The sequence below is a fragment of the Oratosquilla oratoria genome, unplaced genomic scaffold (assembly GCF_046742065.1).
Source record: "Oratosquilla oratoria isolate Oo_2021 unplaced genomic scaffold, ASM4674206v1 SCAFFOLD127, whole genome shotgun sequence".
Classification (NCBI taxonomy): domain Eukaryota; kingdom Metazoa; phylum Arthropoda; class Malacostraca; order Stomatopoda; family Squillidae; genus Oratosquilla; species Oratosquilla oratoria.
In genome coordinates this window covers 186,808-258,896 of record NW_027467483.1, presented here as the reverse complement: position 1 = coordinate 258,896, position 72,089 = coordinate 186,808, and the positions used below count along the sequence as shown (strand labels likewise).

Sequence of the window (72,089 nt, the reverse complement as noted above, 5' to 3'; positions counted from 1 at the left end):
CCAGGATTATGGAAAGCACGTAAGTGAAACTTCCCAGTTTCTCCCGTGACTTGGAGAGCTGGCTAGTTCACACAGAGGCCTATTTAGCCACTCAAGGTAACGTGCCGGACCTCCAAGCCTTCGGCGCGTGTATACGCCTCATATACATGACGACTAGTATCGCCCAGTCATATAACCCACTCACTCCCTCACACACTCACCAAACACCAGCCGGCCAACAATGAGGCGCCCGCCAGACATCCTGTTCATTTCGCTGACTACAGCAGTTCCTGCCGCGCCACCAGGCGACATGCACACATGAACACACGCGATCACACAAATAACCACACAGTAATAAACACATTATTACGTATACTGACGAACCTCCCCTGGATATATATTATAGTCTGGCTGTCAGACTAAATTATAAAATATTTATGTAAAATATAATAAGAAGTGACGAACTAAATCTCGCTCGCATAAACTCTTAAGTTTATACGAGCGTGGCACCTCATAAACTAGTTTCCGGCCTTCTTAAGGGAATGCACAGAGCTCGGAGAGGAGTCGGTCCGATGATACGTACCAAGAAATAATCATGTGCAATTGTAATATAGAACTAGGAGGTGATTGACTTAGTGTAGAACCATAGAAGAAATTGTGAACCAATAAACCAAATGGATTACAGTGAATATTCTTTATGAACCGCCTTATGAAAGGGATACACGCGTACATCGCCGCTCTACCAACGGACGTCATCGCCCTTGTCCGTAACGTCGTCTCCTCTCCTCCGCAAGAAGGCAAGTGTTCCGCCCTCAAGACTGCATTACGGAAGCTTTACACCAAGCCCGACGACCAGCTCTACCGAGATATCCAGCATAGTGAACTCGGCGACACCAACTCCAAACGAACTCCTCTTCAACGCCCATACGATGGCCCCTTCCGAGTCCTCACCAGATCAACAAAACACTTCGTGATCCACCGAGATGCCAAACTGGATCGTGTCTCCATCGACAGGTTCAAGCCGGCCCACCTCCCCACCACTCCCCCTACCAAACCTCCAGGGCCACTACAATACCTCTTACAACATGGTCCTAACCCCATCCTCACCACCGAACCAAGTCATTCCCCACCCCCCGAAAAACTCTCCCCTCCAAACCAATACTCCCCTCCCGCCCCTAACTCCCCACCACCACAGCACCTGCAGCTGTCCCCCCAAACTCACACAGATCACGCGTACGCGACGGCGAACCCTTATCCTTCTCCTATCCCACAACCACACCCTTCTACAACTGTTCCCGGCAACCCCCAAGATCCTCCCCACCCCACGCCCCCGCTCTACCATGCAAAGCAACAATTCTCACCCAACCTTGTCTCCACAGCTCCATACTCAACCGACCTCCCATCGCCAGGCCTCCAACCTCGACAACACCACCCTGCACTCGAGCCCCCCTCCATCAAGGCCCTCCTCGCCAGACATGCCCCCTGACGGCATGACCACTTGTTCGGGGCGATTGATCCGAAGGCCAGACCGGTTCAACTACGTCGCGTGCGTCGCTCCCTATCCTCCCCGACACCCGCTTTCGAAGAGGGGGGGGGGAGTGGTGTGGTGACGTGATGCATCCTACGACCCGTCACACACTGATGAAAGAAATCTTCGGAACTAGCCTTTCCAAGTTCCCATAGTTGGCAAACGTAGTTCGCAAGGGTGTCCTTGCCAGCCAGCGGTCAGCCAATCAGGAACTTTGAAAGCTCCTCACATTCCTGCCAGCCTCCTGTAAAAGGTCGGCGTTTCGCCGAGATGGGCAGAACAGTGAATCAACACAGCGCTCGTAGAGATCGGACGTCTTTTCAACCAGCTCTCTCAACAAGCTCCAAGGAATCTTCGCCGGCCGGTGGTAGTGGGGAGAGATATCTCCTTGCTGCTGCTGCCGGTCTGGCATGGCCGACCTCTACGCTGACGTCGGCAGGCGGGTTTACACCAAGACAAATACACATATTTCCCAAGTCACGTAAATCTCTGTTTTCAGAGTAGTGCTTGGAAGAAAAGAGGCACACGCACACTTGCTCGCTGGCAAAAGCAGAGGCCCAAACCGTCTCACTCAGAACGCTCAATCTGATCGCAGGCTGGTAGACGGAGAGACTTGGGACACCTCTCTGTCCAACCGGCCCGCAACCTAACGCTGGCCTCTCGCTGACGCTGGTGAGCGAGTTTACACTTCTGACATTTACACACAATTCCCAATCGTGTAATTCTCTGTTTTCAGAGTTGTGATTGGAAGGAAAGAGACCATACAACACCCGCCCGTCTGCCCCTCCCTCGCACCGCCACTGAATCAACTCTTCTGGAACCCAAACCCAACCTGGGGATAAACAGGCAACGCTCGCCCCACCTGTGGCTCATCAGGAACGCGCTCGCCAGCGGTGGTGGCGAGGAGTTATCTCCTTTGCCGCTGCCGGTCTGGTTACGGACCGATATCTTCGTTGACGTCGGCAGGCGGGTGTGCACCGCCCGTCTGCCCCCCCTCGCACCGCCACTGGATCAGCTCTACAGGACTTCAGACCCCAACCCTGGGGAAAAACAGGCTACGCTCGCCCCACCTGTGGCTTATCAGGACCGCCCTCAACACGCGGGAAGTGAACTCAACTCACTTCCCGTAAGATACACACATACACCTCTCACGAACAGTGCCACAACACACGCACAAACATCTACACTTACTTTTTCTTCGACTAAAATTCGCTTCCTTTCTAACCTCCTCTTCTACTACATCTTCTCATTTCAGTTTACCTCCCACTAAAAAAAAATTCCGTTTTTCCACCTTTCTCTACTACTACGCTTCCCACCATTTTCTAAACTTTCGTTGGTGATCCTAATCCTAGCCCCCGGCGTCAAACGCTGCCCTCCAAGCTCCCGGTCCATTTCTCCCGAGCCACGACCACCAATAAATCCCTAATGGCTCGCAATTCGCACGGTGGCAATAGCCCTCTTTTATACGCTACTATCTTTTCATTTTCCTACAGACATTCTTTCCCTCCCACAAAAACCGATCCAGCGCAAGCGAGGTGGTCTTTCCTTGAGATTCAGATTCAGATTCAGAACAGTGACTACCAGCACACACAACAACATTTCTTCGTCCAGCCTTCTAGCCGTCCAATCGAGCCTCGCCGTCATCTGCTACCGCCTCGCTGACGTTAGGCTCCTCGTCCAGCTACAACCATAAGCTCCACTAAGCAGTAGCCTTAGTCCGAGCTTCACCTATATTTCTCATGTGACACTTCTAGTGTCGCACCTTGTGGCTATTTACCAAAAGAAAGAGATTAGATAGTTTGTGTTGATTTTCATTTGTCCTGCCGTTGTTCCGAACCAAATACCGGTACTACTACACTAGGACTCTAACCTATGTTTCTCATAACCATAGGCTAGTCTAACCAACCATTTTCATCACATTAAGATGATATGAGTTTACCCTACTTATATAAAGTACGAACCACTATTTTTTTATTTGCAAATTTCAATTAAGTAGTCTATAAGTTCTATAATTATGAATAAAGCCTAATTTTTTAATGTTTACAAATAAGAAATTTATATTGATTTTAGCTTTAACCTCGTTATTTTAAAACGTAATTATACTGGTAGATTCAAGGAACATATAAAATATTTTATTATAAGAAATTTTTATAGATTGAATTTTTAAGCTAGTTATTAACGTAATAATACGGGTGTATTCAAGGTACAGTCACAGTGTATACGTTTTGTTATATTCTTGAAAGCTTTGAGTTTGTCTGAATTTTTACCATCACAGTAATTGGCAAGCCAACAATAGCTGTAAAATACTGTCTATAGATGTGCACTGTGAAATAATTTGTTGCTATTGTAATTGTGCAAATAGAAAGCAGGAAGTCTCATTATTCCAAGTTTAAAAAAAATCTAAAAAAAGTTGCATGTTTTGTGTTGAGAAAATTTAATAACCGTCCAGTATAGAATAGTTTTATAGCTAGTTACAGGATATGTAATAATGTACCATTTATAGAAGTTTCCAGAATGTAGTTTGTATTAATGTTTCATTCATTCTATACTATGGGAGTTATAGACAGTCACAGTGGAATGTATTTCTATTTTTAATAAATACTCAATAGATATAATTATTAATTCAAATTCCTGAATAATTTGTCAACTGTCAAGTGACAGATAATTTTTATCTTTAAATAATTCAAACTAGCCACTTTACCTTTGTTGACTGTGATAGTCGAATTAATTCAAATTATGTTAACATCTAGAACTCCATCATCTACACACGTACATGACAGTTTGAGTGTAGACAATAGTATATATCCACTACGTATGCACTATGCACGTACGTCTTCATGTATGTAAAAGTCAATGGAAGTGTTTTTGTGTGGTTTACTGATTTGTAGGAGCTATGTCATGCTGGGATAATGATGCCCTGAAGTAAACTTTGACAAGTCTCAGAGGCCAGATAGGAATGACATTAGAGCATATGTCACAGCATTTGGTGATGACTGAAAAGGGGAGGAACAACAGCAGCTATGAAAAGTGTGCACAGGGGAAGGCTGTCTCTCTCTTTGCTGCGGTGTCAAATTGCCGAACAAACTGAACAAACCGATAAAAGCCGAACAAGCCAACAAAACCTAAACAAGGACGGTTTTTGCTCAAATGCACACTTCTATATATACATGGTTGCATTATTTGAACTATTTTCTTTAAAATGTGTGATTTCCATGTAATATGATCAAAGAGAAGTTACGTCTTTATCCTCTGCAAAATTACCGACCACAGCTACGATTCGTCCAGCCCGCCATCTATGATCACTGGTGGTATGGATCAAACTACACTCTTTTAAGTTCCTTACTATTGTGATATTAGATAGATAGATAGATAGACTTTATTTGGCAATAAATCAATATACATGAAGTGCAAATAATGACAAGAACACATAGTTCGAAATAATAAATGTAAATTGCCGAGGATAACACAAAAAGCATGAACGCTTATTTCCATTGTGGTCCTCATCAGGTAATTTTTCTACATTAAGTCACACGGACAAACATACATAGGGGGTTGAGGGGACCAGAGACACTCATGAGTAATACCAGTCAGTACACATATGACACGTAAACATTGTTATAGATTTGCTAATATTACTGAAATGTTTGTACACATAGGAACATTGAGTCCGAATATTTGAGCACCATCCAAAAGGAACCTTGCATTCAGCAAAGGAACAACAAAATAATGATGAACTGTAACAAAACAGTATGAGTGAGTACTAAATCGGAGTAGTACCATTAATAATATATTGCATTTTTCTACATCTCTATCAACATGGATGAGTGAGTACTATATCAGAGTAGGACCATTACTGATATACTACAATATTCAACATCTGTAACAACATGTAGTAATGGTGAATCCTACACTGCAGCTAGGGTTACCTATTAATTAAATCTAACATTTTACCTGAATCTCAGGACGGAGTGGGCAATTACTATGAGTAGTACATTATAACCTGAAGCACCAAAGGTAGGGTACAGGGGACCAGTACTCGAATGAGTAAAACAACAAGGAGAATGAGGAAAGAGGTCAGATCATAACTGTTCTCGGAACCTACCTGAGGCATATGCCATATTATGACTGGCAAAACAAAGGTGGAAACCAATTTGTAAACACCAAACATTGTTATGCTTAACTAAACTTCTGAAAAAAGGGAGGGGAGGGGAGGTCAGAAACAGTTATGAGTGAACGCAGATATGGATGGTATTACTCATGGATTCAGGTATCCCTCACTAAGCTAGTAGTACACAAAGTCAAGGCTGTTCTCTGTCCATAGCTGAGACATATAGTAACCCTTGACTTTTTTCTTGAAGGTAACCTTACTATTTGTCTTCTTAATGGACACAGGTAGTGAGTTCCATAGTTGAGCACCTGTGAAGTGAAAACTGTTTTTGGTGAAGGGACCTGCATGGGGTACGATAAGAGACCCTTGACTGTTCCGGGTTCGGTTCCTAGCCGATAATGTAAAATTACAGCTCGCATATGAGGGAGCAGAATTATGAATGACATTGTAAACCTGGTTTAGTTTCAGCTGCTGAACACGATATTTTACTGGTAACATTCCTACCTTGCTAAATTCTTCAATACCAATATGACTACGTTGAGGTAGGTTTAGTATGAATCTAATTATCTTATTTTGTGTAACCTGTAGCCGGGACTGGTTTTTTCTGCTCAGACTACTGTACCAAGAGCTACAAGCGTAATCGAAGTGATGTTGTAACAGGGCTGAGACCAGAAGCTTCTTTGTTTCCAGATCAAAATTTCTGGCTTTTCTGTACAAAAATTTGACTTTATGTGAACACTTGGAAACAATCTTATCTGTTATAGCATTCCCTGAGAGGGACTGATCTAAGGGTATTCCAAGATAGGTTACTTCTTGTTTTGACTCTAAGACATTAACCCCACATCTGACCTGTACATCGCTGCGTTTCCTGAGGTTGGGTTTGGATGCGAAGACAATACTTTCCGTTTTACCGAGGTGTAAGGACAGCCTATTATCTATGAGCCAGTCCTGGACCGATGACAGTTCGACACTCAGTTTCTCCTCTACTTCAACCGGGTCCCTACCTGAGATAATTAGAGCGGAGTCGTCTGCAAATAGCAGTAACTTACAGTTCACTGCACCTGGCATGTCGTTAATATAGATCAGGAACAGCAGTGGTCCTAGAATTGAACCTTGTGGTACACCACAAGTTATCTCTCTGTCATCTGAGCGGGCTTCATTTACCTGTACTAGTTGATTGCGACCTGTAAGGTAGGACTTGAACCAGCCAATATTCGCCACTCCTAATGCCTGAAGTTTTTTTAATAGAATATCATGGTCCACTGTATCAAATGCCTTTTGAAGATCCAACAAGACTAAGCCCGTGTAATTACCTCTGTCGCATTCCTGTTTTATCAGATCGTAAAGGTATATTAAGCTGGTGTCTGTTGAGTAGTTCATTCTAAAACCAGATTGCATACCGTATAGTAGATTACGTTCCCTGAGGTAGGTATCTAACTGGTTGTATACGGTACGTTCCAAGACCTTCGAAATAATACCTAGAATTGAAACAGGCCTGTAGTTACCTGCCTCAGTTTTTGCGTTTTTCTTGTAAAGAGGTGTTACCCGAGCCCTTTTCATGTCGCTTGGGATAAATCCTGAACCAATAGACAAATTTATTATGTGGGTTATTGGGGGAGTAATAATTGAGGCTCCATCCTTAACAAACCTCGCAGGAATGTCATCTAACCCTGTAGCCTTATTGGCACTTATGCTAGCCAGTAATTTGAACACTTCTTTTTGAGTGGTCTTATGCAGTTTGAAACACTTGGAGGACTTGTCCTTATAATACTCCTGAACGTACCTCAGCCCAAACTTCCCAGAACCTGTAGGGAGGGATTTAACTAGTTTTGTGGCAATGGTTGTGAAAAAGGTGTTGAAGTGATTGGCTATGGTGTTCCTATCAGAGTTGAGCTCACCGTTTATCAAGAGTCCTATCCTGTCTACTTTGTTACTAGGCTTTGTTTGAACTTCTAGGGTCTTCAGTGTTTGCCAAAGCTTCCTTGGATCGTGTTTGTTCTGATGCACCATCTTAGTACAATAATCAGCTTTGGCTTTGTCCTTCCAATAATTCACCTGATTCCTATAGTACAGAAAGCCATTATAGTCCTCCTGATTTCCACTTTTCCTAAATCTGGCAATAAATCTGTCTCTATCTCTAATTAAACCCAGTATTTCATTAGTCATCCATGGCTCCGTCCTCTGTTTTATTCGTATCTCTTTGAGAGGCGCTACTCTATCTATAATAGTAAGAAATGTGTATTTAAAATTAGACCAAGCCTTATAAACATCGGTACAATTTAGAACTGGCGACCAGTCTGTCCTACCCAGTTCATCTACAAACTGTTCTCGTGAGTAATGCTTCATGGAACGAAGCTTCACTGTGTTGTGCTTGTTGAAAATCGTCTTCCTAGCTTTCCTAGTACAATATATGAGCTTGTGGTCACTAAGACCATAATCACAAGCACCAGACTGCGTTATCTTGTTACGATCGGAGACCAGGATAAGATCTATGATGGACCTAGATGTGCCTGTTATTCTAGTGGGCTCGTCAATCAGTTGTATCAGGCCGTGAGATATTAGCAAGTTTCTCATTGCCTTAATAAGGTTATTATTTGTACTTGCCAGATTCGTATTAAAGTCACCTAGGATAATAATTTCAAGGTCATGCATATTGACTCGATTGAAACAGGTGGATTCTAATGCGCTATAGAAGGACATCTGTTTTGGTGGTCTGTAACAGACCCCGCATAAGATGGGATGCGATTTGGGTAACAATATTTCTATCCACACAACTTCGAGCCCATCGTTACTCATAAGGTCTGTACGGGGGTTGAATGCTAAGTCGTTACATATGTAAGTACATACCCCTCCTCCGGTCCTCTTTCTATCATTACGCACAACACTATAACCCGGGATCGCAATTTCCAAGTCGGAGATGGTACTGTCTAGCCAAGTTTCGGTGACGCCGATGACTGCTGCCTTGGTTCGCCGCGCAAGTAGTCGGAATTCGTCTAACTTAGGTAGAAGGCTTCTGGCATATAAGTGCACGAAGTGGAGGCCCCGCTTGTTGAAGCAGCTGAAATCACCCCCGGGTGTTGACTGGGGGAAGGCACAGCGATCGGGGTTAACAGGTGAAGGGTCAACCTTAGTATAATAGTATATTAGTATAATAGACTGCATATAGTTGAATTATTTCAACTCTTTTCTTTAAAATGTGTGATTTTCATGTAATTTGACCAAAGAGAATTTCTGTTTTAGCCTCTGCAATATGACCGACCACAGCTACAAATACCGTAGCAAATTAGCATATGGTTGCATTATTTGAATTTTTTTTTTTAAAAGGTGTGATTTTCATGTAATTTGATCAAAGAGAAGTTACCTTTTTATCCTCTGCAAAATTACCGACCACAGCTACGATTTGTCCAGCCTGTCCTCAATGATCATTGGTGGTTTGGATCAAAATTCACTCTATTAAGTTTCTTACTATTGTGTTATTAGTGTAATAGACTGCATATAGTTGAATTATTTTAACTCTTTTCTTTAGAATGTGTGATTTTCATATAATTTGACCAAAGAGAAGTTATATTTTTAGCTTCTGCAAAGTTACCGACTGGTGGTTACAAATTTACCGCTAGCATGCCATCTGTGTTCTGTGAGTGCAGATCATCACTGAGCATCAGGGTTGCCAGATTGGCGTTTTTAATGCCAACTTTTGCATTTTTTTTTTTTTTTTTTTTCTGTGTTTGGCAGGAAATTTTGTTGGGTGGCATTTTTTGGATTTTGACATTTTGGGGGGGCGTTTTTAGATACCCGGTCGTGATTAGAGATCATTCTTTTACTTGTATCAAGAATTAAATGATGATGTATATGAATGATAAAAATTGATCTTGGTTATATCATGTGGCAAATGTTGCAAAGATTTTGCCTAGCTAAAGGATGTTTCAGCTCTTCTTTAGTGAAAATATGTATGGACGGAGTAGTGCATCAAACATTTCTAAATCTGATGATGCTTTTGATTATACTTAGACACAATAGAAAATTCACAAATGTATTTCTTATTTATGTATGTCAGAGTCTCTAGGAGGTTGTTTAATAAACTGGTTTAATTTATTGTAGAGGATACCAAAACGTTTACCTTACCTTACCTTACGTTACCTTACGTTGATACTGGACGCAGGTCGCTAGACCTATATGTCCAGATCGGTGACCTTCGATTGGCCAGATGCAGAAATTACATCTTGTTCATCCTCCGGTAGGTCTTCGCCGGGTGTGCCAGTAAATGCAATAGTTTTTTCATAGTCATATTTTATTGCCTGTCTCTCCCAGTGCTTATCAAGTTTCGTTTCAAATTCTCTTATAGATTTTGCCTTTATGACACTATTGGGGAAGCTGTTCCAAGCATCCACTACCCTCACTTGGAAAGCACCTTGTCGCAGTCTAGTCCGGCTCCTTGGTTTGAAGATCTTTAAGATGTTGCCCCGAGTTGGTCCTTTTCTCAATTGGAAATTTATGTTAACAGCAGGGTCATAGTGCTGATTTAAAATTTTGTAGACCTCCACCATATCTCCACGTAATCTTCGATATACTAAAGTTGGAAGGTCCAGCTTCCTTAGTCTTTCCTCATAATTAAGGTTTTGTAGGTGTGGCACCATCTTGGAGGCTCTACGTTGAACATTTTCTATTGTCCTAATATCTTTTTTCTTATAAGGTGACCAGACGGACTGAGCATATTCCAAGTGAGGTCGAACAATTGCCTTAAAAAGAGTGCGAAATGTTGGTATATCAAGGTATACAAAAGATCGCCTAATCATTCCCATGATCTGGTTGGCTTTGTTCACTTTTTCCTGTATGTGGTCACCAAAGGATAAATTCTCATCAGTAAGCAAGCCTAGGTCTTTCTCCTTGACACTTCTCTGAACCACTGTTTCATTTTCCTCACCACGTAGCATATAATATACTGTGTCTTTTGTTTGCCTACGCCCTCCACTTACTTCCATGTGTTTGCACTTCTGGGGGTGGAATGGCATAGGAACTTAAACGTAATGTATGGGGTAATACATTTTATTTTAGTTATTAATATTTTTTCTTTCTCACATAATACAAAGTATAATATATTTTATTTTGGAAGTTCATATCTTTCTTTCCTTTCCACACACAGTCTTGAAAGTAGATTTATTTCAGAGGATGGTGGTTTATTACAGTACCACTAGAAGTAAATGATGATGTACATGAATGATATAAATTGATCTTGGTCATATCATGTGACATTGTTTTATATTGGCTAGTCAACAGTGAGAATTATTTTTATATTGTAATTGTAGTTATGCACATTATTTTTAACTACTTGATCTTGGTTATATCATTTGGTATTGTTTTATATTGGCTAGTCAACAGTAAAAAATATTTTTCATATTGTGATTGTAGTTATACACATTTTTAGCGACACATGTAAAACCAAAATGCAAAAAAGAAAACTTAGAAAATGTAATGGTTGGCATTTTGTGGGCATGTTTTAAAAACAATTTGGCATTTTTTGGCAGCATTTTGTCAAAAGTTGGCCTCTTTCCTGGTAGAAAACCTGGCAACCTTGCTGAGCGTGGTTGATGGAGTTGGCCAAAAACATAATACTTTTAGAATTTCTTTTGAGGTTCGAACATGTGGGGCATATTTGCATACTAACTCGAATAAAGGTAGAGTGAAAATTGTTATTTTAAAAACTGTTGTTGTTTATTTCTTTATAATACAAAGATTACATAAATATTGCATACAATCAAATACAAAATTTTCATTAAATTTTATTTAAAATAGGCTAGACAAAATTTATAGGCTTGAAAAAAGAAACTAACGAAGCAGAGCGCTTTTGTATATTACATATTCAATGCAAAAAGTACATAGTTGAATAGATATACATATTTCATATATACATGAAAAAGGAATACAAAAACTCCAATAAATATGGAGAAGTTAACTTTGCCATGTTCCATCATGCCAACCAAGAAGACCACAGAATAGACTGGGATAAAGCACCAATTATATTCAAATCCCATTGTAGCTTTCAAAGTGGTACCATTGCAAATGCCAAGATATTCCGCAAACTACGTTCCAAGAAGTCGGTGACACAGTACCTCGGGGTATGGGTGGACAAATGGCTGTCCTTAACAGACCATGCCGCCCACCTGAGGGAAAGGGCCCACGCTCTCACCTTCCACCCACTAGGGCACGACAACTCCCCCACTGGCGGGCTGTTATCCGCATTGTATATTAATGTATATATTCATGTACACATTTTATACAATAAACCTTCATTAATTGATTAACCATTGTCACATTTAGTCTACAGACATTTAGTCTTCTTGATAGAGTGAAGTTTGATCCAAACCACTAATGATCATTGAGGACAGGCTGGACGAATCGTAGCTGTGGTCGGTAATTTTGTAGAGGATAAAAATGTAACTTCTCTTTGATCAAATTACATGAAAATCACACTGTTTAAAGAAAATAGTTCAAATAATGCAACCATATGCTAATTTGCTACGGTATATGTAGCTGTGGTAGGTCATACTGCAGAGGCTAAAACATAACTTCTCTTTGGTCAAATTACATGAAAATCACACATTTCAAAGAAAAGAGTTGGAATAATTCAACTATATGCAGTGTATTACACTAATAACACAATAGTAAACTTAAAAGAGTGTAGTTTGATCCATACCACCAGTGATCATAGATGGCGGGCTGGACGAATCGTAGCTGTGGTCGGTAATTTTGCAGAGAATAAAAACGTAACTTCTCTTTGATTATATTACTTGGAAATCACACATTTTAAAGAAAATAGTTCAAATAATGCAACCATATATATATAGAAGTGTGCATTTGAGCAAAAACCGTCCTTGTTTAGGTTTTGTTGGTTTGTTCGGGTTTTATCGGTTCGGCAATTAGTGAGACCCCTTTCCTGAACTGATTCCTGGTTTTTATGATAACATGGTGAAATTAATTCTGCAGTAAGTACTAGGTAGGGCATCCTCCATTAACCTTTCCTCATCATGATTTGTCACATTTTTTCCTAATATTGTGGTAGAAGGTTTATGAGATCGGACAAATGAAATAACAGATAATTTTTTTTTGGGGGGGGAGGGGAGGGGCACAAAGGAAAAAGAAAATATATAGCTTGAAGTGACAACTCTGCCATGACAGATTTGAAAGTGCTCATAAGCTGGTAGATGATCATGAGCATAAATAATACCATTATATATTTAATATATACTGTATATGTTTATATGAATATACGTGCTTGTGTGCATATATATATATATATATATATATATATATATATAAAGCTGGTTGAGTGTATATGTGCAGAATAGATTTCAACATAGGGGTCAAGGAGTTAAGGAGTCGGAGTTGGGAGTTGGAGTTGGAGTCAGGAGTCAGAGTCGGAGTCGGAGGAATCAAAGGAGTCGGAGTCGGACCTTATACCATCTGACTCCGCAGCCCTGAGTCGCACCCATGTGTTCTCTGCAACAGAAGAAAAGAAATAACACCAAACCATGTATTTCATGTTTTTCCAAAGGATACAGCAAGGTAATTTGTACCACGTGTTTTTGGTGTAATAATGTGTCATCTAATTTACCATAGGAAGGAAATATATTTTCCCCAGACATGTCGCCAACAAGATATTGTTTTTAAGGATCATACATTATATATATATATATATATTATAGTTTATATACTATTAAAGCTTTTCTAGGGTATTTTGGGCTAATTTGCACGAATCTGACATTATTTTTTTTTTTTTGGCAATCGAGCATCATTACCCCTGTCCAGACCCCCATAACCCTTTCCTTCTCATTCCATCCAAGAGGGAGGGTTGATGGGGTTCTTTGCCCTCCTACAAATCCTTAGGACACATTGAATCCTTGTCACATTCAAGACAAGGGAGAGCTGAAACAGGTCTTTTAAGAACTGACAATAAAAGCATAGTGTGGAAAGTAAATAGAGTATGGATTGCACAGTAATTTAGCTATTTTATTATTTTTTTTAATTAATGGCAAAGTGAATAGGTAATGATTACACTTGTCTTGATTCAGTACATATTTTTGTAATATTCTATGTACTACATGATAATCTTATTATATACATCTTTGCAGATGTATGGCATGGCTGAATGTTATCCAGGTCCCACAATTATTTAAAGAATCTGCTCAGGATCTGAACAGGAGTTACAGGCTATGCGATAGACATTTTTTCCCTAAAAACTGCACAAATGGAACAACCAGCTCCAGACTTCTCTAGAATGTATTACCTGATCAGGATCTTAATTTTATGTATTAAAGCTGTTTATTTGAATATATTGAACATATTGAATTGTTAGAATGTTATTTAAGTGGTTTGCTATTAAATAATCAAAGCATAAGTACAGTAATAATGTTTGATTTTGTTTCAATATTTAGGTTATGTTTAATTTCATTTGCATGTATGTGCAGGTGTAGCAACAATTCCTCCTACATCAAGCTCCATCACACCAACAGACAGCAATGGGGAGGTGGCATCTCAGGCTTCAAAATGCAGTATGTGGCTTCATTTACCTTGATTGTATGAGATATGGGTGATGTTAATAATGCTTGTTTTATATTGATGGTGATAATAATAGCATGTCTTGCAAATATCAATAATTGTAATATCATTCTGATACAGGTATTAAACCTGGCATAGATTATAAGTCTGCACCTGAATTGCCTGTAGCAATTTCTTTTCTACAGTATATGGAATCAGGATTTGGTGAGTTAACAGAAAAGAAAAATCACAATAAATTGAATGATTATTATCTTCAATTCTTGATATTATGTGTTACAAATCCCATTTCCAGGTTCTCTGAAGCATGCCATAGAGGATGATTCACATATATAAACAGATTTAGATTAAAGAAAGCAAAATACAAGTGGTAATTATTATTTCTTATATAACATATAGATGTGCTTATGTCCTATTGCTGAAATTTTATGCTGTTATTATAAAGCTCATGTTTAATATATACACACATATATATATATATATATATATATATATGTATATATATAATCACTAATATGTGTTTATTGATTTTGAGAATTGTAGTTTTACCGTAACATATTTATACATAAAATTTGTACAGGTCAAAATGCAGAGCCCACTGAGGAGGAACAACAACAACAACCATGCACAACTGTTGAAGATGCAGCTTCAAAAGCAACAAGTGAGACCAATATTTTATATATTTATAGTACTACCTAACATGAGCAAATTCATTAACATTATCATTAATTGTATTACTGTCACTATTGGTAACATTGTTTTGGATAATAATGGTTATCATAATGCTAATGCTAATAATGAATTTGTTTATATTTTTACTCTTATTGTTATTATCATATTTTTCCATATTGACTTTAATATTAATATCAATGATAGTTATAATATTTTCAGTGGTAATGATATACTGTGTAATAATGTTTATGGACTAAAATCATATTTATCCTGTAATATTGTATATTCCTTTTGCAAAATATTTGTTTATACTAATATATACTATATATATATATATTATATAAATTTATATAATGGGGTGGTGCGAGAGGTGAATGCTAGGGTAGTGGGTCAGGGATTGGAGATGGTTAAAGAAAATGGAGAAAAGTGGGAGGTGAGCCAGCTGTTGTTTGCGGACGACACTGCGCTTGTGGCAGGGTCGGAAGAGGGATTGAGGAAGCTGGTGGCAGAGTTTGGGAGAGTATGTGATAGAAGAAATCTAAAGATAAATGTGGGTAAAAGTAAGGTGATGAGATGTACAAGGGGTGAAAGTGGCAGTAGACTGGAAGTGAACATTAAGGGAGAGCGACTGGAGGAAGTGGATAGTTTTAGATACTTGGGTGCAAGTGTAGCAGGAAAAGGTGGAGTGAAGGTGGAGGTAGAATGTAGATTGAAAGAAGCGAGTAAATGCCTTGGTGGATTAAAGAGTGTAATGAGGAATAGACATTTAGGAATGGATGCGAAGAGGAGACTGTATGAAGGAGTGATTGTGCCAACAGCACTGTATGGGGCAGAAACGTGGAACATAAGAGAAGAAGAGAGAAGGAGTTTGAATGTGTTTGAGATGAGGTGTGTGAGAAGTATGGTGGGGGTTACTAGGCTGGATAGAGTGAGAAATGAGGAGGTGAGGAGGAGAACAGGGGTGAAAAAGGAGCTGGGAGATAGGGTTGATGAAAGAATATTAGTATGGTTTGGACACATGGAAAGAATGAGTGAAGAAAGACTAGTAAAAGAGGTATGGAAGGCAGATGTGGAGGGAGTGAACATGAGGGGACGTCCTAGGATGAGGTGGATGGATGGGGTGAAGGGGGCTTTGGGGAAGAGGGGAATGTCTGTTGAGGAAGGAAGGGAGAGGACAGAAGACAGAGGTGAGTGGAGAATGGTTGTATATGGATGATGTTGTGATTGCATGAGGAGGAATGGGCATGGCGGTGGGGGGTGGGGTAGTATGTGTGAGTAAATTTTGACGCAGCCCGAAGGGATTTCTCCCCGTCCTCTCCTTATATGCAAGGGGGGACGGAGAGGGGGGTCGCCGATTAAATGAAGCGGCCTTGCTGTGGATGTGCTGTGTCTTGCGACAATGCTTCTGACCCAGGGCGGTGGGCAAGGTGCAGGGATGACCCGTCATCCAGGAGGTGCTCAGATGAGAGGAAGGGTGGGAGGGGTGTGGAGTATATTTAGGGATGAAATGGGTGGGATTGTTTTTATGCCTTTCCCTTTTTGGCTACCTCCCTTGAAAGGGGGAAAAAGCCTTGGTATATGTATGTATGTATGTATATATATATATATATGTATATATATGTGTGTATATATGTATATATGTATATATATATATATGTATATATATATATATGTATATATATATATATATATATATATATTTAAAGAGAGAATGAGGGTGAGAGAGAAAGAGAGAGACAGAATTTTTTTTTTTTTTTAGGAAAAAAAATATAATACAATATTTCATAAAATGTTCAGATAGAAATACCTTACTAATAACCCACATTATTAAGGGACATGGCATGAAATATATATATATATATTGGTAGGAGGCCATGTTGTATACATGATTTCAAGAAGTCTACAGCGACAATGGCGTTGTTGAGTTTGTATTGGAGCTTTAATTTCTCTCGTGCAACAAGTTTCTGTGTTGGCTCCAAATAGCTGAGAAGGTGTCCAAAAGACATTTGGTGCGGTTTTCTCTTTCTTAATTTCTCCGATACGTATTTTCACCTTATTTGGTCATCCTTACCGCCTGAACACATTCAAGAAGGAGTACGTCCGTGAGGAGGTGCAACGCCTTCAGGAGGTTGGTATCGTGGAGCCCAGTAGCAGTCCTAGGGCCTCTCCTGTGGTCTTGGTGCCAAAGCCCGATGGGTCTATGCGACTGTGTGTCGACCACAGAAAGGTCAACGCAGTCACTGAGCCGGATAGCTACCCCTTGTCACGCATTGATGACGTTATTGACGACGTTGGTCGAGCACAGTGGGTGACGAAACTGGACCTACTACAGGACTATTACCAAGTTCGCCTGTCAGAGCGGTTAAGGGCCATCTCCACGTTCATCACTCCCAAGGGGCTGTATCAGTTTACTGTCCTCCACATCAGCTTGCGGAATGCACCTGCAACCTTCCAACGCCTCATGAACATCATAATGACGGGGCTGGTGGGTGTCCGCTGCTACCTGGATGACCTCGTCGTTTTCAGCGACTCCTGGGGAGAACACGTGGACCGCCTAAGAGCCCTCTTTGCTGTTCTGGCAGCACACAGTTTGACAGTGAACCTCGCCAAGAGTGAGTTCGGCCATGCCCGCATCACATTCCTGGGGCATGTTGTCGGAAAAGGGGAGGTCCAACCGATTGCAGCCAAGATAACAGCCATTCTGCAGTATCCTGCCCCAAGCAACAAAAAGGGAGTGATGAGACTGTTAGGAATGGCGGGTTATTATCGTCGCTTCTGTCCCAACTTCTCCTCCGTGGTGGCTCCTCTCACCGACCTCCTGAGTACTAAGACCTCCTTCAAGTGGACCCAGGCTTGCCAGGACTCCTTCGAGAGCGTGAAGGCTCTGCTAGCAAATGCTCCTGTCCTACGTGCCCTTGATCTCCAGAGGCCGTTCACCATCCAAGTCGACGCCAGCGAAGTTGGTACCGGTGCCGTGCTTCTACAAGAGGGTGAGGAGGATCGTGTGCTACATCCTGTGGGTTACTTCTCAAAGAAGTTCCTCAAGACGCAGAGGAACTATGCCACCATCGAAAAGGAGGCGTTAGCTTTAATTATGGCACTGGAAGCGTTTAGAGTATACGTAGGAAGCACAGTTCACCCTGTGCAAGTGTTTACAGACCACAATCCCCTGACATTTGTGGAACAAATGAAAAACACTAATCAATGCCTTCTACAGTGGGCATTAGCCTTACAGCCATTCAATTTACAGATCGCGCACATTTGTGGGAAAAATAATGTGCTGGCTGATGCCCTATCCCGAACTACCCATATGCAAACTTAAAATGTTAGTGTGATTGACCTTGGTTAAATGATTCTTTGCTTACAAACCCTTGTAAGCATATTCTTTTGGGGGAGGGGTGTTGCGTGGCCGCAAGTCGGTGTTCCTTTGTAATAGATTTACTTTCCATGTTACCAGCTGTTTTGGGTAGTTGTAGCCACGCCCTAATTTTTTCATCTTCCTGAATTACCGATTGTATGAAATACAATATTCTATGTTCCGTGTGTATTATTCCTTTGTTATCCTTTTATTTTAGTTAGCTAGGATATTGTTCATATTGCATATTGTACCTTATTATGTTAATGATCTCTGTATGTGTATTATGGTATTCCACTCACCCTGCCTGTAATAATATAAATGATAACGGTTTGTGAGTTGGCAACTGCGGCCCCCCATGGTGACCGCAGTCATGAGGTATACTACTTCTTACTCCCTCTCTCTCTCTGATTTCTGAACCCGTATAGAGGGGACACTTCCCGCTCCTCTATAATCCCTAGGTTAAGTATATTAGATAGACCCTAGTGGTAACAAGTGGTCTGGGTAGGCATAAAATAAGTGTGTGTGTAGTGCTAAGTGAATATGTAAATAACACTGTACAACAAATTTCAGGATTAAGAAAAAAACATAGTTCTCATGTGCGTTTTATTATGAAGTTCAGTGTGCTGAATTCAAATTTGATAACAAAAATTTCATGCCACGTCACAATTTTTTGTAAATCGCTGTTTTAATAATTATGCAATTAATAAGAGATTTCCAAGGTTCCATAAATGTATTTTGCTCCCAAAGTCAGATTAAATGTCTTCATTGTATTTATTTAATTAATATATAATGAATCGGCATGTTTGTTAGCTTTATATGATGGTGGGGGAAAAGAATACTGCCACCAAGTTTTCCCACTTGGATCGTAAGAGGCGAGAAGAAAGGGACGGGGAGAGGGACTAGGCATCCTTCTCCCTGTAGCCCCACGGGGCACACATCCTAAAGACAAAAGTAAAGGCATAAGGGGTGCTGGCGGGCCTCGGGCCAGCACCCTAAGGTTTGGGTCTTTTAATGTGCGTGGATGTGGTACAGATGAGAGTAAAAGGGAAGAGATAGGTAGTATGTTTGTGAGAAGAAAGTTGGATGTGTTGGCTTTGAGTGAAACTAAGTTGAAAGGGAAGGGTGAGTGTATGTTTGGGAGTGTAAGTGGGAGGTTATCAGGAGTGAAGAGAGGGCGAGGGAGGGAAGGGGTGGCTATGCTAGTAAGTGAGGAGATAGGTAAAGGGGTAGTGGAGTGGAAGGAGGTTTCCTCAAGGATAATGTGGATGAAGGTGAAACTGGGAAAGGAGATGTGGGTCTTTGTAAGTGCATATGGGCCGGGCAGTGAGAAGAACATGGAAGAAAGGGAGGCCTTTTGGATAGATTTAAATGAGTGCATAGAGGGTTTAGAAGAAATGTCAATGTAATAGTACTGGGAGACCTTAATGCTAGGGTGGGAAATGGTCCAATCGATGGAGTGGTGTGGGAAGTGTGGAGTTCCAGGAAAGAATCGTAGTGGAGAGTTGATGGTGGAAATGTGTCTAGAGAGTTGATGATAGCAAATACAGTGTTTCGGAAGAAAGTCAAGCATAAGTACACATGGGAGAGGGTGGTGGAGGGAAGGGTGGTAGATAGAGCGCTAATGGATTATGTAGTGGTAAATAGGATTATGATAGGAAGAGTTAAGGATGTACATGTGTTTAAGGGGAGAGGTGGGGTAATATCAGATAATTTTTTGGTGGAAGGTAAGTTGAGAGTGGAGGATAGATGGAGAAGGAGGAAAGGGACAAAAGGTAGGGAGGTTCTTAGAGTGAACTCCTTGAATGAAAAGGAAAAGGAGAAGGAGTACGAAAAGAAGCTGAAGGAGGAGTGGGAGGGAGTAAAGGATAGAGCAGAGATGGGTGTGGAGGAGGAATGGGGATGGTTCAAGGAGGGAGTCTTAAAGTGTGCAAGGATGGTGTGTGGAACAAGAAGGACAGGGGGAAATAGAAGAAATGGTAGGATGAGGAAACAAAGAAGGTTGTAGAAGAGAAGAAGCGAGCATTCACAGATTGGTTACAAAAGAGGACAGGGGAGTCATATGAGACGTACAAAGAAAAGAAAAGAGAAGTAAAGCAAAAGGTAAAGGAGGCAAAGAGAAGAGAGCAGATGATAATGGGGTAGGAGTATGACAGAAAATTTTGAAAGTAATAAAAAGATGTTTTGGAAAGAAATTAAGAGAGGAAGAGGAGGCGAATCAAGTAGGGAAGAAAAGGTAAAAGGTACAGATGGAGAGTTGATAATGGAAGAGATGGCAGTGAGGGGAAGATGGGCAGAATATTTTAGGGAGTTGCTGAATGTGAAGGAGGATAGGGAAGGAAAGATAGCTGCAGTGGGAAATGCGAAGAAAATGAGAGTGATGAGTGAGGAGGAGAATGGAGGAGAAATAAGGAAGGATGAGGTGAAGGCAGTTGTAAAGCTGATGAAAGCAGGTAAGGCACCTGGTCTGGATGGATGTCATGCAGAATGTCTGAAAAAGGGAGGTTCAGTGATGGTGGACTGGTTGGTGAGATTATTTAATGTTTGCTGGAGAGAGGGTAGAGTACCGGAGGACTGGAGTAGTGCCTGTATAGTTCCTCTTTACAAGGGAAAGGGGACAAGTGTGAATGTAGTAATTTCAGAGGGATTAGCCTGTTGAGTGTAGTAGGGAAGGCTTATGGGAGAATCTTAATTGAGAGGATTAGGAGAGGAACAGAAGGAGTAATTGGTGAGGAACAGTGTGGATTTAGGACGGGTAGAGGTTGTGTAGATCAGATCTTTGTGGTAAGACAGATATGTGAGAAAGCTATAGGAAAGGGGAAGGATGTTTTTGGGGCTTTTATGGATCTGGAAAAGGCTTATGATAGGGTAGACAGAAAGGCACTGTGGGAGGTTATGCAGATTTATGGGATAGGAGGAAAGCTTTTGGGAGCTGTCAAGAGTTTTTATGTGAGTAGTAGAGCATGTGTTAGGATTGGAAATGGAGAGAGTGAGTGGTTTGAAGTAAAGGTGGGACTTCGTCAAGGATGCGTTATGTCGCCCTGGCTGTTCAACTTATACATGGATGGGGTGGTGCGAGAGGTGAATGCTAGGGTAGTGAGTCAGGGATTGGAGATGGTTAAAGAAAATGGAGAAAAGTGGGAGGTGAGCCAGCTGTTGTTTGCGGACGACACTGTGCTTGTGGCAGGGTCAGAGGAGGGATTGAGGAAGCTGGTGGCAGAGTTTGGGAGAGTATGTGATAGAAGAAAGCTAAAGATAAATGTGGGTAAAAGTAAGGTGATGAGATGTACAAGGGGTGAAAGTGGCGGTAGACTGGAAGTGAACATTAAGGGAGAGCGACTGGAGGAAGTGGATGGTTTTAGATACTTGGGTGCAAGTGTAGCAGGAAAAGGTGGAGTGAAGGTGGAGGTAGAATGTAGATTGAGAGAAGCGAGTAAATGCCTTGGTGGTTTAAAGAGTGTAATGAGAAATAGACATTTGGGAATGGATGCGAAGAGGAGACTGTATGAAGGAGTGATTGTGCCAACAGCACTGTATGGGGCAGAAACGTGGAACATAAGAGAAGAAGAGAGAAGGAGTTTGAATGTGTTTGAGATGAGGTGTCTGAGAAGTATAGTGGGGGTTACTAGGCTAGATAGAGTGAGAAATGAGGAGGTGAGGAGGAGAACAGGGGTGAAAAAGGATTTGGGAGAGAGGGTTGATGAAAGAATATTAGGATGGTTTTGGACACGTGGAAAGAATGAATAAAGAAAGGCCAGTAAAAGAGGTGTGGAAGCCAGATGTGGGGGGGAGAGAACATGAGGGGACGTCCTAGGATGAGGTGGATGGATGGGGTTGAAGGGGGCTTTTGGGCAAGAGGGGAATGTCTGTTGAGGAAGGAAGGGAGAGGGACGGAAAGACAGAGCTGAGTGGAGAATGGTTTGTATATGGATGATGTTGTGACTGCAATGAGGAGAAATGGGCGGGGGCTGGGGGGTGGGGTAGTATTTGTGAGTAAATTTTGACGCAGCCCGAAGGGATTTCTCCCCGTCCTCTCCTTATATGCAAAGGGGGACGGAGAGGGGGGGTCGCCGATTAAATGAAGCGGCCTTGCTGTGGATGTACTGTGTCTTGCGACACTGCTTCTGACCCAGGGCGGTGGGCAGGGTTCAGGGATGACCCGTCATCCAGGAGGTGCTCAGATGAGAGGAAGGGTGGGAGGGGTGTGGAGTGTATTTAGGGATGAAATGGGTGGGAGTGTTTTTATGCCTTTCCCTTTGTGGCTACCTCCCTTGGAAGGGGGAAAAAGCCTTGGTATATGTATGTATGTATTAACCTACAATCTATTATTTACTTCTTCTTTTATAAGACATCTCAGGCGTGTCACGCTTCAGGTTCCAACAGAAGTCAGCCAGCATAGCAGGGCTCCATTTTCCCTTGTACCTGTTTTCCATTGACGCTATATCTTGATGGAACCTCTCTCCATATTCATCACTCACATCTGCTGCATTCTCTGGGAAGAAGGACAGATGAGAATGAAGAAAGTGTATCTTCAGTGACATATTGCATCCGAGATCTTGGTAGCATTTGATTAGCCTCTCCACTTTACGCTCTCGCTGGGACTCTTGGTGCTTTCCCAGAAGCCCTTTGCATACATCTTTGAATGCATGCCAGGCCGCTAGCTCAGGTTCATCCATTGTCGCCTCAAAGTCCTCATCATTTATAAGCTTGCAAATCTGAGGGCCTACAAATATACCCTCTTTAATCTTGGCATCACTAATTTTAGGGAAGATCCCTTTGAGATACTGGAAACATGGCTTGTTATGTTGCAGTGCTTTGGTAAATTGCTTCATTAGGCCTAGTTTTATATGCAGTGGTGGCAAAATGATTTTCTCCTTCTTAACTAGTGGCTCATGAATTACATTATGGCATCCAAGCGTCATAGATTCCCGAGATGGCCATTCTGAGCGTATATAATGTTCTGATCTGGCCCTACTGTCCCACTTGCAAAGAAAGCACATAAATTTTGTGTATCCAGTTTGTAGCCCATTAAGTATGGCTACTACTTTCAAGTCTGCACAAATTAACCACTCATGCTCTTTGTAACTTATGCGATCTAGAATAAAAGCAAGGTTCTCATATGTCTCTCTTAAAATGACTGAGTAAGCAACTGGAACTGAAGGCATGGTGTTCCCAGTGTGCAACAGAACTGCTTTTATGCTGTAAAGGGATCCATCTATGAATAGCCTCCACTCATTGGGTTCATAGGACAGCTCAAGGGCACTGAATAGGCCTCTGATATCATTACAATAAGTCAAGTTGTTTTCCAAAGTGAAGAAATCCTGTAGATTTGCAGAACGCTTCCTAAATACTGTAATTCGAGCTTCTTCATCCAACAGGTGCCATTGTTGCAAACGTGAGGCCAGGAGTTCACTCTGTTGCTTAGTAAGTGTTAGATCAAGAACTAGATCATTGAGTTCTGGTTGGGTGATGAGGTGTGGTTTCTTATCAGATTCAAGTTGTGTCGTATACGTTGCATCTTGAGATTCTGAATCGTCTGAGTTGCTCGTGTCATCGCTTGGTAGTTCAGAGGGCGGCTGTGGTACAGGAATATCACTTGAGTGTAGAACTGGGCGAATAGCAGACTGAAGATCTGGATACACGATAGATTTCTTGCCTTTTCTGTTGCGACCTGCAGGAAAATAAAATAAAATCAGACTAAAAATGGATACTATTGGTTGTGATCACGTGCAAAAATAGTGGAAGTGCAACTTATTATGTATTTCGATCTTTTTATTGATACATCTCTTGAAAATATATATAAAAACAGTAAAAAATAAACACTGAACACCCACCTTTAATATCCGTTAAGCAGAAGTAGCAATCTGTTGAGTGGTCCTTTGGCTCCCTCCAGACCATTGGTACGCCAAACATGAGGCCAGTCCCTTTGCCTTTCACCCAGGCAGAAAGGGAAACTGTACACCTGACACAACATATGTGAGGTGCCCAGCTTTTGTCCTGGTCACCCACTTTACATCCAAAGTACAGCTCATAAAGTTTCTTTACACGTTGAGTCAACTGTCTCTTGTATTGCCTTAATGTAACTGATCCACATATATAACAAAACTTGTCTGGCGAATTCTTGCATTCTCTAGGCATCTTAATTCTGTATCCTGTTAAGAAAAAAAAAACACATAGCTATGTGAAAAATTATATAAATGGTAAAAGCAACAAAAAATACCGTTCAGATAGACATTGCGGGCACTGCTATTTACGAAGAACTGGAGGGTCACAGAAAGAAACGGATGTTATATTCGTGATCTACACAAAAAATAACTAGAAAAGGATAGTCTCATTTCCGTTTTTTTTTCATTGTTATACAGTGTAATTTATGTTAGAACACCATAGTTTTGCCTCAACCTTGCCCCTTTGAGTTATCCATCGGTCACCTAAAACTATTGACATACATGCTTGAAAGTATTGCACAGATTTATATTTGATATGCAGTATATTGTTACCCTGCCATTTAGTCTCAATCTGGTTCGTCAATGATTGGAGGTAGGATTGTTTCTCCAATTAAGATTGGACTTTAACGGGAGGTGTAACAATACATACATACATACATACATACATACATAGATGGATATCAAGACAAATAGGTAGATAATAGATAGTAGAGAGACAGATACAACCAAAGACCATATACAGAAGATAGGAAAACAACGAGTTTTGATGTCCGTGCCAATAGTGCTGTGTCAGGCCGCTAGATGGCTGAGTTGATGCAAAAGTATCGTCTGTTTGTTTACATTTTAAACTCCCGGCATCCATTCAAAATGTATAGCAGGTCGCACCAGGGTTGCGGAGTCGGAGTCGGAGGTTTTAGCTGGAGTCTGAGTCGAATTTCTAAGAGTTCTAGGAGTTGGAGTCGGAATTTTTTATCGACTCCGACTCCTTAAGTCCCATAAGATTATTTTTTTAACATGGTTTCCCTGTTTGGTTTTACCAGTTGCACAATTTAGCAGTTTTTGTATGGTTTTGCTTTTATTTTTGGAGGCAATAGTGAGTGTGTGCAGTGTATATGTACTCTAAGTGGTCTCTCCAGATGGAAACAAAAAAAAATCCATCAATAAAAAAAAAAAAAAAATACACAATACTGACAAGCTATCGTTGCCAATCTGGGTAAAAGTGTTTGTGGTCATGTATTTGTAGTTGTTTCCTGTAAGGAGAGTGAAACTATATATATACTGTATATATCATATATATATATATATATATATATATATATATATATATACATATATAAATATATTATATATATATATATATATATATATATATATATATAAATGTATATATATATATATATATATATATGTATATATATATATATATATATATATAATATTTTGTACTATACTGCAATGTTTCTGCTTCAACATAAATAAACATCAATACGTGCTGCCACCATGTGACGGCATTGTGTGCTACTAGTACTAACTAATGTAAACAAACAACAGCTGCAGATTCTGCCTGAAGCAGTGTCTCCCAGTGAATTTTCTTTTCCTTCATTTTTGGTAGTTTTATCACATTTTCCTTTAACAGAAATATGCTATATTATGATCAAGCTACTTCAGAATATGGAAATCACACATTTATCAAAGAAATTTAGTGGTTTGAAATATACGAAATAGAAACAGGCTACTGATCATGGTTACTAGTGAATACGATAGGCCTACAAGTGAAGCAATGAAAAATATAAATCAGAGTAAAGAAAATCACGAACCATTTTAATCTAATTTAAAACTGATTATGTTATAAAGACGATTGCAAATTAGGCCTAAGTGTACTAGATATTTATGCTTTAACCCATAACCATAATTCTATCTATCTATATACAAAAGGCTTTTTCCCCCATATCAGGGAGGTAGCCATGTCAAAAGGCGTAAACCCACTCCCACCCATCATCCCTTCCACCCTCACATCTTAGCTCCTCGTGGACGACGGGTCATCCCTGCATCCCGCCCACCACCCTGGGTCAGAAGCAATGCAGGACACTGCACATCCACAGGAAGGCCGCTTCACTTAATTGGCGACCCCCCCACCCTCTCCGTCCCCTCACATAGAAAATGGAGGACAGGGAGAAATCCCTTCGGGCTGCGTCAAAGTATCATTCACACTTTCCCACTCCCCAAACCCCCCCCCATCCTCCCATCCCTTCCCTTTTTCATCACAGTATCATCTATACACAGCCCTTCTCCACTCATCCTTATCTTCTGCCATCTCCCTTCCCTGCTCCACAGACATTCCCCTCTTGCTCAACGCCCCTGTCACCCCATCCATCCATCTCATCCTTGGTCGTCCTCTCAAATTCACTCCCACCATCTCTGCCTTCCATACCCCTTTTACCAGTCTTCCTTCATCCATTCTTTCCATGTGTCCAAACCATCCTAATAGTCTTTCATCAGCCCTCTCAGCCAACTCCTTTTCCACCCCAGCTCTCCTTCTCACTTCCTCATTTCTCACTCTATCCAGCCTTGTAACCCTCACCATACTTCTCAGATATTTCATCTCAAACACATTTAAACTCTTCCTCTCTGCCTCTCTCAAATTCCATGTCTCTGCCCCCACACAACTCTGTCGGCACAATCACCCCTTCATACAATCTCCTCTTTGCATTAATTCTCAAATGTCTATTTCTCATTACTTTTTTAAATCCCCCAAGGCATTTATTTGCTTCTCTCAATCTACAGCTTACCTCTGCCTCTACTCCTCCCGTTGCAGCCACATATGACCCCAAGTACCTAAAACTATCCACTTCTTCCAGCCTCTCCCCTTTAAGACTTACTTCCAACTCTCCAGTATCCTCTCCTCTTGTACACCTCATCACCTTACTTTTACCCAGATTCACCTTCAACTTTCTCCTATCACACTCCCTCCCAAACTCAGTCACTAACTCTCCCAATGCCTCCTCTGATCCTGCCACAAGTGCAGTGTCATCAGCAAACAACAACTGACTTACCTCACACTTTTCTCCATTTTCCTCAACCAACTCCAGTCCCCTGTCCATTAATCTTGCATTTACCTCCCGTACCACCCCATCCATATACACATTGAACAGCCATGGTGACATGACACATCCCTGACATAGTCCCACCTTTATCACAAACCATTCACTCTCTCCATTTCTGATTCTAACACAGGCTCTACTACTCTCATAAAAACTCTTGACTGCTCTTAACAGTTTTCCCCCCAATACCTGTCTACCCTATCATAAGCCTTTTCCAAATCCATAAAGGCCCAAAAGACATCCTTACCTTTTCCTAAAACTTTCTCACAAATCTGTCTTATCACAAAAATCTGATCCACACAGCCCCTACCTCTCCTAAACCCACACTGCTCCTCACCAATTACCTCCTCTGTTCCTCTCCTAATTCTCTCAATTATAACCCTCTCATACGCCTTCCCAACTACACTCAACAAACTGATCCCTCTGAAACTACTACATTTACACTTGTTCCCTTTTTCTTTGAAAAGCGGAACTATACATGCACTCCTCCAGTCCTCTGGTACTTTACCCTCCCTTAGACACACATTAAACAACCTCACTAACCAGTCTACTATTACTTTACCTCCCTTCTTCAGACACTCCGCATGACACCCATCTAACCCAGGTGCCTTACCTGCTTTCATCATTTTAATCACTACTTCCACCTCATCTTTTCTTATTTTTCCCTCATTTTCCTCACCCATCACTGCCATTTTCTTTGCACGTCCCACTGCTATCACCATTCCCTCCCTATCCTCCTCTACATTCAACAGTTCCCTAGAATATTCTGCCCATCTTCCCCTTATCGCTTCCTCTTCCATTTTCATCTTTTCATCTTTGCCTTTTACCTTTTCTTCCCTACTTGAATCAACTTCCTTTCCCCTCTTAATCTTTTAATAATAGTGAAGTGTTTTCATGGATGGAATGGGTGGGAATGATTTTATGCTTTTTCATTTTTGGCTACCTCTCTAGTAAGGGGAAAAAAACTTTGATAAATGTATGTATGTATGTAATAAATACTCAATAGATATAATTATTAATTCAAATTCCTGAATAGTTTGTCAACTGTCAAGTGACAGAGATGATTTTTATCTTTAAATGATTTAAACTAGCTACTTTACCTTTGTTGACAGTCTAATTAATTCAAATTATGTTAGCATCTAGAACTCCATCATGTACACATGTACATGACAGTGTAGACAATAGTATATATCCACTACGTATGCACTAAATTTACTCACACATACTACCCCACCCCCCCGCCCATTTCTCCTCATGCAGTCACAACATCATCCAAATACAACCATTCTCCATTCACCTCTGTCTTCCGTCCTCTCCCTTCCTTCCTCAACAGACATTCCCCTCTTCCCCAAAGCCCCCTTCACCCCATCCATCCACCTCATCCTAGGACGTCCCCTCATGTTCACTCCCTCCACATCTGCCTTCCATACCTCTTTTACTAGTCTTTCTTCACTCATTCTTTCCATGTGTCCAAACCATCCTAATATTCTTTCATCAACCCTATCTCCCAAATCCTTTTTCACCCCTGTTCTCCTCCTCACCTCCTCATTTCTCACTCTATCCAGCCTAGTAACCCCCACCATACTTCTCAAACACCTCATCTCAAACACATTCAAACTCCTTCTCTCTTCCTCTCTTATGTTCCACGTTTCTGCCCCATACAGTGCTGTTGGCACAATCACTCCTTCATACAGTCTCCTCTTCGCATCCATTCCCAAATGTCTATTCCTCATTACACTCTTTAAACCACCAAGGCATTTACTCGCTTCTCTCAATCTACATTCTACCTCCACCTTCACTCCACCTTTTCCTGCTACACTTGCACCCAAGTATCTAAAACTATCCACTTCCTCCAGTCGCTCTCCCTTAATGTTCACTTCCAGTCTACTGCCACTTTCACCCCTTGTACATCTCATCACCTTACTTTTACCCACATTTATCTTTAGCTTTCTTCTATCACATACTCTCCCAAACTCTGCCACCAGCTTCCTCAATCCCTCCTCTGACCCTGCCACAAGCGCAGTGTCGTCCGCATACAACAGCTGGCTCACCTCCCACTTTTCTCCATTTTCTTTAACCATCTCCAATCCCTGACTCACTACCCTAGCATTCACCTCTCGCACCACCCCATCCATGTATAAGTTGAACAGCCAGGGCGACATAACGCATCCTTGACGAAGTCCCACCTTTACCTCAAACCACTCACTCTCTCCATTTCTAACCCTAACACATGCTCTACTACTCTCTTAAAAACTCTTGACAGCTCCCAAAAGCTTTTCTCCTATCCCATAAATCTGCATAACCTCCCACAGTGCCTTTCTGTCTACCCTATCATAAGCCTTTTCCAGATCCATAAAAGCCCAAAAAACATCCTTCCCCTTTCCTATAGCTTTCTCACATATCTGTCTTACCACAAAGATCTGATCTACACAACCTCTACCCGTCCTAAATCCACACTGTTCCTCACCAATTACTCCTTCTGTTCCTCTCCTAATCCTCTCAATTAAGATCCTCCCATAAGCCTTCCCTACTACACTCAACAGGCTAATCCCTCTGAAATTACTACATTCACACTTGTCCCCTTTTCCCTTGTAAAGTGGAACTATACAGGCACTACTCCAGTCCTCCGGTACTCTACCCTCTCTCCAGCAAACATTAAATAACCTCACCAACCAGTCCACCATCACTGAACCTCCCTTTTTCAGACATTCTGCATGGCATCCATCCAGACCAGGTGCAAAGGGGGACGATTATATGCAAAGGGGGACGGAGAGGGGGGGTCGCTGATTAAATGAAGCGGCCTTGCTGTGGATGTACTGTGTCTTGCGACACTGCTTCTGACCCAGGGCGGTGGGCAGGGTGCAGGGATGACCCATCATCCAGGAGGTGCTCAGATGAGAGGAAGGGTAGGAGGGGTGTGGAGTGTATTTGGGGATGTAATGGGTGGGAGTGTTTTTATGCCTTTCCCTTTTTGGCTACCTCCCTTGGAAGGGGGAAAAAGCCTTGGTATATGTATGTACGTATGCACTATGCACGTACGTCTTCATGTATGTAAAAGTTAATGGAAGTGTTTTTGTGTGGTTTACTGTTTTGTAGGAGCTATGTCATGCTGGGATAATGCCCTGAGGTAAACTTTGACCAGTCTCAGAGGCCAGATAGGAATGACATTAGAGCATATGTCACAGCATTTGGTGATGACTGAAAAGGGGAGGAACAACAGCAGCTATGAACAGTGTGCACAGGGGAAGGTTGTCTCTCTCTTTCCTGAACTGATTCCTGGTTTTTATGATAACATGATGAAATTAATTCTGCAGTAAGTACTAGGTAGGGCAGCCTCCATTAACCTTTCCTCATCATGATTTGTCACATTTTTTCCTAATATTGTGATAGAGGGTTTATGAGAAATGAAATAACAGATGATTTTTTTTTGGGGGGGTGGAGGGGAGGGGCACAAAGGAAAAAGAAAATATATAGCTTGAAGTGACAACTCTGCCATGACAGATTTGAAAGTGTTCATAAGCTGGTAGATAGACATAGACATAGAAGGGTCCCGAAAGAGGCTATTGAGCCTGTGACTCAGGCTCTAAATGACTAATACTTAGGTCATCTAGGGTCTAGTGGTCACTGTGATCTAGGTGTTTGTCATTTTTTTGAGCTGTATTTACCTAGTTGTACCTAGTTGTAATATACGGGAGGGGAGCTATGCTCGTGGTGACCCGTCTTTGTATCTCTCCGCATCAAGTTTTATCTTAAAATCTTGTATAGTGTTAGCACATACTGTTTTGTTGTCTAATTTGTTCCATGTATTTATCACTCTGTGTGGGAAACTGTTCCTTTCAAGTTTTTTCTATAATTATCCTTTTTCAATTTTTTTCCGTGTCCTCTTGTTTTACCGTTGTCCCACATTAATAGGTCGTTCCTGTCTAAAACTTCCATTCCTTTCATTATTCTGTAGATAGTTAGCAAATCTCCTCTTTCTCCTCTTTGTTCCAGAGTTGGTAGGTTCAATTTGGATAGTCTTTGTTCATATGATAGTTCGGCGAGTGTTGGTGCCAGTTTTGTTGTCGCTCTTTGTAATCTTTCTAGTTTCTTAATATTCTTTTTCGTACTGGGTGTCCAAAGTGATGCTGCATACTCGAGTTTTGGTCTTATTAGTGTAGTAAGTATTTTCCTTATCATTTCTTCGTCCATATAGGTAAATGCCACTTTGATTGCTCTCAATAAGTTGTAGGATTCTCCGAACATCTTGTTTATATGCTTATCTGGTTTCATGTCCTTTCCAATCATCACTCCAAGATCTTTTTCATAGTTTGTTTTATTTATTTTTTCTTCCCCAATTCTGTAATCTTTTGATATTCTATTTTTACTCTTCCCAAATTCCATTATGCTGCATTTCTTGATATTGAATTTTACTTCCCATTTTTGAGTCCAATTCCATATTGTGTCCAGATCTTGTTGCAATGAGTTGCAGTCCTCTTCTGTTTTTACCTTCTTAAGTAATTTTGCATCATCTGCAAAAAAAATTATATAGCACTCCACGCCTTCATTCATGTCATTAATGTATACAGCGAACATGATCGGGGCCAGTACTGATCCTTGCGGGACCCCGCTTTTTACTTCTTCCCAGTTGGAGAATTTTTCTCTAATTACAACTCTCATTTTCCTCCCAATCAGAAAGTCTTTCATCCATTCCAATAATTTTCCTCTGATGCCACCTTTTGACTCTATCTTATTTATTAGTTTCCTATGAGGTACCTTATCGAATGCCTTTTGCAGGTCCAGAAAAGCACAGTCTGCCCATCCATCTCTTTCTTCTATTATGTCTACTAATCTTGAGTAAAAGCAAATCAGATTTGTTGTACAGGATCTCCCTTGTCTAAATCCAAATTGATTTGGGTTCAGTATAGATTTTTCTTCCAGGTACTTAACCTATCTGTTTTTGATCACTCTTTCACAAATTTTTGCTATTGTGCTTGTTAGTGAGACCGGTCTGTAGTTAGATGGATCTTCCTTGTCACCTCCCTTATAAATTGGTACAATGTTTGCTTTTTTCCAGTCCAATGGTACTTTTCCTTCTTTAATTGATGATTTAATTATATCATATATTTTGTCAGTTAATTCTTCCATGCATTCTTTCAGTATCCAGTTTGCTATTCCATCTGGGCCATGTGATTTTCTGACATCCAGGGTTTTAATTTGATCACTGATTTCTTTTTGTGTTACATTTATTTCTTTCATTGCTGGGGATAATTCTCTCTCTCTAACTTCACTGTTAGGCGAGTTTTCCATTGTGAATACTGATCTGAAGTGGTTGTTCATTATTTCAGCCATTTCCAGTTCTTCTGTAAATTCCTTTTTATCTTGGTGCAGTTTTTCTATTTCTTGTTCGTTTTTCAGTTTTCCATTTACATATTTGTAAAATAGTTTGGGTTCTTCTTTACATTTGTCTATTATCTTTTTTCGTAATTTCTCTTTTCATCTCTGCATATTTTTACATATTCGTTTCTTAGTTTGATGTATGTTTGCCATTTGCTTTGTTTCTTATCTTTTTTTTAATTTTTTCCAAGCTTTGTCCCTTTTTTCTTTTGCTTCACTACATCTTTTGTTGTACCAGTTCTTTATGTATGCCTTTTCCATTTTTTGTTGTGGTACGAATTTGTCCACTCCTTCATTATAAATTTCTTTTAGTATGTTCCATTTTTCTTCTATCCCTGTATCTTCGTTTTGGAATTTTTCCCAGTTTGCATTGCGAAAGAATGTTTTAAGTTTCTCAAAGTTTGTTTTGTTATACATAGGTCTTCCTATTCTATGTTTAACATTTTTGCTTTGGTCTGGTTGTTCTTTCAATTCCATTTCTATTAGTACATGGTCACTTTTTCCTATCGGAGTTTTGTAAATAATATTATCGATTATCTCAGGTTCTGTTGTAAGTATTAAGTCCAATATTGAGGGTTCTTCATTTCCTCTATATCTAGTATTTTCTGTTATCCACTGGGTCATTGTGTATTCAATGGTCAAGCCAAGGAGTACATTGCCCCAGTGTTTCTCTCCTCCTTTCACTGTCATATCTTCCCAGCATATTTCTTTTGAATTAAAGTCACCCATAATTACTGTATTTCCTCCATCCTTCAGTGTTTCAATTAGTTCTTCCTTTGTATCATCTAGTAACTCAGCGTGATCCCTCTCTGACCAGGCTTGTGTCTTAGGAGGTTCATATACCACTGCAAATTTTCTTTTCTTCATTTTTTTATCTTCGACTTGTACTATAATTGATTCTACATCATTTTTTCCTTCAGTTATTTTTGCTACAGTTAAATCTTTCTTGGCCAAAATTAGAACTCCTCCACCCTGTTTGTTCTTTCTATTTGTCCAACAGTTATATTCTCCTTGTCCAACAGTGTGGGGTGTTAGTATGAACTTTAATTTGGTTTCTACAATTCCCATTATGTCTGGTTTTTCTAATACTAGATAATCATTTAATTCGTTTATTCCTGAGATTATTCTGTCTATATTTGTGTAAGCTATTTTTAGTTTCCTTTCTCCTCCTCCCCTTCTGTCTTCTTTGTTTCCATTTTCTCTATGTACATTTTCCTCAGCCTCATGTCTATCACTCTCCAAAAAAACTCCTCCTTTTCTTTTTCAGTTCTATTCTCATTCCTTTCATTTGCCTCATTCCTAAGTTCCTTTTCTTTCTCTTTTTCCTCCTCACTCATTTCGAATATTTGATCTTGATGTTTCCATACACTATCCAATCTCTTTTCAAAACTCACAACTGAATTTGCATTCACAACATGATCAGGAAGACTATTCCAGTTCACAACACGACTGCAGAAAGTGAATTTCCTGATGTCCAGTCTTGGGCGCTGCTTGTAGATCCTCTTGGTGTGTCCTCGAGTCACTGAACCGGCAAGTTCAATAAATAATCCCCTGCTCACTTTACTATCATATAAATTGTTCACAATTTTAAAGGTTTCTATCATGTCCCCTCTTGATCTATGGTATGATAGTGTAGGAAGGTCGAATTTCCTCAATCGTTCTGGGTAAGGCAAATCCTTCAGTCTAAGGACCAACTTTGTTGCTCTTCTTTGAACTGCTTCCACAGCCTCAATGTCCTTTTTCTTGTATGGACACCATACCTGATTAGGGTATTCCAAATGTGGTCGGACAAGCGCAGTGTATAATGACTTGAATACAGTCTCGTTCAATGTCACGAAAGTTCTTCTTATTAGCCCGACTAGTCTATTTGCCTTATTGATTTACTCAGCCAAGTGTGCTGTGAACTTCAGCTCGTCATCAATCACAACTCCCAGATCCTTCTCTACTTTGATTCCTGTCAATTCTTCTTCCATAGAATATTTCCTATTGTCCACATTTGATTTCCCGATTCTCATCACACAGCACTTCTTGGGATGAAATCTCATCAGCCACTTCTCTGACCAGCTTCTCATCCTCACGAGATCTTCTTGCAATTTCTCACAGTCCTGGCTTTCATGAATCCTCCTGAATACTTTAGTGTTGTCTGCATACAAGGATAATTCGCTGTTGATTACAGAATCTGGCAAGTCATTAATATATAAAACAAACAGTAGTGGACCCAACACAGATCCCTGAGGTACACCGCTGACCACGTCCTTCCATTCTGACTCAACTCCATTGACAATAACTATTTGTTTCCTATCATTGAGAAAGTCTGCTATCCATGACAAAATGTTTCCTCTGATGCTATACCTCTTGATCTTCTCAACTAGCCTTCTGTGGGGGACAGTGTCGAAGGCCTTCATGAAATTGCAGTATGCAACATCAACAGCTCCTCCATCTAAAATCTGAGTCCATCTGTCCAAGACCGTGATCATTTGTAGTACCGTCGAACACCCCTCCACAAATCCATACTGTTTGTTACTAATCAGCTTATTGCCCTTGAGATGTTCCAGAATCCTTTTCCTAATTATTGATTCCAATAACTTGCATATGACACATGTTAAGCTAACTGGTCTGTAATTACCTGGGTCGCTTCTGTCACCTTTTTTGTATATTGCCAAGATTACAAAGGTGGAGCATGCCGACAGGAGACCTTTTGGTCCATATCTAGGTTGGATGCCAAAAAAAAAAATAATAATGATAATGAAATAATAATAAAAAAAAGCTATGATAATGTATGCAACAAACAAAATACATAAAGAAATGCATAGGTATAATTGAATAACAAACAGGTAAACAATAAATAATAATAATTTGACACAACTAATAATAAATGAGAATCAAACAGACAAATGATAACAAAACAAAAACAAATAATATAAAATAAATTATAATCATTACAGCATCTTGCTTAGGTGTTTATCTAAATGAGTCTTTAAGCTTCGAACTGAACTACATTGCACTACCTGTGCAGGAAGTTTATTCCATTCATTAACTACACGGTTGGCAAAGTTGTTTCTACCTACTTCCAAATTGAATCTATTTCTGGGTAGTTTTAGACTATTGTTTCTTGTCTGATTCTCATTCAATGTGAAAATTTTGTCACTTTTGATGTTGTCAATACCCTTTAGAATCTTAAAGACCTGTATCAAGTCACCTCTGAGTCTACGCTTTTTTAGGGAAAACAGATTCATATGTTTTAGTTGATTTTTGTATGATTTATTTTTGATATTTGGAATCAGTTTTGTGGCTCGCCGTTGTACTTTTTCCAGTCTGTCAATGTCTTTAATGAGATTCGGTGACCATACAGAAACAGCATATTCCAAATGTGGACGAACTAACGATTTATATAGCTTGATAATGAGTGATGGACTTTTGAAATCAAAAGATCGCGCAATCAGTCCTTGAATCTTATTTGCTTTCTCAGAGGCTGAAATACACTGCTTGGATGATGTGCCATTCCGCACAGTTTTGTATCATCAGCAAATTTGGAAACAGTAGATTTTAGTCCATGGTCTGTATCATTTATATATACTTTGAATAGAAGTGGCCCAAGAACGGAACCCTGAGGAACTCCACTTGTAACATTTTTCCATCTAGAAGTTTTCCATTTAAAACAACTCAATGTTTTTGACCATTCAACCAATTACTAGTCCAACTTAATAGGCTACCACTTATTCCGTGTAAAGCTAATTTAGTAAGTAGTCGTGTGGGACGGTATCAAAAGATTTTGCAAAGTCTAGATATATTAAATCTATATTGTTTCTTTTGTCATAATTCAAGATAACTGTGTTGTAGAATTCGAGAAAGTCACGCAAGAACGTTTCCGTCTGAAACCATGCTGGCTATCATTTATCAAATGGTTACTTTCTAAATGATGTTCGATAGCATCTCTGATGATAGTTTCCATTATTTTTCCTACGATTGAAGTCAAACTTATAGGCCTATAGTTATTTGGTTTCTTTTTGTCACCTTTTTTGAATATGGGAGTAACGTTAACTAGCTTCCATTCTCTTGGGACATCTCCGGATATGATGGATTTCTTGAAAATAATTTCTAATGGAACAACAATCTCATTTTTAATTTCCTTTAAGATTCTTGGATGCCAACTCAGGCCCTGGTGTTTTATTAACTTTGAGTTTATCTATACACCTTTTAATTTTTTCTTTTGTTATATTTACCGTAGTGAGTAAGATTACCCCAGACTTTTCACAGGTTTCAGTTTGGAGTTCACTTTGAGGTATTTCATATACGAATACCGAGCTAAAATAATTGTTTAAGATATTACACATTCCTTCATTTGAATATTCAAGTTGACCGTCAGCAGATAATAGTGGACCAATGTGATTCCTAACAACCTTTTTATCTCTAATGTACATACATACATATACCAAGGCTTTTTCCCCCTTACTAGGGAGGTAGCCAAAAAGGAAAGGGCATAGAATCATTCCCACCCATTCCATCCCTGAAAACACTCCACACCCCTCCACCCTCCCTCCCATCTTAACACCTCCTAGATGACAGGTCATCCCTGCACCTTGTCCACTGCCCCGGGTCAGAAGCAGTGTCGCAAGACACAGCACATCCACAGCAAGGCCGCTTCATAAATCAGCGACCCCCCCTCTCCGTCTCCCCATATAAAGGAGAAGATGGGGAGAAATCCCTTCGGGCTGCGTCAAAATTTTGCTCACACACACTACCTCATCCCCCATGCATCACAACATCTTCCATATATAACCATTCTCCATTCACCCTTGTCTTCTGTCCTCTCCCGTCCTTCCTCAACAGACATTCCCCTCTTCCCCAAAGCCCCCTTCACCCCATCCATCCATCTCATCCTAGGACGTCCCCTCATGTTCACTCCCTCCACATCTGCCTTCCATATCTCCTTTACTAGTCTTTCTTCACTCATTCTTTCCATGTGTCCAAACCATCCTAATACTCTTTCATCAACCCTATCTCCCAACTCCCTTTCCACCCCTGTTCTCCTCCTCACCTCCTCATTTCTCACTCTATCCAGCCTAGTAACCCCCATCATACTTCTCAGACACCTCATCTCAAACACATTCAAACTCCTTCTCTCTTCCTCTCTTATGTTCCATGTTTCTGCCCCATACAGTGCTGTTGGCACAATCACTCCTTCATACAGTCTCCTCTTCGCATCCATTCCCAAATTTCTATTCCTCATTACACTTTTAAATCCACCAAGGCATTTACTCGCTTCTCTCAATCCACATTCTACCTCCACCTTTACTCCACCTTTTCCTGCCACATTTGCACCCAAGTATCTAAAACTATCCACTTCCTCCAGTTGCTCTCCCTTAATGCTCACTTCCAGATTACTGCCACTTCACCCCTTATACATCTCATCACCTTACTTTTACCCACATTTATCTTCAGCTTTCTTCTATCACACACTCTCCCAAACTCTGTCACCAACTTCCTCAATCCTTCCTCCGATCCTGCCACAAATGCAGTGTCGTCCACAAACAACAACTGGCTCACCTCCCACTTTTCTCCATTTTCTTTAACCATCTCCAATCCCTGACCCACCACCCTTGCATTAACCTCTCGCACTACCCCATCCATGTATAAGTTGAACAGCCAGGGTGACATAACACATCCTTGACGAAGTCCCACCTTTACCTCAAACTACTCACTCTCTCCATTTCTAATCCTGACACAAGCTCTACTACTCTCATAAAAACTCTTGAGAGCTCCAAGAAGCTTTCCTCCTATCCCGTATATCCGCATAACCTCCCACAGTGCCTTTTTCCAGGTCCATAAATGCCCAAAAAACATCCTTCCCCTTTCCTATAGCTTTCTCACATATCTGTCTTACCACAAAAATCTGATCTACACAACCTCTACCTGTCCTAAATCCACACTGTTCCTCACCAATTACTCCCTCTGTTCCTCTCCTAATCCTCTCAATCAAGATCTCCCATAAGCCTTCCCAACTACACTTAACAAGCTAATCCCTCTGAAACTACTACATTCACACTTGTCCCCCTTTCCCTTGTAAAGTGGAACTATACAAGCACTCCTCCAGTCCTCCAGCCCTCCAGCACTCTACCTTCTCTCCAGCAAACATTAGATAACCTCACCAACCAGTCCACCATCACTGTACCTCCCTTTTTAAGACATTCTGCATGGCATCCATCCAGACCAGGTGCCTTACCTGCTTTCATCATCTTAACAGCTGCCTTCACTTCATCCTTCCTTATTTCTACTCCATTTTCCTCACTCATCACTCTCATTTTCTTAGCATTTCCGACTGCAGCTATCTTTCCCTCCCTATCCTCCTTCACATTTAGTAACTCCCTAAAATATTCTGCCCATCTTCCCCTTACTGTCTTCTCTTCCATTATCATCTCTCCATCTGCACCTTTTACCTTTTCTTCTCCTCTTGATTCGCCTCCTCTTCCTCTCTTAATTTCTTTCCAAAACATCTTTTTATTACTCTCAAAATTTTCTGTCATACTCTTACCCCATTTTACATCTGCTCTCCTCTTTGCCTCCTTTACCTTTTTCTTTACTTCTCTTTTCTTTTCTTTGTACGTCTCATATGACTCCCTCGTCCTATTTTGTAACCAATCTGTGTAAGCTCGCTTCTTCTCTTCTACAACCTTCTTCATTTCCTCATCCCACCATTCACTACCCTTCCTTCTATTTCCTCCTGTCCTTCTTGTTCCACACACCATCCTTGCACACTTTGTGACTCCCTTGAACCATCCCCAATCCTCCTCCACACACTATTCTTTACTCCCTCCCACTCCTCCTTCAGCTTCTTCTTGTACTCCTTCTCCTTTTCCTTTCTCCTTTCCTTTACATTTCTAATGTAACTATAGAATTCTTCGGATTTATCAGCGATGTTTTGTATTGTCGTTTTCTTTTTCTTATTGTCTTTTTTAAATCTCTCTGTATTGATACACAACTTTCATAGTCATTAGATGCACTTATATTTCTTATAAGCCTGTCTCTTTTTAGCAATACTTTTTTTAGTTTCTTTGTTGAGCCACTTTGGGCGAGACTGATTTGCGGGACGTCTGTCCTTAAGGAATGTAAGTTTGAATCATCTTAGCGAGCGTATTTTGAAATATTTCCCACATCTGATCTAGAGGTCTTTCTTTTAATTTTGCCTACCAATCTGTAAGCTGAAGCTCCTGACATAGTCCTATGAACTGAGCTTTACTGAAATCAGGTATTTTAGAAACACAGGTGTCTATTCTAAAAATTTTTAGGAGTTTGAATCTAACTAAGTTGTGATCGCTATTTGCAACAGATTCACTGACTTCTGCATCAGTTACCATGCTTTTGCGGCTAGTAATCAATAGATCGAGTAAGTCTCCATATCTTGTGGGCTCTTTTACATGCTGAATTAAGTAATTGTCACCAAGAAAATCAATCAAGCGACTACCTATATGGCCATGTTCAAGGGTCATCCAATCAATATCAGTAAAATTGAAATCACCCATTATCAATAAATCCTGGTAGCAGAAACTAGAACAGAGATGTTCGCTAGTTTCCAATCTATGGGTAGTCTTTTGCTTAAAAGTGATAGATTAAAGATCTTGCATGGTGGATATGCAATTACATCTTTCGTCTCTTTCAGAATTCGAGGATGAAGCCGCTCCGGCCAGGGGATTTATTCCTTTGTAGTTTATCTACAACACAGATAATATCCTCGCTAGAGAATTCAATCTGTGATAACATTGGAATATCCTTGACCTCCACCTCTGGTATTAACCCTTCTGGTTCCTTGGTGAACACTGAGCTAAAAAAGTCTGCAAGTACTGTTGCCTTTACATTGTCATCTTTAGTTTTTGAATTTTTATTCAAATCTCTATACAGATTACATATACTGACTGAAGCTTTTGTTTTAGACTGGACATACTTCCAAAATATCTTTGGGTTAGACTTGACGTTTTGCGCAATAGTCTTCTCTACATTCTTAACAGAAGACCTAGTTTCAGCTCTTACCTGATTATTAATCTGTCTGTATTCCCCATATAATTTGTCATACTTGCCCTGATTAATTTCTCTACCTTCCTTCATTTTTTTCAATCACATCCAAAATCTTTGTTTTTTCTTAATCTTTGCCCACAGCTTTCTATTCATTGGCAAATTATGATTTGTTCTCTTCCTTAATTCTCCACTGCTTTTAAATTCTCTCCTTGGAATACATTTATCTATTGACTCTTGTAGTTTACTTTTAAATCTGCACCACATGTCCTCAATATCATGGGTATCCAAATACTCATCCCAATTAATATTCAATATTCCGTTTAGTGCAATAATCCGCCTTTTCAAAAAGATACACAAGTCCCTTACAATTTTTTACCTGTAGATGATCATGAGCATAAATAATACCATTATATATTTAATATATGTTTATACAAATATACGTGCTTGTGTGCATATATATATATAAAGCTGGTTGAGTGTATATGTGAGTATATTTATCGTACAAGTGAATGTTTCACGTAAAAAATTATATACATAACAAATAGGTGTGGGAGGCTGGTATATGGATCTGCAGAATAGATTTCCACATAGGGGTCAAGGAGTTAAGGAGTCGGAGTCGGGAGTCAGAGTCAGAGTAGGAGGAATCAAAGGAGTCGGAGTCGGAGTTGGAGGAATCAAAGGAGTCGGAGTCGGACTTTATACCATCCGACTCTGCAGCCCCGGGTCGCAGCCATTTGTTCTCTGCAACAGAAGAAAAGAAATAACACCGAACCATGTATTTCATGCTTTTCCAAAGGATACAGCAAGGTAATTTGTACCATATGTTTTTGGTGTAATAATGTGTCATCTAATTTACCGTAGGAAGGAAATATATTTTCCCCAGACATGTCTCCAATAAGATATTGTTTTTAAGGATCATACATATATATATATATATATTTTGCAGTAATTCACAAGGCACACGTGAAAATAATATGCAGAAAAAACCACTGGGAAATAAGAAGCTTAGTCCGAACGTTTTCGTCTATTTAAGACATTATCAAGGAATACACAGTTACAGAGACAAAGGTGGATATATATACATAAAGTAAAAGACAAGCTAGGAACATGGGAAGTACACACAAGATGCTTCACAATCAGGTAGAGCCGATGTTTACATATACGGACGTTTGGTCCATGACGTTACATCACCCCCGCTTAGTAGCACTTGGAGAAGTTCTTACAATTTTATCAATAACAAAATCATCAAGTTTAGATAATCCTAAACTTAAATTGATATTATTGTCAAAGGTTTGTTTAATATGACTGGATTCGATGATGTTTCTTTCTAATAAAGATCTACAAGAAATTATTACATTCGAATTATCCCAGTCAATAGGATGGACAATAGGATGGACAAAAAGGCCACTGGAACTTTGTCCACTCCTTACACTATATTTGTGTAATATAGTGTAAGGAGTGGACAAAGTTCCAGTGGCCTTTTTGTCCATGTAAGAGACCACAATCATCCTATTGACTGGGATAATTCGAATGTAATAATTTCTTGTAGATCTTTATTAGAAAGAAACATCATCGAATCCAGTCATATTAAACAAACCTTTGACAATGATATCAATTTAAGTTTAGGATTATTTAAACTTGATGATTTTGTTATTGATAAAATTGTAAGAACTTTTCCAAGTGCTACTAAACGGGGGTGATGTAACGTCATGGACCAAACGTCCGTATATGTAAACATCGGCTCACCTGATTGTGAAGCATCTTGTGTGTACTTCCCATGTTCCTAGCTTGTCTTTTACTTTATGTATATATATCCACCTTTGTCTCTGTAACTGTGTATTCCTTGATAATATCTTAAATAGACGAAAACGTTCGGACTAAGCTTCTTATTTCCCAGTGGTTTTTTCTATATATATATATTATATTCTTTATACTATTAGAGCTTTTCTAGGGTATTTTGGGCTAATTCGAACGAATCTGACATTATCTCTTTTTGGCAGTCAAGCACCGTTACCCCTGTCCAGGCCCCCATAACACTTTCCTTCTCACTCCATCCAAGAGGGAGGGTTGATGGGGTTCTTTGCCCTCCTACAAATCCTTAAGACACATTGAATCCTTGTCACATTCAAGACAAGAGAGAGCTGAAACAGGTCTTTTAAGAACTGACAACTAAAGCATAGTGTGGAAAGTAAATAGAGTGTGGATTACACAGTAATTTAGCTACTTTGTTATTCTTTTAATTAATGGCAAAGTAGATAGGTAATGATTACACTTGTCTTGATTCAGTACATATTTTTGTAATATTCTATATAGTACATGATAATCTTATTATATACATCTTTGCAGATGTATGGCATGGCTGAATGTTATCCAGGTCCCACAATTATTTAAAGAATCTGCTCAGGATCTGAACAGGAGTTACAGGCTATGCAGTAGACATTTTTCCCCAAAAAACTACACAAATGGAACAACCAGCTCCAGACTGTTCCAGAATGCATTACCTGATCAGAATCTTAATTTTATGTATTAAAGCTGTTTATTTGAATATATTGAACATAATGAATCGTTAGAATGTTATTTAAGTGGTTTGCTATTAAATAATCAAAGCATAAGTACTGTAGGAATGTTTAATTTTGTTGCAATATTTAGGTTATGTCTAATTTCCTTTGAATGTATGTGCAGGTGTAGCAACAATTCCTCCTATATCAAGCTCCATCACACCAGCAGACAGCAATGGGGAGGTGGCATCTCAGGCTTCAAAATGCAGTATGTGGCTTCATTTACCTTGATTGTATGAGATATGGGTGATGTTAATAATGCTTGTTTTATATTGATGGTGATAATAATAGCATGTCTTGCAAATATCAATATTTGTAATATCATTCTGATACAGGTATTAAACCTGGCATAGATTATAAGTCTGCACCTGAATTGCCTGTAGCAATTTCTTATCTACAGTATATGGAATCAGGATTTGGTGAGTTAACAAAAAAGAAAAATCACAATAAATTGAATGATTATTATCTTCAATTCTTGATATTATGTGTTACAAATCCCATTTCCAGGTTCTCTGAAGCATGCTATAGAGGATGATTCACATGCATACACAGATTTAAATTATAGAAAACAGAATACAAGTGGTATTATTATTATTTCTTATATAACATATAGATGTGCTTATGCCCTATTGCTGAATTTTTATGCTGTTATTATAAAGCTCATGTTTAATATATACATATATATACAGACGCTCCTCTACTTACATTCATTCGTTTCACGTTTTTACGATTTTACATTTGAACTGACTAAAAAAAATTGTAAAAAAAAAATTTTTTGAGTAAGTTTTTTGTTTAGCGCGCTCTCCGTAGTTCAAACGATACTTGCGCATGATGCTGCATCCATTGTTTACATTGCACAAACGACAAACTGAACATGCCTTGCCTCATCCTCCTCCCCCTCCTCCTCCTTCACCATCTCAATTTATGTTGCTTGAATTTAATTTATTTGAAATTAATGTTATTATTTTACAAACATATGTGTATAATTAATGATTTAGGGTTGTTTTATAAGATACGGTAATAGAATTTACAGATGTATAGTACAGTAACAACTTACGTTTATTTTCAACTTACGTACGGCCGTTCGGAACGTAACTAAAACGTAAGTTGAGGAGCGTCTGTATATATATATATTCAGTACATATATATATATATATATATATATATATACATATATATATATATATATATATATATATATATATATATATATATATATATATATATATATATATATATATATATATATATATATATATATATATATATATATATATATATTATATATTTACATATATATATATACCGTATTTTTCGGACTATAGCTCGCACCGTTATATGACCCGCACCCCCTTACACCTTAGTGAAAATCCACACAAGACCCGCACCGCTGTATGACTCGCAGTCATATGGCGTACGCGGCAGTGTAGATTCGACGATGTATACTACCCATGCATGGGTGGCCACAGGCACAGCTCACGGCGGTTGTTGTTACGGCTGGCCGTTGACGTGGTGATCAAAATAATTTCAAAGCTGAGGCTTTTTCTAAATTTTCTGTTTCATCAATGCTTATGTGATTTATAAAAAAAGATATATGTTTTCCGATATTGGCAGGTTTCTTGGTGATATCTTGCTTTTCAGGATTCATCACACGTCAAAGGCCGACACGTACGTACACAACCTCACAATTTGGTTTCTGAAGCTGCCACTAGATGTAGTGGTAGCTTTGATGAAAGAGGGTTGATCTCGAAAGTGTGCAACTGATCTTACGATGTGTTTGGGATGGGTCGAAGACGCGGCATTGCGATTCATGATCATGATACCAGTATTCCTCCAGTTCTTTTTATTTCTGATTGTGATGAAGATGAAGAATAACCAACAAATTACATTTCAATATATTTTATTGCACTTATATATATATTACAAAGAACCTTAATCAATTTGTGTAAATAATGTCATAAAACCCTGTTTGATTGTTTTCCGGTAATTAATCAATCAATTGGTTTATAAATGCCATACAAAGACTGGTAAATAATTATTAAACCAAACAATTTCCAACGGTTAGTTTTCAATAGAATAGAACAATGATAGAGCACATTACTGAACTGTTATGAACAGAGTCAATGGAGCACATCGTTATTTGAAAAAAAAAAAACAGTCAGTGATCACAGACGACAGTCAATGTTTATGAAGGCGTATTATCGCTCACGAAGCCATCGAATTCCTCATCCTCTGTATCGTCATGGAAGAGGTTGTGGTATAAATCAGCCAATTCTGATGCAGTGACCTCATCCGTTTCCATTTCGATTTCGGATTCGTCCGATTCCTTTTCCGAGTCATAGCATGCATCAAACAGGATGACACATTTCTGATTTACAGAAACCGTTCTGAATAGTCGATTGTTTAATTTTCTTCCATGCTTGAATGACCCACATGTAATGCACAAATTTAGCATTAAGGAATCAGGTACAGTTTGTAATTTGTAATTGCGAAAATGGCCGCCCGCATGTTTTTGTTTGATCGCGACACACGATGTTGGTGTTGGTACCAGTCACTGTTGTATTGTAAGTTCATGCTGTTTAGTTAGGCCTGTTTTATTTGTGATAATGCCTTTATTAATAACAAGAGCATGTAAAGCGGGTAAGATACTGACAAATCCTACCTTCTCTTTGTCGTCGTCTCGATCGTGCGCGCTGTATTATGACATTAATCAACTTTTATACGACGAACCCGGTCGGTCCCCCCGCAAATCCCCAATCCGAGAGGGCACCCAGCTCAACTAATCGTTCAATTTTTTTTGACTGCGTAAGAGGGCAATTTCTAACCAGAATCCACAGATGACCCGCACCTTTATATCACCCGCACCCCCGAATTTTGGCCCCTTTCTGAGGCAAAAAGCCACGGGTCATACACCGAAAAATATGGTATATATATAATCACTAATATGTGTTTATTGATTTTGAGAATTGTAGTAGTATGTGTAGTAGTTTGAGAATTGTAGTAGTATGTGTAGTAGTGTGTGTGAGCAAAATTTGACACAGCCTGAAGGGATTTCTCCCCACCCTCTCCTTTTATGCATGGGGGGACGGAGAGGGGGGTTGCCGATTTAATGAAGCGGCCTTGCTGTGGATGTGCTGTGTCTTGCGACACTGCTTCTGACCCAGGGCAGTGGACAAGGTGCAGGGATGACCCGTCATCCAGGAGGTGCTAAGATAAGAGGGAGGGTGGGGGTGTGTGGAGTGTATTCAGGGATGGAATGGGTGGGAGTTTTTTATGCCTTTCCCTTTTTGGCTACCTCCCTTGTAAGGGGGAAAAAGCTTTGGTATATGTATGTATGATATATATATATATATATATGTATGTATATATATATATATATATATCATTGTATATGATTAGGGTATATGTGCACATATATGCATAAATATATATATATATATATATATATATATATATATATATATATATATATATATATATATATATATATATATATATTCATTTATTTACCCATATGTATTTTTTTCAGATCATTCAACTAATCCATGCAAAAATGAAGAGACTTAAGTCTGCTAATTTGTTGAACAACTGTAGGAAGCGTATAAATACATTGATAAAAAAAGTAAACCTTTTGAAAAAATGAACAAAAGTTTCTGCACAAAATGCAGTCATCCTTCTGAAATTATAAAGGACATTTCAAAATATTTAAGTGGTTATGCACTTGAATTTTTTTTAAATCACAGTTGCAACTTGCTAAAATAAAAAAGAAAAGACGTAGGTATTCAGACAAGGATGATCATGCATCACCAATTTAATATGTATCTATTCAAGGCTAATAGATATAATACAAGAAAGAGATGGATGGGCTGATTGTGCATTTCTAGACTTAAAAAAAGCTTTTGACAAAGTACCACATAAGAAGTTGCTTAAGAAATTAGAAACTGAAGGAGGAATACAAGGCAAACTACTTAAATGGATGAAAGACTTTTTGCAAGAAAGAAAAATGAGAGTAGTGATAAGAGACAAACACTCAAAATGGGATGAAGTAATAAGTGGTGTTCCACAAGGAACAGTTCTGGCCCCAATAATGTTTGCTATATATATTAATGATATGGATGAAGAAATTGAAAGTCATATGAGCTTCTTTGCAGATGATGCAAAACTATTGAAAAAAGTGAACACGGAAGAAGATTGTGAGTCACTACAGAGTGATCTAAATAAAGTCTGGGAATGGAGTAGGAAGTGGGAGATGGAGTTCAACACTAAAAAGTGTAGTATAATGGAATTTGGAAAAAGCAAAAACAGAATAACAGAATCATATAAATTGGGAGAAGGAATAAAAAAAGTAGAAAATGAGAAGGACCTGGGAGTCATTGTTATGAATAATATGTCACCTGAGAAACATATAAATAAGATTTTTGGAGAAACTTATAATTTGATAAGAACAATCAAAGTGGCATTTACATACCTGGATGAAGAAATGGTGAAGAAAATTCTAATCACTCTGATAAGACCAAGATTGGAATATGCAGCAACGATATGGTCACCAAGTACAAAAAAATGTATTAAAAAGACTTGAAAGAATACAAAGAGCAATTACAAAACTGGCACCAACACTCTCAAAACTACCATATGAAGAGAGACTAGCAAAACTTGAGCTACAGACACTAGAGCAAAGAAGAGAGAAAGGAGATTTGATATCTATTTACAGAATCATGAAAGGCATAGAAATTATTGATAGAGAGGATCTAATAAAATGGTATGATAGAAATACAAGAGGACACGGAAAAAAAAATCAAGAAAGACAGCTATAGAAGAGATCTGAAAAAGAACAGCTTGCCTCACAGAGTAATAGACAGTTGGAACAAGTTAGATGAGAAAGTAGTGTGTGCCAAAACAATACATGAATTAAATAGTTTAGATAAAATGAGATATGAAGACGGGACACCACGAGCATAGCTCCCCTTCCTGTGAAATACATACATATACCAAGGCATTTCCCCCCTTACTAGGGAGGTAGCCAAAAAGGAAAAGGCATAAAATCACTCCCACCCATTCCACCCTTGAATACTCCACACCCCTCCACCCTCCCTCTTATCTTAGCACCTCCTGGATGACGGGTCATCCCTGCACCTTGTCCACTGCCCTGGGTCAGAAGCAGTGTCGCAAGAAACAGCACATCCAAAGCAAGGCCGCTTCATTAAATCGGCGACCCCCCCTCTCCATCCCCCCATGCATAAAAGGAGAAGACGGGAAGAAATCCCTTCAGGCTGTGTCAAATTTTGCTCATACATACTACCTCACCCCCCACCCCCTTCTTCTTCTTCTTCTTCTTCTTCTTCTACTTCTTCTTCTTCTTCTTTTTCTTCTCCTTCTCCTTTTTCTTCTTCTTATTCTTCTTCTTCTTCTTCTACTACTACTTTTCTTTCTACTTCTTCTCTTTCTTCTTCTCCTTCTTCTCTTTCTTCTCCTTCTTCTTCTTCTTCTTCTTCTTCCTCTTCTTCCTCTTCTCCTTCTTCCCCTTCTTCCACTTCTTCTCCTTCTTCCCCTTCTTCCCCTTCTTCCCCTTCTTCTTCTCCTTCTCCTTCTTCTCTTTCTTCTTCTCCTTCATCTCTTTCTTCTTCTCCTTCTCCTTCTTCTTCTTCTTCTCCTTCTCCTTCTTCTTCTTCTTCTTCATCTCTTTCTTCTTCTCCTTCTTCTTCTCCTTCTTCTTTTTCTTCTTCTTCTTCTACTTCTCCTTCTTCTTCTACTTCTCCTTCTTCTTCTTCTACTTCTCCTTCTTCTTCTTTTTCTTCTTCTTCTTCTTCATCTTCTACTTCTTCCTCTTCTTCTCCTTCTTCTCCTTCTTCTCCTTCTTCTCCTTCTTCTTCCTCTTCTTCCTCTTCTTCTTCTTCTTCTTCTTCTTCTCCCTCTTCTCCTTCTTCCTCTGCCCACTGGGGCTAGGGGGTGTAGTATAGACTATAGCCCCCGCCACGTCTGCTGCGTGTCGTAAGAGGCAACTATTGCCGATCCCCGGCCGGCGCTCTTGTTTCCCCGCACAGGGCTTCTTCTTAAACTTCCTTCTCCACTCCTCTCTTCTCTTCCGCATGCTGTTCCCTCCCTCCGACCTAATTTTCAGCCGCCCCTCTCGGTAGCGGCAAAAGAAAGCCCTATGGCGATGGCTAGTGACGATGGGGTCAGGAGAAGGTGATCTCTGGAAGCCTCTAGTCACAAACTACACATAGGTGGTGTGGGCAAGATAAATCGCTCTCGTATTGGGATCGAGGCAACAGCACGGTTCAGTAGCTACCCACATGACTGAGCAACCCTACTCAGGATCCACTCTGCTCACCCCACATAGGGAGGGGGCTAGAAAAGGTGCCCCAAACATAGTTTGCCTTATAACCACCTGACTGGGGAACCGCCCCCAGTAAGGTCACCCTCACTGTGGTCAAGACAAACCCTTAAGAGAAAACTCTCCTAACGCTGACGACCTATGCATGACCAAGGATATGAGCAAGGCCTCTACCGGTTCTAGAGATGAAAGTCCACAGTCTTTCATCACACTGGAACCCTATTCCGCTAAACCACAGCGGAAAAATAAAAATAAAGAAAAGTCTTTCCCCCCTCTAACTAACTCACGAGGACAATTGGAAGTTTTGCCTGGGATTTTTGAATCCCATTATAATAAGTATTTAACTTTATCCATGCCCAATGACAACCCCATTGACTCTTTAGACATTTTTGATGTCCATAGAGAAATTATCCAATGTATTGGTAGGGAACCCAAAATCATCCCCCAAAGTAGTAGATCACTTCTGATAGAGGTTAACTCTCCAGAAGAGAGCTCAAAATTGCAGAACATTGGAAAAGTTGCTGGGCATGAGGCAGATTGTACCCCCCACAAGACACTCAACCAGTGTAGAGGAGTAGTCTACTCCAAGGAACTGCTGAGGTTTTCTGAAGAAAAGCTCTTAACAGAGTTGAAATCCCAGCACGTTTCAAATGTTCGCCGGATGAAACGAAAAGAAAATGGCACTCTTGTAGACCAACCTCTAATAATCTTAACATTTGACCTGCTCAATCTTCCACCATCAATATCTGCTGCTTGGTATAAACTGAAGGTTAGACCATATATACCTTCACCAAGAAGATGTTACCACTGCCAAATGTTTGATCATATATTCACCACATGTCGCAAGAAATTAGCAGGAACACCACCGATTTGTGTCAATTGTAGTGAAAGCGAACATGGAGAATGTACAAAAACATCGAAATGCTTTAATTGTTATGAAAAGCACCCAACTTCCTCTAGATCTTGTGAAAAATATATACTAGAAAAACAAATCCTAAATATAAAGGTCAGAGAACATATTAGCTACTCAGAAGCAAGAAGAAAAGTGATTGATCCATTAAAACTTAATACTAAGACATACTCAGAAGCCCTTGGCAACAAATTACAGCCTACAGGCCACCTCACCACTAAAACACAACCTAATACGGATAAAATGGAGACTGATCAGTCACACCAGATAGAGTGCAAACAATCAACCAACCGATCAGTTGACCAACTAACTCGCAGTAAGGGAACACGGAGTTCAGACTCTTTGGATTGCCCAAGTGGCAAAATTCAGAAAAGAGATTTATACAACAGCTGTATCCAAAATGCCATCTAACAACTCTTCCCATATTGGGGCCATGGGAGGCCCCACACCATCACCCAAGGGCCCAAATAGTGGCCCTCTTCACCCCCCCCCCCCCCAAGGCCCAGTACTTTTGATGTAGTGGGGGGGCTTCCGTGTAGTAAGGACGGGCTGAGCTCTGCCAGCCAGGTGCAACCCTACTGGAGAGGTCAGCCCCGAGCTACCAGACGAAAACTGAGCCAAAAGTCTTTTGTTGATGACCCTAACTTGGCTTTGATTATGAACTGGAATACTCGTAGGATTTGTCGCCCTTATCCTATGACAGTTGTTTTAGGATGAGGTTTTTGGGGTAGTGAATAGATAGGGGGTCCCTCACCCTTTTCCTTTGTGAATTCCCCTATCACTATCCTTCATATTTGCTACCCTACTCTTCTTTTTCACCATCTTTCTCTAATACTTGTTAAGGAAGGTTCTGGTATCTTGGTGCCTTCCAAGCTACATGTCTGAACCCAGTCAAGTGGGGATGTATACCGCGAGGTCACTACTCCCTGTGAGGGCTGAAAGCCCACCGACTGGGGAATGCATGTTTGTGAGGTAGGCACTAGGCTGCTGACTTCCTTTCTCCCTATCCAGTACACATGCAGAGTGACTACGCCGGACCCATCCTAAATGGGACAAAACAAAAGAGGACAAACCTCGGGTTGACAAAGTCTCTAACTCACCTCTGAGGCCCTGTATGTGTAAATAGTTGTTTCTGGAACTTACCGACTCTGCAGAGACTTTTCTTTTATTGTGTGCGGTGTCAGGCAACCGCAGTATCTTCTTCCATGCACTGCTTTTTCTTTCTTAATATATGGTGTGGCCTCATAAATATACACAATGATGGCGGCTGTTGAAACAGAATGTTCTAAACCTCCACCACTATCTGATCCACCTCCTAAACCCCCCGATCCCTCTCCTAATATTGCCAATCCTAATGTTGACAATATTGACTCAACAAAAATAAGACCCCCAGTTGACGACTCCGGCTTGAAAAAGGACTTCGGTAAAATCAATCAATCAAATACTGCCCCTAATAGTCATAGAATCTTACATTTACAATATGTCTCTTGATAAGAGTTATACAGAATTATATGAAAAGTTCCGTAAATTTGGACAAATTAAAGAGATCAGAGTTAAACTAACTGACAACTTTAAAGCTTGGCTAGTGTGGATCTCATTTCTTTCTAATCAGGATGCAGTTGCTGCCTGCTTGGATTATAATAATTGTAATGAGAATGAATCTTCAGCCCAAGTTGATGGTAAGTGCCAATCCAGAAATCCCGGTAGAGGAAAGGAAGGAAAGTGTGCAGAGACCTCCCAACCCAGCCAAGTGGCTCATTATCACTCTTGCAAAAGAACTTGCTAACTTGTTTGAGTTTAGAAGATTCTTGAAGAGTCACCTTGGCTGTGGTAATTTGAATAACTCCCAGGTATCACGATTTGGAAGAAATCCTTCTTAATTGATGTAAAATCTTATGAACAAGCTGCCATGGTGCTTAACTTGAAACAGAAATCGGACATTAAGGAAGTGAAACCCCACTATACCTTTAGTTATGCCAAAGGGGTAATTTTTAATAGAGATCTGTATGACTTTGATGAAGAAGAGATTTTAGAAATGTGCCCAACTAATGTTTGGAAGGTTGCTAAAATCCCTCATTCTCCTATGATTATCCTAAGTTTTTGTGGTGAAGATCTACCTCATTATGTAGAGATAGAAAAAGAAATTGTTTATGTGAAGCAGTTTAAGCCCCGTCCCCTTCAGTGCTTTAACTGCTATGGTTTTGGCCATCCTTCCCGCAGATGTGCAAGGGACAAAATGTGTTTGATATGTGCTCAGCCTGAACATGGGGATTGTTCCCGCCCAACAGTTTGTATAAATTGTAAAGAAGAGCATGATGCCAGAAATAAGAACTGTGTAATTTATAAGAAGGAACAGGAAATACTACTAAAAGCTCATGCAGAACATAAAAGTGTAGGACATGCTAAAAGACTTTTAAGTAATTCCAAAAGATACAGTGATGTTGTTAAAACAAATAGTAAAGTGGGTCAGCCAACAGTAGAAGCCAATAGAAATAAAAATGCCAGTATAAATGGTTCTGTTAACACTGAACCCAAGACTCAGTGTAAAAGTGTTACTATGAAACGTAATGGTCTTTCTTCTTCTCAAGTAGAAATTTCTAGTACTCCTGAAGCCTCCTGTGCGGAGGTTTCCTCACCCCTTGTTGAAGGGGTGTCCCCTGCCCCATCTGGAGGGGCACCTAAGGTTTCTATTGTAGAAACCTCACAGGCTTCTTGTAATGAAGCCTCCTCTCAGGCAATCTCTCTTCCAGACTTGGGGGACTCCCCAGTAGAGGGATTGCTGACTAGTGTGCCTCACTCGGTAGAGGTACACAGAAGCAATGAGGATCAAAGAAATGCTGAACCCAAGCCTCAGCGTGAAAGAGTCACTACTAGACCTAATCGTTCTTCTCCACAAGTTGGAAATTGTAGTACTCGTCAACCCTCCTCTGCGGAGGTTCTCCCATCCCCAGTTGAGGGAACGCCTCCTGCCCCATCTAGAGGGGCACCTAAAGTTCTCATTGCCAGGAACCCAAAGGGTTCCTCTAATAAAGCCTCCTCTCAATCAGTCAAACTTCAAAACTCATGGGACTCCCCAATAAAGGGATCACGGACTGTTGTGCCTCACTCAGTCGAGGCACACAGAAGCGAAGCTATGGAGTCTGAAGCTGTGCACAGTAAGAGACTCCACAGTCCACCCTCATCTCCATCCTCTTCCCCAAATCGTGATAAGCAATCTAAGAAAGAAACTAATAACCCGGACTCTACATCATCGGTCGGACCATTGTCAGAGAGGAGGATGCCACCCGCGAAAGCAAAGAAATTAGAAAAGAACCCACCTTGTAAACCGTCTCATTCCCAGACTTCTCTTACCAGACGAGTAGACCCAAAAAAGAAAAAGAAAACAGTATAATGTCCATAATTCAATGGAATATTCAAGGTTTTAATTCTCATCGAGAGCAGGTTGGGATTCTCTTTAAAGAACATGATGTGTCTGTTTTTTGTCTGCAAGAAACTATGCTTGGCAATTTATCCCCTAATGTTGGACTTAATTATAAATTTTACAGATCTCCTATGATTGGGGGCCGTGCCCATGGAGGTACTGGTATCATTGTTATGAAATCTGTAAACCACAGAAGTGTCCACCTACATTCAGCGTTGCAGGCTTGTGTAGTACAAATCTTTACCACTAAAAGGATCACTTTATCTTCTTTATATTTGGAACCTGAACTGGAAGATCGACTCGTAGACATATATAACCACCCCCGTCAGTTTGAGTTAAACGACCTACAATCTTTGGTTGACCAGCTCCCTGAGCCATTTATTCTAATGGGTGACTTTAACGCCAAACATCCTCTATGGGGTGAATCAAGGTGTGACCCCTGGGGCAATATAATTGAAGAATTTATTGATAGTAATGATGTCATTTTGATGAATGACTGTTCCAAAACTAGGATTGATGTATTTCACAACTCAAGTTCTGCTATAGACCTAACTATTTGTTCATCATCCTGATTAGACTACAGTTGATCAATAGATGAAGAATTACATGGTAGCGACCACTGGCCTATCCATATCAAATATTTAAAGAACACTCCCTCCTGTTGCTTACCTAAATGGAAGACAGGAGAGGCTAATTGGGAATTATTTAGGAGATCCACAGAGATTAATTATAAGACTAGTGATTTTGGTAGTAACTGTGATGCATATGACTACCTGGTAGACATGATACTCTCTGGTGCTTTCTGTTCCATCCCTAGGGCAGCTGGTAAACCTCAACGCCCAGTAGTCCCCTGGTGGAGCGATGAATGTAATTTAAGCAGAAAGATTACAAGAACTTGCCATAAGAGATATCGGAAATACCCTTGTTTAGTCAATAAGATAACGTACAGAAGAGCTCGAGCAAAGCAGAAGAAAATCTTCAAGATAACGTACAGAAGAGCTCGAGCAAAGCAGAAGAAAATCTTCAAGAAAGCAAGGAGGGAATCCTTCATTAAATATATTAGCGAATTGAAATATGACTCTTCCCCTACCTTAGTATGGAATAGGATTAGAAAATTACAAGGAAAGTTTACTCCATCTCCTTTACCCATTCTGAAGATAAATTACTCTTTTATATCAGATACAAGAGAAGTAGCAGAGGCTTTTGGAAGACATTATGCTAATATTTCAAGCCCACTACATTATTCAGAAAATTTCAGAAGAATTAGAGCCAAGACCACAATTATTCCTCCTACCAATATGAACTCGGACGCATATAATCTTCTCTTCACCTTGGATGAAATGGATAATGCTTTATCTCTATCCTCCCCAACCTCTCCTAGAGAGGATGACATTCTTTATTCCATGGTTGGTCACTTATCCATATCGTCAAAGAAATTCCTTTTAAATGTGCTGAACAAATTTTGGTCTTGTGGATCTTCTCCTAAATCTTGGAAGACTTCAATCATCATAGGAATCTTAAAGGCAGGAAAAGACTCTCATGACCCACAAAGTTACAGACCTATTGCTCTCACAAGCTGCATTTGTAAGATCTATGAAAGAATGGTTAATACGCGTTTAGTTTGTTTTTTGGAATCTAAAGATCTCCTATCTAACAGACAGTTTGGATTTAGAAGAAATAAGTGCACTCTGGACCCCTTACTTTTGATCACTCGTGAGATTCAGAATGCCTTCGCAATTGAGAACTCTAGCATTGGTGTTTTTTTGACTTGAAAAATGCCTACGATACTACCTGGCGGGGAGGCATTTTGAAGCAAGTTTCAGAGTGTATTGGGGGTAATATGTTCAATTGTATAAAGGACTTCTTATCTGACCGTTATCTAAAAGTCCGAGTGGGCTCTTCTTTCTCTTGTGCATATCTTCAAGAGGAAGGGATTTCCCAAGGAAGTGTTCTGAGTCGTACACTCTTCAGCATAGCCATTAATAGTTTATTAGAACAAGTTCCCACAGGAGTTCATGGATTGGCTTATGCTGATGACTTCGCTATTGTGTGCAGCAAATCGACAACATTAGAAACGGGCCAAAAGATTCAAGAGGCTATTAACTTAGCAACAGCATGGGCTAATTGCAGTGGCTTCAGATTCTCTGCTGAAAAAACCAAAGCCATAAGATTTTCCAGACTAAGACGCCTGGTAGAAATACCAACACTATTCTTAGAGGGTGTCATATTACCATATGAAGACCAAGTAAAATACTGGGTCTGGTATTGGATAAAAGGTTGACATTCACAAATCACATAAACAAGGTTGTATACACTGTTAAGCAGCAACTTAATATACTAAAGGTAGTGTCTCGTTTCAACTGGGGAGCAGATCGTGTAACTTTAATAAGGCTTTACCAAACATTGTGCCTTAGCAAAATAGATTACGGATGTCAAATTTATGGATTGGTATGTAAAAGCTCACTGAAGAAGCTTGATATAGTCCACAATATGGCTTTACGGATCTGTTCGGGAGCCTATAGAACATCTCCAGTGGATAGCTTGTATGTGGACGCAGGAATTCCTCCCCTCTATATTCACAGGGAGGAATTAAGCCTTAGATATATATCTCGGGTCTTGACATCCAAACAGAATCCAAACTTCAAATTTGTAAAGCAGCTGGTAGACAGAGCTCCAAGGAAAAGTACTCTGCCGAAACCTTTAGAAGTGAGATGTGTAGTTGGGACAGAGAAGATAGGACTTGTCCCTAATACAATTGCTGAGATCACGCCTCCCAAATTCCCTCCTTGGAACCGATGCCACACTGAAATATGTCCTCTTAAAAAGAAGAAAAATAGAACTGCTGTAGAACTAAAAAGTGAATATTTAGAACATTTATCAGTACATGCTGATGCAATTTTTATTTATACAGATGGATCAAAATCCCAAGATGGTGTTGGTTGTGCTGTTGTAACTGATAGCACAGTTTTAAAGAGAAAGTTGCCTGATTTTAGCTCTGTTTTTACTGCTGAACTGCTAGCAGTCAGCAGTGCCCTCAAATTTGTTTTTAATTCTGTTCTGTGTGGTAGGAACGTTGTTGTTTTTACGGATTCCATGAGCGTTCTATCCTCTGTAAATAATTTGTTGCCTCATAATTTTTTAGTGCAAGAAATACAGGAATGGCTGATTCTCATAAACAACAGAAAGAAGATAAAAGTAAACTTTTGCTGGGTGCCGTCTCATGTGGGTGTCACAGGAAATGAAAAGGCCAATGCTGCAGCCAAAGCCGCCACTAGGCTCAGCCATATAACAGACCGAAAAGTCCCACATGCGGACTTGAAACAAGTGATCCATTGTTATACAATGAAGAAGTGGCAAGAGCAATGTACAAGGCTGGACGGTAGTTATAAATTAAAAGAAATTCACCCCATAGTGAACCCTTGGAAGTGTCCTCCTTTGGAGAGAGGGTCAAGCATTGTCTTGACAAGACTGAGAATTGGCCATTCCTACATTACACATAAATTTTTAATGGCAAGTGGGGCAGAAAGGCTGGCCCCCCAATGTCCCACTTGCTAAGTAGTTTTGACAATAAGACACATTTTAATTCAGTCCCCTGCATTCTCTAATAAGCGCAGGGCAAATTTTTTAACAGATTTATCTTTTAAAGAAATTTTAGGGGAGGAAGCTTGTGTGAAGAACGTTTTTAAGTTTTTAAGACATGAATTTATTGTATGAAATTTAAAATTGTGTGTGAATGCTTGTGAGTGTGTGTTGTTGAAGTGTTCGTGAATGTTTATTGTTTTAACTGTTTTACTTGAATTTTATTTTTATTTTATTTCCTTTTTTTTAATCTAAAAGATAAATATGCGCTGAATGGCCTACCTGCTCCGGCGCTTGGCCTTCGAGCCAAAAATTCCATAAATCAATCAAACCAATGTCCCACTTGCCAAGTAGTTTTGACAATAAGACACATTTTATTTCAGTGCCCTGCATTCTCAAATAAGCGCAGGGCAAATTTTTTAACAGATTTATCTTTTAAAGAAATTTTAGGGGAGGAAGCTCGTGTGAAGAATGTTTTAGTTTTTAAAAGACATAAATTTATTTTATGAAATTTAAAATTGTGTATATGAATGCTTGTGAGTGTATGTTGTTGATGTGTGTTCGTGAATGTTTATTGTTTTAACTGTTTACTTGAATTTTATTTTTATTTTATTTTTTTAATCTAAAAGATAAATATGCGCTGAATGGCCTACCACCTCCGGTGCTTGGCCTTCGAGCCAAAAATTCCATAAATCAATCAATCAACCTCTTCCCACCCCTGAGAGGGGAGTGGGAAACCTTTCCCTCAACCTAGAAGGATCAACAGGAGATCCTTCTGTACCTATAGAGAAAGTAGTCCCTCCCCCTGTACCTATAGGGCCACAGGGAAGTTCTACCACCTCTGGTAGACCTAAAGAAGGTCCCCCTCCTAAAATTAAACCTGGAATTCAATCATCTAAACCACCAAAACTTCCAATTAAAGCAGAGGTCCATTCAATCCCACAATCTAAGACCAAGAAGTCGGGTAACAACACCACCCGACATTCCCTGAACCATAGATAAATTCACTCTGCTCCAATGGAATTGTCAGGGACTAAGAGCCAATTATGAGGAATTGAAACTGCTAATCCATGACCAGGAACCTAATATTATTTCCTTACAAGAAATAATGTTAGACTCATTCACCCCATGCCCTAAAGACTTCAAAGCATACCATACTACATATGACCCAGATATTGGTATCCATGGGGGAAGCATGTTGGATATCCATAAAGATATACCTCATGTTCCCATCCCTCTTCAGTCTCGATTGCAAGCTGTCGCGAAACAAGCCGGCTTGAATCGCAGATATACAGTCTGCTCCCTATATCTACCACCAAGTACTAATATAACCAAAGATAGTCTGTTGAATCTTATTCAACAGTTACCTCAGCCATTCATCATTATGGGTGACTTTAATGCTCATCACCCATTATGGGGTGATGTTGCCTCAAATCAGAAAGGAAATCTAATTTCATCTATTTTGGAGCAGGAGGACATTACTGTTTTAAATACTGGTGAACCTACTCATTATCACATTCAGACTGGCTCTACATCATGTATAGAATTATCGATCTGCAGCTCAATTTATGCTTTGGACTTTGAATGGAAAGTCCTTGATGACTTACGAAGCAGTGATCACTATCCCACTGTATTGTATACACAGGAAGGTGCTCCTACAGATGGTATTCCTCGCTGGTGCACTGAAAAAGCCGACTGGGCCAAGTTTGAAGAATTGAGTACTGTCCAGAACAGTATTGACAGTTTTTCTTCAGTAGAAGCTGCACTGGAGTACTTAAATGACACACTCTACACTGCTGGTATTAATTCCATCCCAAAGTCATCTGGAAAGTTTAGGAGACGCCCTGTACCATGGTGGTCTGACACCATACGAAATCTACATAGAACAACATGAAGAGCTTTGACTAGATTACATCGCCATAGAAATGATGAGAATTTAGTTGCTTATTGTAAAAGCAGGGTATTACTTCGACGTACCATCAAAGAAGCAAAGCATCAGTCTTGGGCTAAATTTGTATCATCATTCAACTATAGAACACCGGCATCGATCGTTTGGAAAAACTTGAGAAAAATATCGGGGAAATACACCACTAGCCCTCCACCTGTTCTAAAATTAGATGGCTCTTTGGTCTTTGATCCTAAAGATGTCAGTAATGCCTTAGCAAATCATTTTGCTAATATATCTAAACCAGACAACAGCTCTCCTGGATATCAATACCGAATGAGAGAACAACGTAATCTTGACTTCACTGCCCCTCATGAAGAATCCTATAACCTCCCTTTCACTGAAAAGGAATATGGTTCAGCTTTGAACTCCTGCAGTGATAGCTCTCCAGGTCCTGATGACATTACATATGCCATGTTGAAACATATATCTCCTGTAACTAAAGGTTTTATTCTTGCACCTCTTAATAGGATGGGGTTTGAACATTGGTTTCCCAGTGTTTGGTTAATGGGTATTATTTTACCTTTTCTTAAACCTAATAAAGATGGTTCAATTCCATCAAATTACCGTCCTATTGCCCTCACATGCTGCATGTGCAAAATTTTAGAAAAAATGGTCAATGCACGACTAGTCTGGTATCTTGAACGAAACCACATCATATCTGATATTCAATGTGGTTTCCTGTTGCATGCACTCCACTGCTGATGCCTTACTTCGACTAGAATCTTCAATTTGTAAAGCCTTTGTCTCTAAGCAACATCATATCAGTGTTTTCTTTGACCTAGAGAAAGCATATGATACCACATGGAAGCATGGTATTCTTAAGGCTGTACATGGTATTGGCATTCGAGGAGAAATGGCCTTTTTCATCAAGAACTTTTTAGCAAATCGTGTTTTTAGAGTAAGAGTTGGGAACGTCATATCTGAAATAAGACAACAGAAAGAAGGTGTACCTCAGGGGTGTGTTCTCAGTGTCACTCTCTTTAGTTTAGCTATAAATGGGGTGACATCTGTGATTCCTCCTGATATACTTGCCACCCTTTTTGTAGATGACCTCTCCATTTCTTTTAGAGCTAGTAACATGGCAATAGCTGAGAGAAAACTACAACTCTGCATCAATAAAATAGTTTCATGGGCTGATAATAATGGTTTTAAATTTTCACCCAGCAAAACTGTCGTCGTACATTTCTGCCGACTAAGAAGTCTGCATCTTGACCCTATTATTTGGTTAAAGGATGACCAGATTCCTTGTGTTGATGAAACCAGGTTTTTAGGACTTATTTTTGATAAGCGCCTTTCTTGGGTACCCTACCTGAAAACCCTGAAGACACGACCCCCCCGGAGGCCCAGTACTTTGATGTAGTGGGGGGGCTTCCGTGTAGCAAGGACGGGCTGAGCTGTGCCAGCCAGGTGCAACCATACTGGAGAGGTCAGCCCTAAGCTACCAGACGAAAACTGAGCCAAAAGTCTTTTTGTTGACGACCCTAGCTTGTCTTTGATTATGGACTGGAATACTCCTAGGATTTGTCACCCTCATCCCATGACAGTTGTTTTAGGATGATGTTTTTGGGGTAGTGAATAGATAGGGGGTCCCTCACCCTTTTCCTTTGCGAATTCCCCTATCCCTATCCTTGATATATGCTACCCTACTCTCCTTTTTCACCATCTTTCTCTAATACTTGTTAAGGAAGGTTCTTGTATCTTGGTGCCTCCCAAGCTACATGTCTGAACCCAGTCAAGTGGGGATGTATACCGCGAGGTCACTACTCCCTGCGAGGGCCGAAAGTCCGACTGGGGAATGCATGTTTGTGAGGTAGGTACTAGGCTGCTGACTTCCTTTCTCCCTATCCAGTACACATGCAGAGTGACTATGCCAGATCCATCCTAAATGGGAGAAAACAAAAGAGGACAAACCCAGGGTTGACAAAGTCTCTAACTCACCTCCGAGGCCCTGCATGTGTAAATAGTCGTTTCTGGAACTTCCCGACTCTGCAGAGACTTTTCTTTTATTGCTTGCAGCATCAGGCAACTGCAATATCTTCTTCTATGCATTGATCTTTCTTTCTTGATATATGGTGTGGCCTCATAAATATACATGATGGCGGCTGTTGAAACTGAATGCTCTAAACCCCCACCACTACCTGATCCTCCTCCTAAAACCCCTGATCCCTCTCCTAATATTGCCAATCCTAATGTTGACAATATTGACTCAACAAAAATAAAACCCCCAGTTGATGACTCCAGCTTGAAAAAGGACTTCGGTAAAATTAACCAATCAAATACTGCCCCTAATAGTCATAGAATCTTACATTTACAATATGTCTCTCTTGATAAGAGTTATACAGACTTATATGAAAAGTTCCGTAAATTTGGACAAATTAAAGAGATCAGAGTTAAACTAACTGACAACTTTAAAGCTTGGCTAGTGTAGATCTCATTTCTTTCTAATCAGGATGCAGCTGCTGCCTGCTTGGATTATGATAATTGTAATGAGAATGAATCTTTGGCCCAACTTGTTGCTAGAGTGCCACCTAACCTGGATATCTTTTATCCAGAAATCCCAGTAGAGGTAAGGAAGGAAAGTGTGCAGAGGCCTCCCAATTCAGCTAAGTGGCTCATTATCACTCTTGCAAAAGAACGTGCTAACTTGTTTGAGTTTAGAAGATTCTTTCACATTGGCTGTGGTAATTTGAATAACTCCCAGGTATCACGATTTGGAAGAAATCCTTCTTAATTGATGTAAAATCTTATGAACAAGCTGCCATGGTGCTTAACTTGAAACAGAAATCGGACATTAAGAAAGTTAAACCCCACTATACCTTTAGTTATGCCAAAGGGGTAATTTTTAATAGAGATCTGTATGATTTTCATGAAGAAGAAATTTTAGAAATGTGCCCAACTAATGTTTGGAAGGTTGCTAAAATCCCTCGTTCTCCTATGATTATCCTAAGTTTTTGTGGTGAAGATCTACCTCATTATGTAGAGATAGAAAAAAGTGATTGTTTATGTGAAGCAGTTTAAGCCCCGTCCCCTTCAGTGCTTCAACTGCTATGGTTTTGGCCATCCTTCCCGCAGATGTATTTATTTACCTAGTTGTATTTTGCGGGAAGGGGAGCTATGCTCGTGTTGTCCCGCCATTGTATCTCTCAGTGTCTAGTTTGCTTTTAAACTCATGAATGGTTTTTGCGCTTACTATTTCATTATCCAGTTTGTTCCAAGTTTCTAAACTCTATGTGGAAAACTGTTTTTCTTCAGTTCTCTTCTATAGCTATGTTTTCTTAATTTCCTTCCATGTCCTCTTGTGTTTCTCTTGTCCCAGTTTAGTAATTCTTCTCTATCAAGTATCTCTGTGCCTTTCATGATTCTGTAGATGGTCAGTAGGTCTCCTCTCTCTCTTCTTTGCTCCAGTGTCGGTAGCTCCAGTTTAGCTAATCTCTCCTCGTATGATAGGTTTGCAAGTGCAGGTGCCATTTTTGTAGCTGCTCTTTGGATTCTTTCTATTTTCTTTATGTTCTTTTTGGTACTGGGGGACCACAATGTCGCCGCATACTCTAGTCTAGGCCTTATCAATGTAACCAAAATTTTTTTTATCATGTCTTCGTCCAGGTAAGCAAAAGCCACTTTTATTGATCTTAGCAAGTTGTAAGTCTCCCCGACAATTTTGTTAATCTGTGTATCATAGGACAAGTCGTTTGTGATAATAACTCCCAAGTCTTTTTCGGATCCTACTTTCTTTACTTCCTTGATTCCAATTGTATAATTTCTTGATATTCTGGTTTTGCTTTTTCCAAACTCCATAATGCTACACTTCTTAGTATTAAAATCCACTTCCCATTTCTGACTCCAGTTCCATACCCTATTCAGATCTTCTTGCAGTGCTTCACAGTCCTTATCAGTCTCTACTTTCCTTAACAGTTTGGCGTCATCAGCAAAGAAGCTCATGTAACAGTTCACGCCCTTGTCCATATCATATAGATAGCAAACATTATTGGAGCCAGTACAGATCCTTGCGGTACTCCACTGATCACCTCTTTCCAATCTGAATATTTTTCTCTGAGTACTACTCTCATCTTTCTTCCAGTCAGGAAGTCCTCCATCCATTTTAGTAGGTTCCCTTGTATTCCTCCTATGTGTTCCAGTTTTTTTTAGTAGTTTTCTGTGTGGTACTTTGTCAAATGCTTTTTGCAAGTCTAGGAATGCACAATCAGCCCATCCGTTTCTTTCTTGCACTATGTGTATTAGTCTTGAGTAGAAGCATATCAAGTTTGTGGTGCATGATCTACCTTGTCTGAACCCGAATTGTCTTGGGTTTAATATGTTGTTATCTTCCAGGTGTTTTACCCATCTATTCTTGATGATTTTCTCACAAATTTTGGCTATAGTGCTTGTTAGTGATACTGGTCTATAGTTGGTGGGTTCTTCCTTGTTTCCTCCTTTATATATTGGTACAATGTTAGCATTTTTCCAGTCATTAGGTATCTTTCCTTCCTTGAGTGAGCTATTTATTATGATGTGTATTTTGTCCGTTAGCTCTTCTTTGCATTCTTTTAGAATCCAATTTGCAATTCCATCTGGGCTATGTGATTTTCTGACGTCCAGTTTTGATAGATGTTCTGATATTTCTTTTTGTGATGTTGTAAATTCACTCATGTGGGGAGAATGTTTGTTATTATCTACATCCCAATTTTGTATTTTCTCTCTGGTGAAGACAGATTTAAAGTAGTTGTTCATGAATTTGGCCATCTCTAATTCTTCTGTGTATTCTATATTTCCTTGGCGTAGTTTCACTAGTTCCTGTTTGGTTTTAAGTTTACCATTTACATACCGGTAGAATAGCTTGGGCTGATCTTTGCATTTATCTTTTATATCCTTCTCATGGTTCCTTTTCTCCTCTCTTCTCACATTAACATACTCATTTCTATAGTTTATATATATTTGCCATTTGCTTTGTTTTTTGTCTTTTCTCCACCTTTTCCAAGCTTTGTCCCTTCTGTCTTTTGCCTCACTGCATCTTTTGTTGAACCAACATTTAATGTACTCTCTCTCTTGCTTTTGTCTTGGTACATGCCTGTTTACCCCTTCATTGTAATTATCCAACAGTATGTTCCATTTCTCTTCCACTGTTGTCTCTTCCATATAGAATTTTTCCCAGTTTGCATTCTGGAAGAACGTCTTTAGTTTTGCAAAGTCTGTTTTGTTGTACATCAATCTTCCTTTCCTATGCTTTTCGCCACTCCTCATCTCTATTTCTTCCTTTAGTACAGTTTCGATGAGTACATGGTCACTCTTTCCAATTGGTGTCTTGTGCAAGGAACAAAGTGTGTTTGATATGTGCTCAGCCTGAACATGGGGATTGTTCCCGCCCAACAGTTTGTATAAATTATAAAGAGCATGATGCCAGAAATAAGAACTGTGTAATTTATAAGAAGGAACAGGAAATACTACTAAAAGCTCATGCAGAACATATAAGTGTAGGACATGCTAAAAGACTATTAAGTAATTCCAAAAGATACAGTGATGTTGTTAAAACAAATAGTAAAGTGGATCAGCCAACTGTAGAAGGCAATAGAAATAAAAATGCCAATATGAGTTCTTCTGTTAACACTGAACCCAAGCCTCAATGTAAAAGTGTTACTATGAAACCTAATGGTTTTTCTTCTTCTCAAGTTGGAATTTCTAATACTTCTGAAGCCTCCTGTGCGGAGGTTTCCTCACCCCTTGTTGAAGGGGTGTCCCCTGCCCCATCTGGAGGGGCACCTAAGGTTTCTATTGTAGAAACCTCACAGGCTTCTTGTAATGAAGCCTCCTCTCAGGCAATCACTCTTCCAGACTTGGGGGACTCCCCAGTAGAGGGATTGCTGACTAGTGTGCCTCACTCGGTAGAGGTGCACAGAAGCAATGAGGATCAAGGAAATGCTGAACCCAAGCCTCAGCGTGAAAGAGTCACTACTAGACCTAATCGTTCTTCTCCACAAGTTGGAAATTGTAGTACTCGCCAACCCTCCTCTGCGAAGGTTCTCCCATCCCCAGTTGAGGGAATGTCTCCTGCCCCACCTTGAAAGGCACCTAAAGTTCCCATTGCTGAAACCCCACAGGGTTCCTTTAATAAAGCCTCCTCTCAATCAGTCAAACTTCCAAACTCGGGGGGCTCCCCAATAAAGGGATCACGGACTGATGTGCCTCATTCAGTTGAGGCGCACAGAAGCAAAGCTATGGAGTCTGAAGCTGTGTGCAGTAAAAGACTCCACAGTCCACCCTCATCTCCATCTCCTTCCCCAAATCGTGATATGCAATCTAAGAAAGGAACTAATAACCCGGACTCTACATTGTCTGTCGGACCATTGTCAGAGAGGAGAATGCCACCCGCGAAAGCAAAGAAATTAGAAAAGAACCCATCTTGTAGACCCTCTCTCTCCCAGACTTCTGTTTCCAGACCAGTAGATCCAAAAAAGAAAAAGAAAACAGTATATTGTCCATAATTCAATGGAATATTCAAGGTCTTAATTCTCATCGAGAGCAGGTTGGGATTCTCTTTAAAGAACATGATGTGTCTGTTATTGTCTGCAAGAAACAATGCTTGGCAATTTATCCCCTAATGTTGGACTTAATTATAGATTTTACAGATCTCCTCCTATGATTGGGGGCCGTGCCCATGGAGGTACTGGTATCATTGTTAAGAAATGTGTAAACCACAGAAGTGTCCACTTACATTCGATGTTGCAGGCTTGTGCAGTACAAATCTTTACCACTAAATGGATTACTTTATGTTCTTTGTATTTGGAACCTGAACTGGAAGATTGACTCCTAGACATATATAACCACCCCGTCAGTTCAAGTTAAGTGACTTACAATCTTTGGTCGAGCAGCTCCCTGAGCCTTTTATTATAATGGGTGACTTTAATGCCAAACATCCTCTATGGGGTGAATCAAGGTATGACCCCTGGGGCAATATAATTGAAGAATTTATTTATAGTAACGATGTCATTTTGATGAATGACTGTTCCAAAACTAGGTTTGATGTCTTTCATAACTCAAGTTCTGCTATAGACCTAACTATTTGTTCATCATCCTTAAGATTAGACTACAGTTGGTCAATAGATGAAGATCTACGTGGTAGTGACCACTGGCCTATCCATATCAAATATTCAAAGAACACTCCCTCCTGTTGCTTACCTAGATGGAAGACAGGAGAGGCTAATTGGGAATTATTTAGGAGATCCACAGAGATTAATTATAAGACTAGTGATTTTGGTAGTAACTGTGATGCATATGACTACCTGGTAGACATGATATTCTCTGGTGCTTTCTCTTCCATTCCTAGGACAGCTGGTAAACCTCAACGCCCAGTAGTTTCCTGGTGGAACGATGAATGTGCTTTAAGCAGAAAGATTACTAGAACTTGCTATAAGAGATATCAGAGATATCCTTGTTTAGCCAATAAGATAACGTACAGAAGAGCTCGATCAAAGCAGAAGAAAATCTTCAAGAAAGCAAGGAGGGAATCCTTTATTAAATATATTAGCGAATTGAAATATGACTCTTCCCCTACCTTAGTATGGAATAGGATTCGAAAATTACAAGGAAAGTTTACTCCATCTCCTTTACCCATTCTGAAGATAAATGACTCCTTTATATCAGATACAAGAGAAGTAGCAGAGGCTTTTGGAAGACATTATGGTGATATTTCAAGTCCACTACATTAATCACGTGATTTCAGAAGAATTATAGCCAAGACCACAATTATTCCTCCTACCAATACAACCCATGGTTGGCCACTTATCCATATCATCGAAGAAATTCCTTTTAAATGTGCTGAACAAATTTTGGTCTTCTGGATCTTCTCCTAAATCTTGGAAGACTTCAATTATCATAGGAATCTTAAAGGCAAGAAAAGACTCTCATGACCCACAAAGTCACAGACCTATTGCTCTCACTAGCTGCATTTGTAAGATCTATGAAAGAATGGTTGATATGCATTTAGTTTGGTTTTTGGAATCTAAAAATCTTCTATCTAACCGACTGTTTGGATTTAGAAGAAATAAGTGCACTCTGGACCCCTTACTTTTTATCACTTGTGAGATTCAGAATGCCTTTGCAATTCAGAACTCGAGCATTGGTGTGTTTTTTGACTTGAAAATGCCTACGATACTACATGGCGAGGAGGCATTCTGAAGCAAGTTGTTGTTGTTGTTGTTGTCGTTCCCTAGACTGTCTGTCCGAGCAGTCCCGTCTCCCCAAGGAAGGCCACAGCCGAAACTGGGTTTTCCCACAAATCCTTTATAGAGTGTATGTTGTGTTGTTTGCGTGCATGATTGTGTATAATGCAGTCTTCCATTATGTGTTGTATGGTATGGGGTGAAGTGTTACATCCTGGGCAGCTGTTCACAACACGGTCGTCCAGCCTCTTCTGGTAGCTTAGAAGTGCTGGGTGGTGACCGCATCGCAGTCTGGCCAAGTGGACTCTGTCCTTTCGTGGGAGAGAGGATTCAGAAGGGTGGATATCAGGGGGTCTGGCATGCAGCAGTGTGTTGTCTTTCAGTGTGTTAATGGAGCGGTGAGTGATGTGATTATGAATATGTCTGAAGCAAGTTGCAGAGTGGGGTATCAGGGGTAATATGTTCAATTATTTAAAGGATTTCTTGTCTGACCTTTATCTAAAAGTCCGAGTAGGCTCTTCTTTCTCTTGTGCATATCTTCAAGAGGAAGGGATTCCCCAAGGAAGTGTTCTGAGTCCTACACATTTCAGCATAGCCATTAATAGTTTATTAGAACAAGTTCCCACAGGAGTTCATGGATTGGCTTATGCTGATGACTTCGCTATTGTGTGCAGCAAATCGACAACACTAGAAACAGGTCAAAAGATTCAAGAGGCTATTAACTTAGCAACAGCATGGGCTAATAGCAGGGGCTTCAGATTTTCTGCTGAAAAAACTAAAGCCATAAGGTTTTCCAGACTAAGACGCAAGGAAGAGATACCAACACTATTCTTAGAGGGTGTCATATTACCATATGAAGATCAAGTAAAATACTTGGGTCTGGTTTTGGACAAAAGGTTGACATTCACTCATCACATAAATGAGGTTGTATACGCTGTTAAACAGCGACTTAATATACTAAAGGTAGGCCCGCTGGGGCTAGGGGGTGTAGTATAGAATATAGCCCCCGCCACGTCGGCTGCGTGTCGTAAGACGCGACTAATGCCGATCCCCGGGTGGGTCTCTTGTTTCCCCGCACAGGGCTTCCTCTTAAACTTCCTTTTTCACTCCTCTCTTCTCTTCCGCTTGCTGTTCCCTCCCTCCGACCTAATTTTCAGCCGCTCCTCTCAGTAGTGGCAAAAGAAAGCCCTATGGCGATGGCTAGTGACGATGGGGGCAGGAGAAGGTGATCTCTGGAAGCCTCTAGTCACGAACTACACATAAGCGGTGTGGGCAAGATAAATCGCTCTCGTATTGGGATCGAGGCAACAGCACGGTTCGGTAGCTACCCACATGACTGAGCAGCCCTACTCAGGATCCACTCTGCTCACCCCACATAGGGAGGGGGCTAGAAAAGGTGCCCCAAACATAGTTTGCCTCATAACCACCTGACTGGGGAACCACCCCCAGTAAGGTCACCCTCACTGCGGTCAAGACAAACCCTTAAGAGAAAACTCTCCTAACGCTGACGACCTATGCATGACCAAGGATATGAGCAAGGCCTCCACCGGTTCTAGAGATGAAAGTCCACAGTCTTTCATCACACTGGAACCCTCTGCTAAACCACAGCGGAAAAATTAAAATAAAGAAAAGTCTTTCCCCCCTCTAACTAACTCACGAGGACAATTGGAAGTTTTGCCTGGGATTTTTGAATCCCATTATAATAAATATTTAACTTTATCCATGCCCAATGACAACCCCATTGACTCTTTCGACATTTTTGATGTCCATAGAGAAATTATCCAATGTATTGGCAGGGAACCCATTATCATTCCCCAAAGTAGTAGATCACTTCTGATAGAGGTTAACTCTCCAGAAGAGAGCTCAAAATTGCAGAACATTGGAAAAGTTGCTGGGCATGAGGCAGATTGTACCCCCCACAAGACAATCAACCAGTGTAGAGGAGTTGTCTACTCCAAGGAACTGCTGAGGTTTTCTGAAGAAAAGCTCTTAACAGAGTTGAAATCCCAGCACGTTTCAAGTGTTCGCCGGATGAAACGAAAAGAAAATGGCACTCTTGTAGACCAACCTCTATCAATCTTAACATTTGACCTGCTTAATCTTCCATCATCAATATCTGCTGCTTGGTATAAGCTGAAGGTTAGACCATATATACCTTCACCAAGAAGATGTTACCACTGCCAAATGTTTGGTCATATATTCACCAGAAATTAGCATGAACACCACCAATTTGTGTCAATTGCAGTGAAAGCGAACATGGAAAATGTTCGAAAACATTGAAATGTTTTAATTGTCATGAAGAGCACCCAACTTCCTCTAGATCTTGTGAAAAATATATACTAGAAAAACAAATCCTAAATATAAAGGTCAGAGAACATATTAGCTACTCTGAAGCAAGAAGAAAAGTGATTGATCCATTAAAACTTAATATTAAGACATACTCAGAAGCCCTTGGCAACAAATTACAGCCTACAGGCCACCTCACCACTAAAACACAACCTAATACGGATAAAATGGAGACTGATCAGTCACACCAGATAAAGTACAATCAACCAACCGACCAGATGACCGACTAACTCACAATAAGCGAACACGGAGTTCAGACTCTTTGGATTGCCCAAGTGTCAAAATTCAGAATAGAGATTCTACAACAGCTGTATCCAAAATGCCATCTAACAACTCTTCCCATATTGGGGCCATGGAAGGCCCTACACCATCACCCAAGGGCCCAGATAGTGGCCCTCTTCCCACCCTTGAGAGGGGAGTGGGAAACCTTTCCCTCAACCTAGAAGGATCAACAGATCTTCAGTGCTTCAACTGCTATGGTTTTGGCCATGCTTCCCGCAGATGTGCAAGGAACAAAGTGTGTTTGATATGTGCTCAGCCTGAACATGGGGATTGTTCCCGTCCAACAGTTTGTATAAATTGTAAAGAAGAGCATGATGCCAGAAATAAGAATTGTGCAATTTATAAGAAGGAACAGGAAATACTACTAAAAGCTCATGCAGAACATATAAGTGTAGGACATGCTAAAAGACTATTAAGTAATTCCAAACGATACAGTGATGTTAAAACAAATAGTAAAGTGGATCAGCCAACTCTATAAGGCAATAGAAATAAAAATGCCAATATGAGTTCTTCTGTTAACACTGAACCCAAGCCTCAGTGTAAAAGTGTTATTATGAAACCTAATGCTCTTTCTTCTTCTCAAGTAGGAATTTCTAGTACTTCTGAAGCCTCCTGTGCGGTTTCCTCACCCCTTGTTGAAGGGGTGTCCCCTGCCCCATCTGGAGGGGCACCTAAGGTTTCTGTTGTAGAAACCTCACAGGCTTCTTGTAATGAAGCCTCCTCTCAGGCAATCTCTCTTCCAGACTTGGGGGACTCCCCAGTAGAGGGATTGCTGACTAGTGTGCCTCACTCGGTAGAGGTGCACAGAAGCAATGAGGATCAAGGAAATGCTGAACCCAAGCCTCAGCGTGAAAGAGTCATTACTAGACCTAATCGTTCTTCTCTACAAGATGGAAATTGTAGTACTCGCCAACCCTCCTCTGAGAAGGTTCTCCCATCCCCAGTTGAGGGAATGTCTCCTGCCCCATCTAGAGGGGCATCTAAAGTTGTCATTACTGGGACCCCACAGGGTTCCTTTAATAAAGTCTCCTCTCAATCAATCAAACTTCCAAACTTGGGGGGCTCCCAATAAAGGGATCACGGACTGATGTGCCTCACTCAGTTGAGGCGCACAGAAGCGAAGCTATGGAGTCTGAAGCTGTGTGCAGTAAAAGACTCCACAGTCCACCCTCATCTCCATCTACTTCCCCAAATCGTGATAAGCAATCTAAGAAAGAAACTAATAACCCGGACTCTACATCATCGGTCGGACCATTGTCAGAGAGGAGGATGCCACCTGCAAAAGCAAAGAAATTAGAAAAGAATCCACCTTGTATACCCTCTCTCTCCCAGACTTCTCTTACCAGACCAGTAGACCCAAAAAAGAAAAAGAAAACAGTATAATGTCCATAATTCAATGGAATATTTAAGGTTTTAATTCTCATCGAGAGCAGGTTGGGATTCTCTTTAAAGAACATGATTTGTCTGTTTTTTGTCTGCAAGAAACTATGCTTGGCAATTTATCCCCTAATGTTGGACTTAATTACAAATTTTACAGATCTCCTCCTATGATTGGGGGCCGTACCCATGGAGGTACTGGTATCATTGTTAAGAAATGTGTAAACCACAGAAGTGTCCACTTACATTCGGTGTTGCAGGCTTGTGCAGTACAAATCTTTACCACTAAATGGATCACTTTATGTTCTTTATATTTGGAACCTGAACTGGAAGATTGACTCGTAGACATATATAACCACACCCGTCAGTTTGAGTTAAATGACCTACAATTTTTGGTTGATCAGCTCCCTGAGCCTTTTATTATAATGGGTGACTTTAACACCAAGCATCCTCTATGGGGTGAATCAAGGCATGACCCATGGGGCAATATAATTAAAGAATTTATTGATAATAACGATGTCATTTTGATGAATGACTGTTCCAAAACTAGGTTTGAT

The 72,089-nt window shown here is 40.1% G+C and overlaps 1 protein-coding gene across 3 annotated transcripts; it reads left to right on the top strand.

Annotated features, from left to right (window-relative positions):
- Nucleotides 1-12,986: 12,986 nt before the first annotated feature.
- On the top strand, nucleotides 12,987-43,597 carry LOC143022614 (uncharacterized). Of its 3 annotated transcripts, XM_076180912.1 has the most exons (9): nucleotides 12,987-13,175; nucleotides 13,742-13,918; nucleotides 14,078-14,161; nucleotides 14,289-14,372; nucleotides 14,461-14,535; nucleotides 14,746-14,826; nucleotides 40,272-41,431; nucleotides 42,625-42,812; nucleotides 42,971-43,597. In XM_076180912.1, the coding sequence occupies exons 2-5, from the start codon at nucleotides 13,858-13,860 to the stop codon at nucleotides 14,499-14,501; spliced, it is 270 nt and encodes an 89-aa protein (XP_076037027.1). In that variant the 5' UTR covers nucleotides 12,987-13,175; nucleotides 13,742-13,857; the 3' UTR covers nucleotides 14,502-14,535; nucleotides 14,746-14,826; nucleotides 40,272-41,431; nucleotides 42,625-42,812; nucleotides 42,971-43,597. The 3 variants fall into 2 exon arrangements, with proteins under 3 accessions (XP_076037027.1, XP_076037025.1, XP_076037026.1); XM_076180910.1 differs by lacking the exons at nucleotides 12,987-13,175; nucleotides 14,289-14,372; nucleotides 42,625-42,812 and having other exon boundaries at nucleotides 13,746-13,889.
- Nucleotides 43,598-72,089: the final 28,492 nt, after the last annotated feature.

What these genes read in the sequence shown, in the direction of transcription:
- LOC143022614 (XM_076180910.1), top strand. Translation starts at nt 14,752, where the DNA reads ATGCAGAGCCCACTGAGGAGGAACAACAACAACAACCATGCACAACTG. An exon ending in TGCAGCTTCAAAAGCAACAA is followed by an intron (nt 14,827 to 40,271) that starts GTGAGACCAATA and finishes CGTCTCTTTCAG; the next exon opens with AATTCGAGGATGAAGCCGCT.